A 72,089-nucleotide genomic window follows, 5' to 3' on the forward strand; every position below is an offset into this window, starting at 1 on the left:
TTTTTTAATGAGGAAGATTCTCCTGGGCCAACAGAAATTAGTGGCGTTGCAAGGCTGGGTTCTGTTTTTTTAAGGGAGACAAGTGACGTAGATTTGCCTGTAACTGCCACTCAATCCAGCACAACAGCAGATTTGACAACTGGAACTTTGGCCCACATGGCGGATTATGCCTTACGTATCCTCAAAAGGGACCCACGCATTATTAAAATGATGAGCGATGACGATTACTGGTTGGCCTGCATCCTTAACCCTCGCTATAAAGGCAAATTGCAAAATATTATGCCACATGGGAACCTCGAACAAATATTAGCAACCAAACAAGCAACTCTTGTAGACCGTTTGATTCAGGCATTCCCAGCACACAGCGCCGGTGATGGTTCTCACACGAGCTGCAGGGGGCTACAGGGCAGAGGTGTTAGAGGTGCACAAATCAGAAGTGGCGATGGACAGAGGGGTTTTCTGACCAGGTTGTGGAGTGATTTCGCAATGACCACAGACAGGACAGGTACTGCAGCATCTATTCAAAGTGACAGGAGACGACATTTGTCCAGTATGGTTACTAACTATTTTTCATCCCTTATCGATGTTCTCCCTCAACCGTCATTCCCATTTGATTACTGGGCATCCAAATTAGACACCTGGCCTGAATTGGCAGAATATGCATTGCAGGAGCTTGCTTGCCCAGCAGCTAGTGTGCTATCAGAAAGAGTATTCAGTGCTGCTGGTTCAATATTAACCGAAAAAAGGACTCGTCTGGCTACCCAAAATGTGGATGATCTAACCTTCATTAAAATGAACCACTCCTGGATTTCAAATTATTTTGCCCCACCTTTCCCGGCTGACACCTAGCTTTCCTATAAAAAGGTCTTGCTTGTGGACTGGTCTTACTGAGTGTTCCAATCTCTTAATTTGCAGCAGCTGTTTGTCCAGCATACGACATGTTTACACCTCCCTCAATGGGAAAACTCCCCCCACGGGGCCGTGGTCTCGCCACTTGGCGCAAGCACCCGTTAGAGTGCCGTTTGTCTGAAGAGGTGGGTGTGCCCGCTTTTGGTCGATGGCACTGCCACTGGGTCCCTCATAGTACAATAAAGTGTCTCTGGTGGTGGTGGCGCGCACCCAACGTCAGACACACCGTTGTAACATGAGGGGCCCTGGGACGGTACCGCCGGCCACAAGAGAGTTCACCCCCCCAGCTCAAACTGTGCTCTACCACGTGCAAAATTATCTCTCACAGCTCCACCAATGTTTAGTCTATGCCCTGACATCATTCAATGCCTGGCACTGACAATACAAATTTGTTGACATCTATGATGCTAGTTAAAGTAGTCTGGGTCAGTGTCCTATATTGACACCAGTAAATACTTACTGCCAAATTACTATGTCAGAAACTCAGCAGATGAGCCCACCCCTGTACCTAAGTATGCCACACTTTTGTTTTTTTGTTTTGTTGTTTTGCGAGACATTAACATCTATTTATTTTTTGTGAGTACTAACTGTGTCAAACACTCCTTGCAATCGTCCTCCGCTGACCACACCAATGCTGCCTGTGTACCCCTGCGAGATAACTCTAAGTGCCTTGAGCCTATTTTTATTTATTTTAGGCCTAGTAAGCCTGTCAGCGGTCCCTCCTTGCAATCCTCCTCCACTGACCACAACAATGCTGCCTGTGTACCCCTGCGAGATAACTCTAAGTGCCTTGAGCCTATTTTTATTTATTTTAGGCCTAGTAAGCCTGTCTGCGGTCCCTCCTTGCAATCGTCCTCCGCTGACCACACCAATGCTGCCCGTTTACCCCTGGAACCTATTTAAAAGTTCATAGATCCTATTTATATATTTTATTTAATATTAATAAAGCCATGATGGACTACACTGTACCACGCTACAAGCTAACCAATCGACACTTCGTTTGCGAGAAAAGCCATCCCAACCCTCCACCAGCATGTAAAAGACCGCATTGTCCATGCACTCTGGCAATCTGTGAGTACAAAGGTGCACCTGACAACAGACGCATGGACCTGTAGGCATGGCCACGGAAGTTTACGTGTCCATTACGGCGCAATGGGTTAATGTGGTGGATGCATGGTCCACAGGGGACAGCCTACTAAGTCTGTCTGCAGTCCCTAATTCAAATTGTCCTCCACTGTATAAATCTGAGCTTCAACCTTCTGGCTCTCATTAAGTGCTTTTTAAAAAGAAGTTAGGGCCTACTAACGGTGTCTGCCGCTCCCTGGTGTTGTCCTCCACTGTATAAATCTGAGCTTCAACCTTCTGGCTCTCATTAAGTGCTTTTTTAAAAAAAATTGGTGGTTAGGGCCTACTAACGGTGTCTGCCGCTCCCTGGTGTTGTCCTCCACTGTATAAATCTGAGCTTCAACCTTCTGGCTCTCATTAAGTGCTTTTTTAAAAAAAATTGGTGGTTAGGGCCTACTAACGGTGTCTGCCGCTCCCTGGTGTTGTCCTCCACTGTATAAATCTGAGCTTCAACCTTCTGGCTCTCATTAAGTGCTGTTTTTTAAAAATTTGGTGGTTGGGGCCTACTAACGGTGTCTGCCACTCCCTGGTGTTGTCCTCCACTGTATAAATCTGAGCATCAACCTTCTGGCTCTCATTAAGTGCTTTTTAAAAAAAAATTGGTGGTTAGGGCCTACTAACGGTGTCTGCCGCTCCCTGGTGTTGTCCTCCACTGTATAAATCTGAGCTTCAACCTTCTGGCTCACATTAAGTGCTTTTTAAAAAAAAATTGGTGGTTAGGGCCTACTAACGGTGTCTGCCGCTCCCTGGTGTTGTCCTCCACTGTATAAATCTGAGCTTCAACCTTCTGGCTCTCATTAAGTGCTTTTTAAAAAAAATTTGGTGGTTGGGGCATACTAACGGTGTCTGCCGCTCCCTGGTGTTGTCCTCCACTGTATAAATCTGAGCTTCAACCTTCTGGCTCTCATTAAGTGCTGTTTTTTAAAAATTTGGTGGTTGGGCCTACTAACGGTGTCTGCCGCTCCCTGGTGTTGTCCTCCACTGTATAAATCTGATCTTCAACCTTCTGGCTCTCATTAAGTGCTGTTTTTTAAAAATTTGGTGGTTGGGGCCTACTAACGGTGTGTGCCGCACCTTGTTGTTGTCTTGTGTTATTTTCCTGACCTTTAATCTTCAGGCTTTCGGCCTTCATTTGTAATATTAAACTGCATAGGGCCTACTAGTTGGGTTGGGCCTACTAACGGTGTCTACCGCTCAAAGGTGTTCTCCTCCACTGAACAAAGCAGTGCCGCCTGTTTACTCCTGTTACCAATTTTGAACTTTATTTTGCCCACTTTATTATTTGGGCCTACTAACTGTGTCTGCCTCTCATTACAGATGTCCTCCACTGAACTAAGCAATGCTGCCTGGTTAGTCCTGTTACCAATTTTGAATTGCATTTAGCCCACTTTATTATTTGGCCCTATATCAGTGTTTCCTCCTCATCCTGCCCATTGCCCAGCCGGTGCTACATGAGTCTTGTGGTACTTTGACCCAGACCACTACATTCCCCTGGCACGCTACACAGCCACAATCTGACCCTGCTGAAAGTCAGGTTCCCCTTCCCGCATACTATACCACCTTACTCAGTGACAAAGAGGAAGGTGCAGATGAAAGTGCAGGTTTCTTTAACAGGTAGGGGGCATACTCGTTGGCGACGTCACAGGCACAGGGCCCCTCAGAGTACGCAAAAGTGTCACTGCCGGTGGGAGGCGCCCCCACCGTGCAAACACACAGCTGTACTTTGAGGGGCCCTGTGCCAGTGCCAATGCGAACGAGTGGGCCCCCCCTGCTTGCTCAGGATCACAGCACTTGCAACGTTGAAATACTTACCTCTCCCTGCTCCACCGCCGTGACGTAGTCCACGTTTCCTGGGCCCACTAAAACCTTGAACCAGCCCTACCCCCCACAACTTTTGCCAAATGACCCCCAATTTCCAATGCCCAACTATTATTATAAAGTTAATTAAGATTGACAAGCTTCAGAAACAAGAATGGATGTTTTTGGCATTAAAATGGGCACTGTAGGTGTTTTCCTGGCCTCCACTCACTGCTGACTATGATTCCCCATTGACTTGCATTGGGTTTCATGTTTCGGTCGATCCCCGACTTTTCGCGATAATCGGCCGACTGCATTCGACTCGATCGCAAAACCCGACTCGATCTTAAAAAAATGAAAGTCGCTCAACCCTAGTGGAAACCCCCAATTATAACTGAAACCCTAATCCAAACACACCCCTAACCCTAATCCCAACGGTAACCCTAACCACACCTCTAACCCAGACACACCCCTAACCCTAATCCCAACCCTATTCCCAACCGTAAATGTAATCCAAACCCTAACCCTAACTTTAGCCCCAACCCTAACTGTAGCCTTAACCCTAGCCCCAACCCTAACCCTAGCCCCAACCCTAACCCTAGCCCTAACCCTAGCCCTAACCCTAACCCTAACCCTAACCCTAACCCTAGCCCTAACCCTAACCCTAGCCCTAATGGGAAAATGGAAATAAATACATTTTTTAAATTTTTTAATTTTTCCCTAACTAAGCAGGTGATGAAGGGGGGTTTGATTTACTGTTATAGCGGGTTTTTTAGCGGATTTTTATGATTGGCAGCCGTCACACACTGAAAGAACTAAAAACTAAACTATTTAAACTGAACTAAAACTATTTTATAGAAAAAATAATTATTTTTGCATCGCTTTATTCTGAGGACTATAACTTTTTTATTTTTCGCTGATGATGCTGTATGGCGGCTCGTTTTTTGCGGGACAAGATGACGTTTTCAGCGGTACGATGGTTATTTATATCCATCTTTTTTATCGTGTGTTATTCCACTTTTTGTTTGGCGGTGTGAGAATAAAGCGTTGTTTTTTGCCTCGTTTTTTTTTTACGGTGTTTACTGAAGGGGTTAACTAGTGATATAGTTTTATAGGTGGGGTCGTTGCGGACGCGGCGATTCTAAATATGTGTACTTTTATTGTTTGATTTTTCTTATTTAGATAAGGAAATGTATTTATGGGAATAATATATTTTTTTTTTCTTTATTTAGGATTTTTTTTTCTTTTTTTTTTACACATGTGGACATTTTTTTTTTAACTTTTTTACTTTGTCCCAGGGGGGACATCACAGATCGCTGATCTGACAGTTTACACAGCACACTTTCAGATCGGCGATCTGACTTACAGTGCTGCAGGCTTACCAGCGCCTGCTCTGAGCAGGTACTTGGTAAGCCACCTCCCTCCCTGCAGGACCCGGATGTCGCGGCCATTTTGGATCTGGGCCTGCTGCAGGGAGGAGAGGTAAGAGACCCTCGCAGGAACAGGATCACATCGCGTTGCTCCGGGGGTCTCAGGGAAGCCCGCAGGGAGCCCCTCCCTGCACGATGCTTCCCTGTACCGCCGGCACACCGAGATCATGTTTGATCGCGGTGTGCCAGGGGTTAATGTGCCGGGGGTGGTCCGTGACCACTCCTGGCACATAGTGTCGGATGTCAGCTGTGATAGGCAGCTGACACCCGGCCGCGATCGGCCGCGCTCCCCCCGTGAGCGCGGCCGATCGCGCTGGACGTACTATTCCGTCCTTGGGAATTAGGGCCCACCCCACATGGACGGAATAGTACGTCCAATGGCAGAAAGGGGATAAAATTAATTGTGGTAATGTCTATAACCAAAATGAGAAAAATGTTGTCTCTGTCCAAATATATATGGACCTAACTGTACAACGTCAAGCATTCTACTCACCACATGTGGTTGCTGGATTATCAAGGTACGGAATGTCTCCTTCACTTCAGGCTCATGACTGAGTTGGACAAATATTGGGCCATCTTCAGCATCCATCTGTACTCCATGAGCCCCCATCTCCCATAATCTGACTGCCCAAGCTACCAGGGGTTCATTTGGATTTGAGAAAAATGATCATGAAGGTCATTAAGCTCCTGCTGACTGTAATTCTCTACCACATTCTCATTCTGTTTACCTGCAGCTGTCTCTACAATCTGTCTCCGATATACAGGATGAACTTTCACTGGGTTAAGAGGAGGAGCAATTTCCCTCTTCCCATGGAAATGTTCATCCTCAGACTCGGGATCGGTGATGTTTTCAGAGTCAGTTGAATTCCAAACATCATCATCTCACTGATCCGGGTTCCACTCTATCTCTGCTTTGGCTATGGCCAAAGCTACTCTTTTTATTTACCTTCCCTCGCCTCCTTCTGTACTTATACTCTGCAACACGTATGGCAGCCTTTTCTGCAACATGCTGATATCCATCACATCTGTCCATTAATAACTTATTCTGACATTGCACTATAACTAATGCATTCTGGGCCTCACACAACTATTTTTCCAATTCCTGTACTTTTGTTAACATATACTGTATATTCTTTCATCATGCTGTTTTCTATATGCAGACAGCAACATCCATCTGCACCTAGCAACAGCGCCCAACTCTTTACCTTTCTCCACTTTCACTTTCTGTAATCATGCAGCCACATCAGTAGGTTCAGAATCCTTCAAACGTTTATCCCATGCTTCACCCAAACCACCACTGTGCAACCACTTGGTTGCCAAAATATGATGAGGAGCCTGTTCCCAACCTGGAATCTCAATAGACTTACTCAAGGCCAACTTTTTCTTAGAGAGGCATGTTTTATGCAATATCACACTATCAAGTAGAGTCCTGGTAATATTATTAAAAAAACTTCTGAGCCTTCTGCGTACCCTGCCGACTACGCCAAATTATGTGTTGCCAAGATTTTAACACTGAGGTTCAGATACGGCTTTAAAGAAGGCTACTATTTGCGAAATAATGCAATTTTATTTCAAAGTGCAAAATTAAAGGAATAGCATAATTTCATACACTTTTGTAAATTTTAACATACAAAGATTAAGTACATATAAAGATTAAATACATATAATGATTTAGTACATATAAAATTAATTACATATACTCACATCATCACCAAGGAGCTTTTAAACATCATCTGACTAGAATAACAGAGAACAGAGAACAGAGAACCCCTGGGAAATTCACAACACTGCATGGGCATCCCCACTTATGCAGGTATCACAACACTGTACACATATAAGTACAGGTGACCTACTTTCTGCTTCTGTTTTAGTCATGTTTCTCTGGCCTTATAGTGATTTACACTGTGTAACTCTGGTTTTAGCCTCTTCTAGTGGCCAGCTTTCGGGATAAGATGAATCAGAGATACCAGGCAAACATCAGACAATGAACAATAAACCCCAGAATATAAAAGCTATCAAGGATTAGATACTGTAAATCCACAACAGACAGGTTAATTAACCCCTTAGTAAGAGCCAAATTTTAAAAATCTGAGCAGTGTCACTTTATGTGGTAATAACTCTGGAATGCTGTGACGAATTCCAGTGATTTTGAGATTGTTTATTCGTGACACATTATACTTTATGTTAATAATGAATTTAGGTTGATATGTTTTGTGTTTATTTATAATATAAAAAATATCAGAAATTTGACAAAAAATTTAAAACATTAGCAATTTTCAAACTTTGAATTATTATCCCTTTAATTCAGATAGTCATACCACACAACTCCCGACCCATGACGCCTATGTGGCGTCATGGAATGATCGCGTCCCTGCAGATCGGGTGAAGGGGTTAACTCCTATTTTACCCGATCTGCATGGAGAGGGGGAGTGGTACTTCAGCCCAGGGGGGGTGGCTTCACCCCCCTGTGGCTACCATCGCTCTGATTGGCTGTTGAAAGTGAAACTGCCAATCAGAGCGATTTGTAATATTTCACCTAAAAAACTGGTAAAATATTACAATCCAGCCATGGCCGATGCTGCAATACCATCGGCCATGGCTGGAAAACCTGAAGTGACCCCCCCACCCCACCGATCGCCCCCCCAGTGCTCCGTTATGGGGTCCGGTCCCCTCCGTCCTGTGCTCCGCTCCCCCATCCTCCTGCCCGCTCCCCCCTGCTCCTATGTCACCTCCCGATGCTCCGACGCCCCCCCCGTGCCCCGATCTCCCCCCCCTTATACTTACCGAGGCTCCCGGTGTCGGTCCGTCTCCTCGCTGGGCACCGCCATCTTCCAAAATGGCGGGCGCATGCTCAGTGCGCCCGCCGAATCGGCCGGCCGGCAGATTCATTACAAGTGCATTTTGATCGCTGTGGTAGGTTCTATCACAGCGATCAAAATAAAAAAATAATAAATAAACCCCCCCCCTTTATCACCCCCATAGGTAGGGACAATAATAAAATAAAGAAAATATTTTTTTTTCTTTTTCCACTAGGGTTAGGGTTAGAACTAGGGTTAGAACTAGGGGTAGGGTTAGGGGTAGAGTTAGGGTTACGGGTAGGGTTAGGGTTATGGCATGTGCACACAGAGCGGATCGGCCGCGGATCCGCAGCGGATCGGCCGCGGATCCGCAGCAGATCGGCAGCGGATCCGCAGTGGATCGGCAGCGGATTGGCCGCGGATCCGCAGCGGATTGGCAACGGATTGGCCGCTGATCCGCAGCGGATTGGCAACGGATTGGCCGCGGATCCGCAGCGGATTGGCAACGGATTGGCCGCGGATCCGCAGCGGATTGGCAACGGATTGGCCGCGGATCCGCAGCGGATTGGCAACGGATTGGCCGCGGATCCGCCGCGGATTGGCAGCGGATTGGCCGCTGCGAATTCGAAGCAGTTTTCCATCAGGTTTACAGTACCATGTACACCTAAGGAAAACCAAATCCGCTGTGCCCATGGTGCGGAAAATTCCGTGCAGAAACGCTGCATTGTATTTTCCGCAGCATGTCAATTCTTTGTGCGGATTCCGCAGCGTTTTACACCTGTTCCTCAATAGGAATCCGCAGGTGAAATCCGCACAAAAAAACACTGGAAATCTGCTGTAAATCCGCAGGTAAAACGCAGTGCCTTTTACCTGCAGATTTTTCAAAAATCGTGCGGAAAAATCTCACACGAATCCGCAACGTGGGCACATAGCCTTAGGGTTAGGGTTGGAATTAGAGTTAGGGTTGGAACTAGGGCTAGGGTTTGAAATAGGGTTAAGATTAGGCTTGTGGTTAGGGTTACGGATAGGGTTAGGGGTGTGTTGGGGTTACAGTTGTGGTTAGGGTTGGGATTAGGGTTACGGTTGGGATTAGGGTTAGGATTAGGGTTGGAATTAGGGTTACGGGTGTGTTGCGGTTAGGGTTGTGGTTAGGGGTGTGTTGGGGTTAGGGTTGTGATTAGGGTTATGGCTACAGTTGGGATTAGGATTAGGGGTGTGTTGGGGTTAGTGTTGAAGTTAGAATTGAGGGGTTTCCACTGTTTAGGCACATCAGGGGTCTCCAAACGCAACATGGCGCCACCATTGATTCCAGCCAATCTTGCGTTCAAAAAGTCAAATGGTGCTCCCGCCCTTCCAAGCCCCGACGTGCGCCCAAACAGTGGTTTACCCCCACATTTGGGGTACCAGCGTACTCAGGACAAACTGGGCAACAACTGTTGGGGTCCAATTTCTCCTGTTACCCTTGCAAAAATAAAAAATTACTTGCTAAAACATAATTTTTGAGGAAAGAACAATTATTTTTTATTTTCACGGCTCTGCGTTATAAACTTCTGTGAAGCACTTGGGGGTTGAAAGTGCTCACCACACATCTAGATAAGTTCCTTCGGGGGTCTAGTTTCCAAAATGGGGTCACTTGTGGGGTGTTTCTACTGCTTAGGCACATCAGGGGCTCTGCAAATGCAATGTGACGCCCGCAGACCATTCCATCAAAGTCTGCATTTCAAATGTCACTACTTCCCTTCCGAGCCCTGACGTGTGCCCAAACAGTGGTTTACCCCCACATATGGGGTATCAGCATACTCACAACCAACTGGGCAACAAATATTGGGGTCCAAATTCTCCTGTTACCCTTGTGAAAATAAAAAATTGCTTGCTAAAACATCTTTTTTGAGGAAAGAAAAATGATTTTTTATTTTCACGGCTCTGCGTTGTAAACTTCTGTGAAGCACTTGGGGGTTGAACGTGCTCACCACACATCTAGATAAGTTCCTTGGGGGGTCTAGTTTCCAAAATGGGGTCACTTGTGGGGGGTTTCTACTGTTTAGGCATATCAGGGGCTCTGCAAACGTAACATGATGCCCGCAGACCATTCCATCAAAGTCTGCATTCCAAAACGTCACTACTTCCCTTCCGAGCCCCGGCATGTGCCCAAACAGTGGTTTACCCCCACATATGGGGTATCAGCGTACTCAAGAGAAACTGGACAACAGGTTTTGGGGTCCAATTTCTCCTGTTACTCTTGCAAAAATAAAAAAATTCTGGGCTAAAAAATATTTTTGAGAAAAGAAAAATTATTTTTTATTTTCATGGCTCTGCGTTATAAACTTCTGTGAAGCACTTGGGGGTTCAAAGTGCTCACCACACATCTAGATTAGTTCCTTGGGAGGTCTAGTTTCCAAAATGGGGTCACTTGTGCGGGAGCTCCAATGTTTAGGCACACAGGGGCTCTCCAAACGCGACATGGTGTCCGCTAATGATTGGAGCTAATTTTCCAATCAAAAAGCCAAATGGCGTGCCTTCCCTTCCGAGCCCTGCCGTGCGCCCAAACAGTGGTTTACCCCCACATATGGGGTATCATCGTACTCAGGACAAACTGGACAACAACATTTAGGGTCCAATTTCTCCTATTACCCTTGGGAAAATAAAAAATTCTGGGCTAAATATCATTTTTGAGGAAAGAAAATTATTTTTTTATTTTCACGGCTCTGCGTTATAAACTTCTGTGAAGCACCTGGGGGTTATAAGTGCTCACTATGCATCTAGATACGTTCATTGGGGGGTCTAGTTTCCAAAATGGGGTCACTTGTAGGGGAGCTCCAATGTTTAGGCACACAGGGGCTCTCCAAACGCGACATGGTGTCCGCTAACGATTGGAGCTAATTTTCCATTCAAAAAGTCAAATGGCACGCCTCCCCTTTCCGAGCCTTGCCGTGCACCCAAACAGTGGTTTACCCCCACATATGAGGTATCGGCATACTCAGGAGAAATTGCCCAACAAATTTTAGGATCCATTTTATCCTGTTTCTCATGTGAAAATGAAAGAATTGAGGCTAAAAGAAATTTTGTGTGAAAAAAAAGTACTTTTTCATTTTTGCGGATCAATTTGTGAAGCACCTGGGGGTTTAAAGTGCTCACTATGCCTCTAGATGAGTTCCTTGGGGGGTCTAGTTTCCAAAATGGGGTCACTTGTAGAGGAGCTCCAATGATTAGGCACACAGGGGCTTTCCAAACGCGACATGGTGTCCGCTAACGATGGAGATAATTTTTCATTCAAAAAGTCAAATGGCGCTCCTTCCCTTCCGAGCCTTACCATGTGCCCAAACAGTGGTTTACCCCCACATGTGAGGTATTGGTGTACTCAGGAGAAATTGCCCAACAAAATTTAGGATCCATTTTATCCTGTTGCCCATGTGAAAATGAAAAAATTGAGGCTAAAATAATTTTTTTGTGAAAAAAAAGTACTTTTTCATTTTTACGGATCAATTTGTGAAGCACCTGGGGGTTTAAAGTGCTCACTATGCTTCTAGATAAGTTCCTTGGGAGGTCTAGTTTCCAAAATGGGGTCACTTGTGGGGGAGCTCCAATGTTTAGGCACACGGGGGCTCTCCAAACGCGACATGGTGTCCGCTAAAGATTGGAGCCAATTTTTCATTCAAAAAGTCAAATGGCGCTCCTTCCCTTCCGAGCCCTGCCGTGCGCCCAAACAGTGGTTTACCCCCACATATGAGGTATCAGCGTACTCAGGACAAATTGGACAACAACGTCCGTTGTCCAGTTTCTCCTTTTACCCTTGGGAAAATAAAAAATTGTTGCTAAAAGATCATTTTTGTGACTAAAAAGTTAAATGTTCATTTTTTCCTTCCATGTTGCTTCTGCTGCTGTGAAACACCTGAAGGGTTAATAAACTTCTTGAATGTGGTTTTGAGCACCTTGAGGGGTGCAGTTTTTAGAATGGTGTCACTTTTGGGTATTTTCAGCCATATAGAACCCTCAAACTGACTTCAAATGTGAGGTGGTCCCTAAAAAAAATGGTTTTGTAAATTTTGTTGTAAAAATGAGAAATCACTGGTCAAATTTTAACCCTTATAACTTCCTAGCAAAAAAAAAAATTTGTTTCCAAAATTGTGCTGATGTAAAGTAGACATGTGGGAAATGTTATTTATTAACTATTTTGTGTCACATAACTCTCTGGTTTAACAGAATAAAAATTAAAAATGTGAAAATTGCGAAATTTTCAAAATTTTTGCCAAATTTCCATTTTTTTCACATATAAACTCAGAAATTATCGACCTAAATTTACCACTAACATGAAGCCCAATATGTCACGAAAAAACAATCTCAGAATCGCTAGGATTCGTTGAAGCGTTCCTGAGTTATTACCTCATAAAGGGACACTGGTCAGAATTGCAAAAAACGGCAAGGTCATGAAGGGGTTAATAAATAACATTTCCCTCATGTCTGCCTTACATCAGCACCATTTGTAAAATGTTATCTTATTTTGTTAGCATTTTAGAAGGTTTAAAAATGTAGCAGTAATTTTAAATTTTTTCCTGGAAACTTACAAAATTATATTTTTAGGGACATATCCATGTTTGAAGTGATTTTAGGAGTCCTATATATTGAAAAAAAACAAAAGTGATACAATATTAAAAACAGAACCCCTCAAAATATTATAATTTGCCATCGTGTAGATTTTTAACCCTTCAGATGATTTTCAGGAATTAATACAAAGTTACATGTCAGGAATGAAAAGGTGTATTTTTGCCACCGAAATGTCGCTAACTTTTGAACAGGTCACTGGTACCGGCAGACTCTAAGGCCACTATTTGCTCGTGAGTTGCCATGGCAAACATCAGGACCACAGAATCATGATCTCAGGGTGCTGATGGTGATAAAGAGGGAGAAGTCACACTCTTTTACACATTTATATAGTCACTAGCTGTACTACCCGGCTTCGCCCGGGGTAATAACTGCTGTTAGCAAAATAGAATGTGTTAACAAAAATGTATTCTGCACAAAAAAAACACAAAACAAATAGATAGAAATGTAATTATTAAAAGGCAAAAACTAAGCTAATAGAAGCATTTTACAACATATATTTCAACACCAGAGATATTCCACACAGATTTAACTAAATTGGCCAAGTAATGTGAAGTAATCTACTACTTATTCGAGAGCCTTTTGATAAACGACATTCTTAGTTTTTCCTTCAGGTGCAAAGACAAACAGATTTTTGGCTGTTCCAACTCTTGAACAGGCCACATAAAGTTGACCATGAGAAAAGCATGGAGATTGTAAATCTAAGCTAGCTGAAGAGCCCGGCGTTGCCTGGTAAGTATCTGTGGTTAGTTATAGCACCTCACTTCTCTTATTTTCCCATCACGCCTCTCATTTTCCCCATGGAAGATATAGTACACCGCACACTCTATAAGTATTTTGCAATAGTGAAAATTTATTTTAAAGGAACAACTATGCGATGTGAAAGCGACCAGAAGCAATTATGACGTTTCGGCCCTACCAGGGCCTTAATCATACAATCGCTAAGGGAAAAAGAAACAGAAAAACATACATAAGTATACGGTATACATAATAAACACTCTTCAACATAAACAAAATGAAATCCCATCTGGAAAAAAGGCAAAGAAAAACAAAAAAAGGGGAAAAGGACATAGGATATAGTAACTGTGGGAACATGATATGCACAATATTGGAGACACCGCGTACATCTGTGGAACAGAAGGCATAAGCATTATTGCAATCATAGGAGAAGAGAAGGCTGAGGTAGCCAGGTCACACGACTATATACATATGAGAGACAAGAGGATGTTATTACCTTATTAATGCAGAGGAGAGAGGATAAAGATCCTTGAGGGAAGAGGCATAAACTGCAGAGAAAATAGTTGAGGCATATAAGTAGGAGGAGGTACAAGGAGGACACACTGATCATAGTTGAATGGTGTGTAATCTACCTTAAGTGCCAGATTGCTGAGGGCATGCAAACGCATAGGCTGCCCTACTGTGAGGGTCTGTGGACAAATGAGAGTGAATAGGTAATGGTAAATAAAAAATGAAAAGTAAAAATAGCGCCCATATACGTATATATATATATATATATATATATATATATATATATATAGAAGAGAAGGTGGTGTCCGGGTCTAGGGAGTAAGATTACCTTATGTATAAGGCTGCTAAGCGGCGCTCCCGCGCCCTGCTGACAGTGTGTAGCGTGGCCGGCGGTGTTATGCTTTAAATGCGCGTACCGGAAGTGGGGCTTCCGAAACCGGAAGTGATGTCGGCGGTGTAAAGGAGCTACTGTGCATGCGCGGGCAGCGCTTCTGTGCATATCTGGTTGCTAGGGAACCCAGGCGCTGTACTTGGACAGCGACATAGAGTATATCCGCTGAGAGTGCGGTGGATGTTGCTAGGTGACACAGGCGCTATAGTGTACGGCTCCTGGGACAGGTGAACAATAGAGGAGTCTGCGTACGAGTCTGAAATAACAATTGGAGATAGCAGACGCTATCTAGGCCCTGATAATGTAATAAAAGGACCCTATGTAGTGGCATGTGTGATATAAAAAAAAGGACCACGTTAATGTACCTAAGTATTGAGTCGGTAAAATGGCAACAGGTCGGACTTATAAGGTGCCAAGGGGGAGGGGCCTATATATAAAAAAAGCCAATACAGAAATTAAATAGGCAAAAGCCTGATGATTGATATTTCAGGGGATGATAGTACAGTAAAATTCTATGTCCACAAGACCTCACCAGGGGGATGAGCCTATATGCGAGGGGCCAATATAGGAATTAAATAGGGAAATGCCTGGTAATTAGTATTGCGGAGCAATAGTATAGTATAATTCTATACCTAAAAGAACTCACCAGGGGGTTCAACGAATCTGTAAGGGAAGGGAAAAGAAATTAGTGTTCAAAGAATAATTTAAAGTAGCCAATCAATTTCCCTGTTAAGGCCCCTGGGTGCAAGAGTATCTAGTGTATAGATCCAGTATGTTTCCCGGGCCCTCAGCTGTTTGATATGGTTGCCACCCCGTCTGGGGCGAGGTACCTGTTCTAATACTTGGAATTTTAATTGCGCCACTGAGTGTCTAGCCTTGGAAAAATGGTCAGGAAGGGGAAGCCAGGTTTTGTTACACCTGATTGTAGATTTGTGGCTGGCGATCCTGTCTCGTATATGCTGGGTGGTCTCCCCCACGTATAGTAGGCCGCAAGGGCATTTGATGACGTAAACTACGAAACTTGTGTCACACGTGTAAAATCCACGGATAGGATAAGATTTCCCGGTCCTAGGGTGGGTTACATTGTCAGACTTAATCACGTTTGAGCAGGCGGCACAGCTCAGGCAGGGAAAAGTACCATTACGGCGTGAACATAGAAATTGTTGAGTTGGCACTCGGAGTGTGCTACCTAGGTCCGCCCTGACTACTTGGTCACGGATATTGGGGGGTCTCCTGGTGCTCATGAGTGCCGGTACCCTGAAAGATGCAATCTCGGGGTGGGCTCTTCCAAGAAGAGGCCAGTGCTTCTTGATGACCGAATAAACCTTAGTCATAAAAGGATGGTGCGTGTGCACAAATGGAATCCTCTCTTGGGGTTGGCGCGGTGTAGGGCTTATAGGAGGACCAGAGAACCTATTGAGTTCCTGTGTCAAAAGGGTGGAGGGGTAGTCCCTGTCCCTGAACTTCTGTGCCATGGAGGTTAACCTGATTTTGCGTGTTTCAGGATCAGTGACAATGCGGGAGACCCGTTTAAATTGAGAACGCGGTAGGCTATTTTTGGTGGTGACTGGATGGCAGCTTGAATAGAGTAGTAGGCTGTTGCAATCAGTGGGTTTTGTGTACAAGTCTGTTTTGAGGAATCCATTAGTGTCCTTCAGGACCAGGGTGTCCAAAAAGGCAATTTGTGTCTCATGGGCATGAATGGTAAACTTGAGCTCTGGAAAAATGGAGTTAAGCGTAGAGTAGAATAAATCCAAGGTCCCGGATGTCCCGGTCCAGACCAGGAAGATGTCATCTATGTACCTACAGTAGTTTAGGACATACCTGGAAAAAAGCTCATTGTTGTAAACGTAATGCAGCTCAAAATGATTCATATACGCATTAGCGTAGGCCGGGGCTACGTTTGAGCCCATTGCGGTCCCGCACGCTTGAACGTAATAGGTATCCTCATACAGGAAATAGTTCTCAAAAAGGACTGTTCTTAGGAGGTCAAGACAAAGGGAAATGGCATTCTGAGACATGTCGGTCTGTTCTAGGAGGTCCCTCGTGGCACGCATACCCTTCTCATGTGTTATTGATGTGTAAAGGCTGTTAACGTCCATCGTGACCAATAAACTATGGGACGGTACTTGATGTATTTGTTTCACTTTTTCAAGAAAATGGCTTGTGTCCAGTATATATGACCTGGTGTTTTTGGTCAGAGGGGTTAAGATTTTTTCTAGAAATATGGAGAGTGGTGAAAGGACCGAATCCGTGGAGGCCACGATTGGTCTGCCTGGTGGATTATGGAGGGATTTATGTATTTTGGGAAGAACGTAGAAGACCGGGATAATGGGATGGGGGTTCTGCAGAAAGGTGGCTGTCCTGCCATCTATGGTCTTATTATCAAGGTATATACCAATAAGATCCTTGATTTTGTTGGAAATGGCTGCAGTGGGGTCCCTGGATATGACCCTATAAGTATTTGTGTCAGAGAGTTGTCTATGGATCTCGCCCCGGTATTGTGACCAATCCATAACGACTATCGCTCCCCCTTTGTCCGCGGGTTTAATCACGATGCTGTTATTGGACCGTAATGTGGAGAGTGACTGTTTTTCCTCAAGTGTCAAATTAGTATGAGTTGGAAATAAGCCCAATCTCTGTTGGTGCGATAAAGATTTAATGTCGCGGTCCACGAGAGAGATAAAGGTTTCAATGGCATGAAAGGAATGAGGAGGTGAAAAAGTGCTGACATTGCGGAGACCCAGAGAAGAAATTGATAATTCAGAAATGACATTAGTAGATGTAGAGGATCCCACCACGGGGTCCAATAGGGGCGTGGTGCCAAAATGAGTCTTAAGTCTGATAGTCCTGTAGAATCGATGCAAGTCTTTTTCCAGTTGGAATGGATCCCAGTGGGGTGTTGGACAAAAGAATAGTCCTTTCTGTAGAACCGTCAATTCCGCTGGTAATAGGGAGTAACTGGAAATGTTGACAACCTGATTGGCGGGCTTACCTGACTTCGGGTCACCATCCTTTCGCCGCGATCTTCGGGTCGGTCTGTTGGGTGTCGTCCCCCTCCGCGGCCTGTGGCTAAAAAATGTTGCCTGGTGGAACTGGTGGAGGAATCGCTGCCGGAGCTGAACGACCCTGGTCTTCTGTAGTTGTTGCGTCGCCGCCAATTTGTGGTGTTGTTGTAGTCGCTCCATTTATACACCCTGTCGTTGGAGTAGTCTTCGCTGTCCCTCTGGAACTTAAGTCTTTTTCGTTCCTGTAGATTCTCTTCTATATATATATATATATATATATATATATATATATATATATACGTATATGGGCGCTATTTTTACTTTTCATTTTTTATTTACCATTACCTATTCACTCTCATTTGTCCACAGACCCTCACAGTAGGGCAGCCTATGCGTTTGCATGCCCTCAGCAATCTGGCACTTAAGGTAGATTACACACCATTCAACTATGATCAGTGTGTCCTCCTTGTACCTCCTCCTACTTATATGCCTCAACTATTTTCTCTGCAGTTTATGCCTCTTCCCTCAAGGATCTTTATCCTCTCTCCTCTGCATTAATAAGGTAATAACATCCTCTTGTCTCTCATATGTATATAGTCGTGTGACCTGGCTACCTCAGCCTTCTCTTCTCCTATGATTGCAATAATGCTTATGCCTTCTGTTCCACAGATGTACGCGGTGTCTCCGATATTGTGCATATCATGTTCCCACAGTTACTATATCCTATGTCCTTTTCCCCTTTTTTTGTTTTTCTTTGCCTTTTTTCCAGATGGGATTTCATTTTGTTTATGTTGAAGAGTGTTTATTATGTATACCGTATACTTATGTATGTTTTTCTGTTTCTTTTTCCCTTAGCGATTGTATGATTAAGGCCCTGGTAGGGCCGAAACGTCATAATTGCTTCTGGTCGCTTTCACATCGCATAGTTGTTCCTTTAAAATAAATTTTCACTATTGCAAAATACTTATAGAGTGTGCGGTGTACTATATCTTCCATGTACACGGGGCTCCTCACAGCCCACTACACCTGCACCTCGCTCCCTCATCATCCTGAGTGCGCGCCAATTTTCTTTTCTCATTTTCCCCATCACATCTTTTATTTTCCCCCTCACATCTCTCATTTTCTCCCTCACACCTCTCATTTTCCCCCTCACTCCTCTTATTTTCCCCCTCACTCCTCTCATTCCCCCCTAACACTTGTCATTTCGACCTCACATCTGTCATTTTCCGATCACTCCACTATTTTCCCTCACTCCTCTCATTTTGCACTCACACCTTTTCATTTTCACCTCACACCTCTCATTTTCACCTCAGTATATACATGTTTGTCATCTCCCTTATATATAGTATACACCTGTATGTCATCTCCTGTATATAGTATATACCTGTATGTCATCTCCCCTGTATATAGTATATACCTGCTGTGTGTCATCTCCCCTGTATATAGTATATACCTGTATGTCATATCCTCCTATATATAGTATATACCTGTATGTAATCTCCTCCTGTATATAGTATATACCTGTGTGTCATCTCACCTATATATAGTATATATCTGTGTGTCATCTCCTCCTGTATATAGTATATACCTGTATGTCATCTCCTCCTATACATAGCATATACCTGTATGTCATCTCCTCCTGTATATACTATATACCTGTTATGGATCCCAATGGCTAGGGGATCGCACTGGACAAGCAAAAATAACTAAAATAACGGACGAGCTCTAGGGTGATGGAACCTGGGCTGACCGCTGCCCTACTCCTGACAAACACAACTAGAAATAGCCAGGGAGCGTGCCTACGTTGATTCTAGACGCTTCGCGCCAGCCTAAGAGCTAACTAGCACTGCAGAGAAAATAAAGACCTAACTTGCCTCCAGAGAAATAAACCCCAAAGGTATAGTTGCCCCCCACATGTATTGACGGTGAAAATGAGAGGAAGGCACACACATAGATATGAAAATAGAGTTAGCAAAACGAGGCCCGCTATAACTAGAAAGCAGAAGGATACAAAAGGGGTCTGAGCGGTCAGCAAAAAACCCTAATCAAAAACCATCCTGAGATTACAAGCACCCATGTGCCAACTCATGGCACATGGGGAGCACCTCAGCCCACTAGAGCTTCCAACTAGCATAGAGTAATATTTAGCAAGCTGGACAAAAAAACAAAACAACTGAAAAGCATACAGTGCCTACAAGAAGTATTCAACCTCCTGCAGATTTAGCAGGTTTAATAAGATGCAAATAAGTTAGAGCCTTCAAACTTCAAACAAGAGCAGGATTTATTAACAGATGCATAAATCTTACAAACCAAAACGTTTTGTTGCTCAGTTAAATTTTTATAAATTTTAAACATAAAAGTGTGGGTCAATTATTATTCAACCCCTAGGTTTAATATTTTGTGGAATAACCTTTGTTTGCAATTACAGCTAATAATCGTCTTTTATAAGACCTGATCAGTCCGGCACAGGTCTCTGGAGTTATCTTGGCCCACTCCTCCATGCAGATCTTCTCCAAGTTATCTAGGTTCTTTGGGTGTCTCATGTGGACTTTAATCTTGAGCTCCTTCCACAAGTTTTCAATTGGGTTAAGGTCAGGAGACTGACTAGGCCACTGCAACACCTTGATTTTTTGCCTCTTGAACCAGGCCTTGGTTTTCTTGGCTGTGTGCTTTGGGTCGTTGTCTTGTTGGAAGATGAAATGACGACCCATCTTAAGATCCTTGATGGAGGAGCGGAGGTTCTTGGCCAAAATCTCCAGGCAGGCCGTGCTATCCATCTTCCCATGGATGCGGACCAGATGGCCAGGCCCCTTGGCTGAGAAACAGCCCCACAGCATGATGCTGCCACCACCATGCTTAACTGTAGGGATGGTATTCTTGGGGTCGTATGCAGTGCCATCCAGTCTCCAAACGTCACGTGTGTGGTTGGCACCAAAGATCTCGATCTTGGTCTCATCAGACCAGAGAACCTTGAACCAGTCAGTCTCAGAGTCCTCCAAGTGATCATGAGCAAACTGTAGACGAGCCTTGACATGACGCTTTGAAAGTAAAGGTACCTTACGGGCTCGTCTGGAACGGAGACCATTGCGGTGGAGTACGTTACTTATGGTATTGACTGAAACCAATGTCCCCACTGCCATGAGATCTTCCCGGAGCTCCTTCCTTGTTGTCCTTGGGTTAGCCTTGACTCTTCGGACAAGCCTGGCCTCGGCATGGGAGGAAACTTTCAAAGGCTGTCCAGGCCGTGGAAGGCTAACAGTAGTTCCATAAGCCTTCCACTTCCGGATGATGCTCCCAACAGTGGAGACAGGTAGGCCCAACTCCTTGGAAAGGGTTTTGTACCCCTTGCCAGCCTTGTGACCCTCCACGATCTTGTTTCTGATGGCCTTGGAATGCTCCTTTGTCTTTCCCATGTTGACCATGTATGAGTGCTGTTCACAAGTTTGGGGAGGGTCTTAAATAGTCAGAAAAGGCTGGAAAAAGAGATAATTAATCCAAACATGTGAAGCTCATTGTTCTTTGTGCCTGAACTACTTCTTAATACTTTAGGGGAACCAAACAGAATTCTGGTGGGTTGAGGGGTTGAATAATAAATGACCCTCTGAAAAAACTTTTCCCAATTTAAAAAAAAAAAATAAACAAAGAAACAACATTCTTTTTTGCTGCAGTGCATTTCACACTTCCAGGCTGATCTACAGTCCAAATGTCAGAATGCCAAGTTAATTCCAAATGTGTAAACCTGCTAAATCTGCAGGGGGTTGAATACTACTTGTAGGCACTGTAACTTAGCTTATCCTGAGAGATCTGGAAGCAGGTAGTCAGAACCAAACTGAGAACATCTGAGAACATTGATAGCCGGCAAGGGAAAGAAAGGGAAGCCAGGTTAAATAGGAAACACCCAGCCTCTGATGGACAGGTGGAAACCAGAAACCGCAACCCACCAAAGTCACCCAGTACCAGTTGTAACCACCAGAGGGAGCCCAAAAACAGAATCCACAACAATACCTGTAGGTAATCTGCTCCTGTATATAGTATATACCTGTGTGTCATCTCCTTCTGTATATAGTATATACCTGTATGTCATCTCCTGCTGTATGTAGTATGTACCTGTATGTCATCTCCTCCTCTATATAGTATATATCTGTGTGTCATCTCTCCTGTATATAGTATATATCTGTGTGTCATCTCCTCCTGCATATAGTATATACCTGTGTGTCATCTCCCCTGTAAATAATATATACCTGTGTGTCATCTCCTCCTGTATATAGTATATATCTGTATGTCATCTCCTCCTGTATTAGACCTCGTTCACACGTTATTTGGTCAGTATTTTTACCTCAGTATTTGTAAGCTAAATTGGCAGCCTGATAAATCCCCAGCCAACAGTAAGCCCACCCCCTGGCAGTATATATTAGCTCACACATACACATAATAGACTGGTCATGTGACTGACAGCTGCCGGATTCCTATATGGTACATTTGTTGCTCTTGTAGTTTGTCAGCTTATTAATCAGATTTTTATTTTTGAAGGATAATACCAGACTTGTGTGTGTTTTAGGGCGAGTTTCGTGTGTCAAGTTGTGTGTGTTGAGTTGCGTGTGGCGACATGCATGTAGCGACTTTTGTGAGATGAGTTTTGTGTGGCGACATGCGTGTAGCAAATTTTTGTGTGTCGAGTTGCATGTGACAGGTTAGTGTAGCAAGTTGTGTGCAGCAAGTTTTGCGCATGGCGAGTTTTGCGCATGGCGAGTTTTATGTGTGGTGCCTTTTGAGTATGTGCAAGTTTTGTGTGAGGCAACTTTTGCATGTGTTGCAACTTTTGTGCATGTGGCAATTTTTCCGCGTGTGCAAGTTTTGCGTGTGGCGAGTTTTCCATGAGGTGAGTTTTGCACGTGTGGCGAGTTTTGCATGTGGAGAGTTTTGCGCGTGGCGAGTTTTGAGCGGCGACTTTTGTGTTTCAACTTTTATGTGGCGAGGTTGGTGTATGTGTGGTGAAATGTGCGCTGAGGGTGGTATATGTGTTCGAGCACGTGGTAGTGTGTGGCGCATTTTGTGTGTGTGTTCATATCCCCGTGGTGGTGTGGTGATTATCCCATGTCGGGGCCCCACCTTAGCAACTGTACAGTATATACTCTTTGGCGCCATCACTCTCATTCTGTAAGTCCCCCTTGTTCACATCTGGCTGCTGTTAATTTGCCTCCAACACTTTTCCTTTCATTTTTTCCCCATTATGTAGATAGGGGCAAAATTGTTTGGTGAATTGGAAAGCGCGGGGTTAAAATTTCACCTCACAACATAGCCTATGACGCTCTCGGGGTCCAGACGTGTGACTGTGCATAGAGATGCGAACTCGGCTTCACGAAAATGGCCGCCGCGATAGCCATCTGCGCACGCTCGGATGCCCGCGGCCATTTTCCTGAAGCCGCGGCCAGCAGAGCGCCGCTTCTGCGCACGCGCGGCCAAAGCAAGATGGCCGCGCCCACCGACCACCAATGGAATAACGGACATCGCTGCTATTTTCACACCCCTGTGCAGGATTCGGGACCTTGGACATGCGCACACCACTACGCCACCAACGGAAAACTACGCAAGATCTGGGGGAAGACACCACGCCCATCCGACCTGACCAGCCTGATTGACAGGCGAAAACGACTACTTTGGTAACGTATTTCGGCAGCATAGGTGGGGAATCGGGGTCCACAAAGTACACTAATGTAATGCACAGCTCAGGCCCTATTTAACAGTATTTTTATCTCATACCGAAAAAACGAGGTGACAGGTTCCCTTTAATAAGATGCAAATAAGTTAGAGCCTTCAAACTTCAAACAAGAGCAAGATTTATTAACAGATGCATAAATCTTACAAACCAAAAAGTTTTGTTGCTCAGTTAAATTTTTATAAATTTTAAACATAAAAGTGTGGGTCAATTATTATTCAACCCCTAGGTTTAATATTTTGTGGAATAACCTTTGTTTGCAATTACAGCTAATAATCGTCTTTTATAAGACCTGATCAGGCCGGCACAGGTCTCTGGAGTTATCTTGGCCCACTCCTCCATGCAGATCTTCTCCAAGTTATCTAGGTTCTTTGGGTGCCTCATGTGGACTTTAATCTTGAGCTCCTTCCACAAGTTTTCAATTGGGTTAAGGTCAGGAGACTGACTTGGCCATTGCAACACCTTGATTTTTGCCTCTTGAACCAGGCCTTGGTTTTCTTGGCTGTGTGCTTGGGGTCTTTGTCTTGTTGGAAGATGAAATGACGACCCATCTTAAGATCCTTGACTGAGGAGCGGAGGTTCTTGGCCAAAATCTCCAGGAAGGCCATGCTATCCATCTTCCCATGGATGCGGACCAGATGGCCAGGCCCCTTGGCTGAGAAACAGCCCCACAGCATGATGCTGCCACCACCATGCTTGACTGTAGGGATGGTATTCTTGGGGTCGTATGCAGTGCCATCCAGTCTCCAAACGTCACGTGTGTGGTTGGCACCAAAGATCTCGATCTTGGTCTCATCAGACCAGAAAACCTTGAACCAGTCAGTCTCAGAGTCCTCCAAGTGATCATGAGCAAACTGTAGACGAGCCTTGACATGACGCTTTGAAAGTAAAGGTACCTTATGGGCTCATCTGGAACGGAGACCATTGCGGTGGAGTACGTTACTTATGGTATTGACTGAAACCAATGTCCCCACTGCCATGAGATCTTCCCGGAGCTCCTTCCTTGCTGTCCTTGGGTTAGCCTTGACTCTTCAGACAAGCCTGGCCTCGGCACGGGAGGAAACTTTCAAAGGCTGTCCAGGCCGTGGAAGGCTAACAGTAGTTCCATAAGCCTTCCACTTCCGGATGATGCTCCCAACAGTGGAGACAGGTAGGCCCAACTCCTTGGAAAGGGTTTTGTAACCCTTGCCAGCCTTGTGACCCTCCACGATCTTGTCTCTGATGGCCTTGGAATGCTCCTTTGTCTTTCCCATGTTGACCATGTTTGAGTGCTGTTCACAAGTTTGGGGAGGGTCTTAAATAGTCAGAAAAGGCTGGAAAAAGAGATAATTAATCCAAACATGTGAAGCTCATTGTTCTTTGTGCCTGAACTACTTCTTAATACTTTAGGGGAACCAAACAGAATTCTGGTGGGTTGAGGGGTTGAATAATAAATGACCCTCTGAAAAAACTTTTCCCAATTTAAAAAAAATAAATAAACAAAGAAACAACATTCTTTTTTGCTGCAGTGCATTTCACACTTCCAGGCTGATCTACAGTCCAAATGTCACAATGCCAAGTTAATTCCAAATGTGTAAACCTGCTAAATCTGCAGGGGGTTGAATACAACTTGTAGGCACTGTATATCCATCTAGCGCAGTGTCATATATTTTATTGTAAGGTGTTTAACCTCCCTACACCACCATGGGTGTTTTTGGTCACTTTGCCTATTTCAGTATTAATTTTTAATGTGTTTATCCCTTTTTTCTCATCATTTTGTAAACCGCATGAAAAATCACTAAGAAAACCTTGCTGGTCACTTATTCAGTATTTTGAGAGCTACTCCTCCACTTCAAGTTTCAAAAAACACCTGGTGATAGAAAGGAAAGTACATATCACTTCTTTGAATTGTTTCCTGATGGAAAACACTCTAAGAATATGCAGTGTCCAATCAAATGCTGTAAAAATCAGTTTTAAAAAAACTTGCTTGAAAATGCTTGAAAACCATTGAGCCAATGAAAGCTCCTCCAAAACATTTTCAAAAAAGGAGCATTTCCTAAAGCTGTTTTCATTAGCAAGATTTTATTTTTGACCTCGCAAAATACTCTGCAAGCACATACTTTTTTAAAATCAAGAGCAGTGTGACATGTTAGAATTTAATATTTCTTTTTTTCATTTTTCATTTTTTAAATTATGTTTTACTTTATTTTAATAAAACAGTACACTCATTATATTTTGTAACTATGGAAAAATTGAGAAAACAAGTTAAAAGAGCATTTACGTGACATTGATTTATTAGAGTTATTTTACCATTAGACAATATAGCAATTATGAAAACCAAAATATTTTTGTAGGTTAATTTGAGCCATGCAGTCCAGCTTTTATAAATGGATGAGAATTTATTGAAACTTACTGTACAACAATAGTTTTTTCCAATAAAGATTCGCGCTGGAAAAGACGGCAAATAAGCCAAATAGCTATCCACAAATTTGGAGAAACCAACAGGCACCAATGCAAAAGTACATGAACCTGCGTGGTTCAGATATAGGGCCGAAATAGTCAAATACAGCATTAAAAAGGCAGCTGTAGAAAGGACATAACAAGCTCATCCGCTGTGTAGAATTAGAGCAGGACGCCTGATGGTACTGTCATGCGGTAACGAATATCCGTCCAGGAGAGGCTTTTGTTGAAGTTAGTCCAATAATAAACAGAGCTAGTGGCTGCCCCGGCCGGTAGCAGCCACTGTTCACCCGAAAGCAAGTAGAAGCGGGGTCCAGCTATGCCGACGCCACGTGTGATCTGAGCGGTGCATGCGGCTGAGCTGCAGGACCTGTGTGACGTATCGCTCACGTGACCGCCGTTACAGCTCGGTGATGTGTACGGAGTGCGGTAAGGACCTCTATCCTACGCGTTTCAGAGACACCTGGCTCCTTCTTCAGGGATCCCTGAAGAAGGAGACAGGCGTCTCTGAAACTCGTAGGATAGAGGTCCTTACCGCACTCCGTACACATCACCGAGCTGTAACGGCGGTCACGTGAGCGATACGCCACACAGGTCCTGCAGCTCAGCCGCACGCACCGCTCAGATCACACGCGGCGTCGGCATAGCTGGACCCCGCTTCTACTTGCTTTCGGGTGAACAGTGGCTGCTACCGGCCGGGGCAGCCACTAGCTCTGTTTATTATTGGACTAACTTCAACAAAAGCCTCTCCTGGACGGACATTCGTTACCGCATGACAGTACCATCAGGCGTCCTGCGCTAATTCTACACAGCGGGTAAGCTTGTTATGTCCTTTCTACCGCTGCCTTTATAACGCTGTATTTGACTATTTCGGCCCTATATCTGAACCACGCAGGTTCATGTACTTTTGCATTGGTGCCTGTTGGTTTCTCCAAATTTGTGGATAGCTATTTGGCTTATTTGCCGTCTTTTCCAGCGCGAACCTATATACACGGTCAGGTGTATATATATATACAGGTCCTTCTCAAAAAATTAGCATATAGTGTTAAATTTCATTATTTACCATAATGTAATGATTACAATTAAACTTTCATATACTATAGATTCATTATCCACCAACTGAAATTTGTCAGGTCTTTTATTGTTTTAATACTGATGATTTTGGCCTACAACTCCTGATAACCCAAAAAACCTGTCTCAATAAATTAGCATATCAAGAAAAGGTTCTCTAAATGACCTATTACCCTAATCTTCTGAATCAACTAATTAACTCTAAACACATGCAAAAGATACCTGAGGCTTTTAAAAACTCCCTGCCTGGTTCATTACTCAAAACCCCCATCATGGGTAAGACTAGCGACCTGACAGATGTCAAGAAGGCCATCATTGACACCCTCAAGCAAGAGGGTAAGACCCAGAAAGAAATTTCTCAACAAATAGGCTGTTCCCAGAGTGCTATATCAAGGCACCTCAATGGTAAGTCTGTTGGAAGGAAACAATGTGGCAGAAAACGCTGTACAACGAGAAGAGGTGACCGGACCCTGAGGAAAATTGTGGAGAAGGACCGATTCCAGACCTGAGGAAGCAGTGGACTGAGTCTGGTGTGGAAACATCCAGAGCCACCGTGCACAGGCGTGTGCAGGAAATGGGCTACAGGTGCCACATTCCCCAGGTAAAGCCACTTTTGAAGCACTGGACTGTTGCTAAGTGGTCCCAAGTACTTTTTTCTGATGAAAGCAAATTTTGCATGTCATTCGGAAATCAAGGTGCCAGAGTCTGGAGGAAGACTGGGGAGAAGGAAATGCCAAAATGCCTGAAGTCCAGTGTCAAGTACCCACAGTCAGTGATGGTGTGGGGTGCCATGTCAGCTGCTGGTGTTGGTCCACTGTGTTTCATCAAGGGCAGGGTCAATGCAGCTAGCTATCAGGAGATTTTGGAGCACTTCATGCTTCCATCAGCTGAAATGCTTTATGGAGATGAAGATTTCATTTTTCAGCACGACCTGGCACCTGCTCACAGTGCCAAAACCACTGGTAAATGGTTTACTGACCATGGTATTACTGTGCTCAATTGGCCTGCCAACTCTCCTGACCTGAACCCCATAGAGAATCTGTGGGATATTGTGAAGAGAAAGTTGAGAGACGCAAGACCCAACACTCTGGATGAGCTTAAGGCCGCTATTGAAGCATCCTGGGCCTCCATAACATCTCAGCAGTGTCACAGGCTGATTGCCTCCATGCCACGCCGCATTGAAGCAGTCATTTCTGCCAAAGGATTCCCGACCAAGTATTGAGTGCATAACTGAACATTATTATTTGATGGGTTTTTTGTTTGTTATTAAAAAACACTTTTATTTGATTGGACGGGTGAAATATGCTAATTTATTGAGACAGGTTTTTTGGGTTATCAGGAGTTGTAGGCCAAAATCATCAGTATTAAAACAATAAAAGACCTGACAAATTTCAGTTGGTGGATAATGAATCTATAATATATGAAAGTTTAATTGTAATCATTACATTATGGTAAATAATGAAATTTAACACTATATGCTAATTTTTTGAGAAGGACCTGTATATATACACTCACCGGCCACTTTATTAGGTACACCATGCTAGTAATGGGTTGGACCCCCTTTTGCCTTCAGAACTGCCTCAATTCTTCGTGGCATAGATTCAACAAGGTGCTGGAAGCATTCCTCAGAGATTTTGGTCCATATTGACATGATGGCATCACACAGTTGCCGCATATTTGTCGGCTGCACATCCCAAAGATGCTCCATACAAGGCAGGATGGATCCATGCTTTCATGTTGTTTACGCCAAATTCTGACCCTACCATCCGAATGTCGCAGCAGAAATCGAGACTCATCAGACCAAGCAACGTTTTTCCAATCTTCTACTGTCCAATTTCGATGAGCTTGTACAAATTGTAGCCTCAGTTTCCTGTTCTTAGCTGAAAGGAGTGGTACCCGGTGTGGTCTTCTGCTGCTGTAGCCCATCTGCCTCAAAGTTCGATGCACTGTGCGTTCAGAGATGCTCTTAGGCCTACCTTGGTTGTAACGGGTGGCGATTTGAGTCACTGTTGCCTTTCTATCAGCTCGAACCAGTCTGCCCATTCTCCTCTGACCTCTGGCATCAACAAGGCATTTCCGCCCACAGAACTGCCGCTCACTGGATTTTTTTTCTTTTTCGGACCATTCTCTGTAAACCCTAGAGATGGTTGTGCGTGAAAATCCCAGTAGATCAGCAGTTTCTGAAATACTCAGACCAGCCCTTCTGGCACCAACAACCATGCCACGTTCAAAGGCACTCAAATCACCTTTCTTCCCCATACTGATGCTCGGTTTGAACTGCTGAGATTGTCTTGACCATGTCTACATGCCTAAATGCACTGAGTTGCCGCCATGTGATTGGCTGATTAGAAATTAAGTGTTAACAAGAAGTTGGACAGGTGTACCTAATAAAGTGGCCAGTGAGTGTATATATATAACATTATATTTTATCGCACAATTTTATTTTGTGGGGAATTGTTGGCTTCGCTGCAGGATATCAAATCATTGTGGTACTTGGCGCCACTTTTTATTACTAGATTTTTTCCAATAAAGAGTTTTCATTTGCATTGCTTATTATTTCGGCTAACGTTGAGGAGTTTGCCTCCTTCCATGGTTTTACAAGTTTGATTCTGGTCGCAATAGTTGCATGTGATTTACTTGCTTTGTGAGCATGAGGAAAAATATGTCCATGTTTATTATTAACTAGATGGTGGCCCGATTCTAATGCATCAGGTATTCTAGTATATGCATGTCCACGTAGTATATTGTAGTATGTAGTATGTACACACAGCTACAGCAGGGCTCGGGAGCACCACTCTTCCTGGCTCACTTAAGGCTCAGCTAATGTGACTTATTCTCCATACGAACGCGGTACACCACGTCTCTAGCAAACAGACTGACTTCATTTGTTCCTTCCCTTTGGGTGTGTTCGTTTACCACTCATCACTTTGCCAAAGCGATATATGATTAAGGACCCGGAGGGTCCCAAACGTCATTTGTTCATAATGCTTTGTAAATTTCATTTGTACAGTGATGCTACGTTGTTTATGTACACAATAAATTGTTCACACTTTGCATGATATTCCACTTGTGAGTGCGGTATATTTCTGAGCTACACGTAGTATATTGCACAGCGCACGCAGCATACTGCCCAGTTACGTAGTATATTGCCCAGTTACGTAGTATATTGCCCAGCCACATAGTATATTGCCCAGTTACATAGTATATTGCCCAGTGACGCAGTATATTGCCCAGTTAAGTAGTATATTTCCCAGCCACATAGTATATTCCCCAGCCACATAGTATATTGCCCAGTTACATAGTATATTGCCCAGTGACGTAGTATATTGCCCAGCCACATAGTATATTGCCCAGCCATGTAGTATATTGCCCAGTGACGTAGTATATTGCCCAGTGACGTAGTATATTGCCCAGTGACGTAGTATACAGCACAGAGCCACGTAGTATATTGCACAGTGACGTAGTATATTGCCCAGCCACGTAGTATATTGCCCAGTGATGTAGGATATTGCCCAGCCATGTAGTATATTGCCCAGTTACGTAGTATATTGACCAGTGACGTAGTATACAGCACAGAACCACATAGTATATTGCCCAGTGATGTAAGATATTGCCCAGTTACATAGTATATTGCCCAGTTACGTAGTATACAGCACAGAGCCACATAGTATGTTGCACAGCGACATAGTATACAGCACAGAGCCACGTAGTATATTGCCCAGCCACGTAGTATATTGGCCAGTCACATAGTATATTGCCCAGCTACGTAGTATATTGCCCAGCCACGTATGTCACAGGTTAAAAAATAAAAAATAAACATATACTCACCTTCCGAGGGTACCCTTGTAGTGCTGTCGCCTGTGTGTGGTGCAGGCGGCAGCTTCCGGTCCCAGGGTGTGATGACGTCGCGATCACATGACCGTGACATCATGGCAGGTCCTTGTCGCATACCATCCTTAGCACTGGAAACTGCTGCTTGCATGGACCGGTCACCGGAGCGTCGCGAGGAGCGGGAAAGGAGGCGGAAGGTGAGTATATAATGATTTTTCATTTTTTTTATTTTTTTTTAACATTAGATGTTTTTACTATTGAGGCTGCATAGGCAGCATCAATAGTAAAAACTTGGTCACACAGGGTTAATAGCGGCGGTAACGGAGTGAGTTACCCATGGCATAACGCGGTCCGTTACCATAGGCATTAACCCTGTGTGAGCCGTGACTGCGGGGAGTATGGAGCGGGTGCCGGGCACTGACTGAAGGGGAGTACGGAGGGACTAATCGGACTGTGTCCGTCGCTGATTGGTCACGGCAGCCATGACAGGCAGCTGGTGAGACCAATCAGCGACTTGGATTCCATGACAGACAGAGGCCGCGACCAATGAATATCCGTGACAGACAGAAGGACAGACAGAAGGACAGACAGAAAGACGGAAGTGACCCTTAGACAATTATATAGTACGTAAGCACTGCTTTGAAGTAAGGTTTATCTTAAATCCACAAATTATTGAAAGCATGTCTAAAATAGCCTTCCAAAGAAATGTTATCATTTCACATTCTCACCAAGCATGAAACACATTGGTGTGTTTATTGTTGCGCTTCCAACATTTGGAGGAAGCATTGGGGATCTGTCACTCATTTCTGTATATGATGGAATCTTAAACTGTTATTGACATCAATGACAATTTGTTTACTTAAGGATAATACTTTTATTTGACTTCATGGATTGTTAAGTAATTTAAGTAAGGGGAGGGCTGACTGGAGATTGCGATGTTCAGCTTTTGAGCTTATAATAATAATAATAATAATAGTAATTTTTTATTTATATAGCGCCAACATATTCCGCAGTACTTTACAATTAAGCGGGGACATGTACAGACAATAAATTCAGTGCAAGTTAAGACAATTTAAACAGTGACATTAGGAGTGAGGTCCCTGCTCGCAAGCTTACAATTTACAAGGAAATGGGGGGACACAACAGGTGAAAAGTGCTTATTATTTCAGGTCTGGCAATTATAATAAAGAGGGATTTTCATATAAAGCTGCATGATCCGGTCATCAACCCGTGTGTTTAAGTGGAATAGTCAAGTATCAAGTGCAGTTATCATGTGCATGGAGGGTGTGGAGACAGATGAATAGTAGGGTGCAGATTTAGATGCAGATAATATTTGGAAGGAGGGAACAGGACAAAGTTAGTTTACTGAGTAATTGATGTGATAGGCTTGTTTGAAGAGATGGGTTTTTAAAGCGTGCTTGAATAGGTCGGGGTCTAGGTATCAGTCTGATTGTCTGGGGAAGTGCATTCCAGAGAGCTGGCGCAGCACGAGAGAAGTCTTAGAGACGGAGGTGCGAGGTGCGGATTACGGGGGATGCTAGTCTTAGGTCATTTGTAGAACGGAGGGCACGTGTAGGGTGATAGACAGAAATGAGAGAGGAGATATAAGGTGGTGCAGAACTGTGGAGAGCTTTGTGGGTGAGAGAGATGAGTTTATACTGGACCTTGTAGCAAATGGGTAGCCAGTGTAATGACTGGCACAAGATGGAGGCATCGGTGAAGTGGCTGGACAGAAATATGACCCTGGCTGCCGCATTCAAGATGGATTAGAGAGGAGAAAGTTTGGTAAGAGGGAGACCGATCAGAAGAGAGTTGCAGTAGTCCAGACGAGAATGAATAAGACTGTGACACCATGTTATATACAACCCACTTAACCCATAACGTAACCTGTAATAAAGCTATCTAGCACATGTATGGAATCAAATGTCTGTAAACAAAGATGCCTGTCATGTCAGAACCAATCATCAGATCCATAAAGAATCAACCTGCATTGCTCAACCAATGGTGTAGCCTGTTCCTCACTTCAATAATGCCAGCAAATCACTAGCCTTGTACAAAGGGGCCCAATCACAGAAAGCGACATATACTAATCATGTTCATCAAAACCCAATCCAGGTTTAACACACAATGCTATCTTGAACGCCCATATATCCCCACCTGACCGAAGTCATATGATCCATGGATCCATATGTGTGTTAAACCTGGATTGGGTTTTGATGAACATGATTAGTATATGTCGCTTTCTGTGATTGGGCCCCTTCCATACATGTGCTAGATAGCTTTATTACAGGTTACGTTATGGGTTAAGTGGGTTGTATATAACATGGTGTCACAGTTTTAACCATATTGTTTTTATATGATGTATATTTTGTGTTGTTTTTGTATACCACTGAACTTTTTTATGTAAATTCTGTGGGCGGTCTATGATGAGGTGATTGGTGGGTGATGACCCACTTCCTATTTAAGGCTGCCAGTTTGATTATTATGTATGCTTGATAAAGACCCTTGAGGTTGAAACGTCGCATTTATGGCTTAATAAATAAGAATTTTTTCACCCTGACTGGATGCTGTCCTTCACTTCAACCTATGGTATGTACTCTTCCACTTGGCTCCGGTGGAATTAGAACGTGCATCTGCCTCTATTTTGTTTATTGTCAGAAGTGCTGTCAGCCACTAAACCTTTATATGAGAATGAATAAGAGCGACAGTAAGAATCTTAGCAGTTTCAAAGGTGAGAAAAGGTCGGATTCTGGAGATGTTTTTAAGATGCAGGTGACAAGAGCGAGTGAGTTATCGGATATAGGGAGTAAAGGAAAGTTCGGTGTCGAATATGACCCCAAGACAACGGGCATGCTGCTTGGGAGTTATGGTTGAACCCTCTAGGGTAATTTTGATGTTGGGTAGATTGAGGTTAGTAGAAGGGAGAAACACAAGTAGTTCCGTTTTGGAGAGATTTAGTTTCAGATAGAGGGAGGACATGATGTTAGAGACAGCAGACAGACAGTCCTTGGTATTTTGAATTAGGGTAGGGGTGATGTCAGAGGAAGAAGTGTATAATTGGGTGTCGTCAGCATAGAGATGGTACTGGAACCCAAATCTGCTGATTGTTTGTCCAATGGGGGCAGTGTATAGAGAGAAAAGGAGGGGGCCTAGGACTGAGCCTTGCGGAACCCCAATAGTAAGGGGACGAGGAGAGGAAGAGGAGCTGGCAAAAGATACAGTGAAGGAGTGGTCAGAGAGGTAGGAGGAGAACCAGGAGAGGGCTGTGTCCTTGAGGCCTATGGAGCGGAGCATAGTGAGAAGGAGCTGGTGATCCACAGTGTCAAATGCGGCAGATAGATCCAGGAGAATCAGCAGAGAGCAATGACCTTTGGATTTACATAGTTACATAGTTATTAAGATTGAAGGAAGTCTTTAAGTCCATCTAGTTCAACCCATAGCCTAACCTAACATGCCCTAACATGTTGATCCAGAGGAAGGCAAAAAAAAAACCCATGTGGCAAAGAGTAAGCTCCACATTGGGGAAAAAAATTCCTTCCCGACTCCACATACAGCAATCAGACTAATTCCCTGGATCAACGCCCTATCAAGGAATCTAGTATATATAACCTGTAACATTATACTTTTCCAGAAAGGTATCCAGTCCCCTCTTAAATTTAAGTAACGAATCACTCATTACAACATCATACGGCAGAGAGTTCCATAGTCTCACTGCTCTTACAGTAAAGAATCCACGTCTGTTATTATGCTTAAACCTTCTTTCCTCCAGATGTAGAGGATGCCCCCTTGTCCCTGTCTCAGGACTATGATTAAAAAGCTCATCAAAAAGGTCTTTGTACTGTTCCCTCATATATTTATACATTAAAATAAGATCACCCCTTAGTCTTCGTTTTTCCAAACTAAATAGCCCCAAGTGTAATAATCTATCTTGGTATTGCAGACCCCCCAGTCCTCTAATAACCTTGGTCGCTCTTCTCTGCACCCGCTCTAGTTCAGCTATGACTTTCTTATACACCGGAGACCAGAACTGTGCACAGTATTCTAAGTGTGGTCGAACTAGTGACTTGTATAGAGGTAAAATTATGTTCTCCTCATGAGCATCTATGCCTCTTTTAATGCATCCATTATTTTATTTGCCTTTGTAGCAGCTGCCTGACACTGGCCACTGAATATGAGTTTGTCATCCACCCATACACCCAGGTCTTTTTCATTGACAGTTTTGCCCAGAGTTTTAGAATTAAGCACATAGTTATACATCTTACTACTTCTACCCAAGTGCATGACCTTACATTTATCCCCATTAAAGCTCATTTGCCATTTATCAGCCCAAGCTTTTAGTTTACATAAATCATCCTGTAATATAAAATTGTCCTCCCCTGTATTGATTACACTGCAGAGCTTAGTGTCATCTGCAAATATTGAAATTCTACTCTGAATGCCCCCTACAAGGTCATTAATAAATATGTTAAAAAGAAGAGGGCCCAATACTGACCCCTGTGGTACCCCACTGCTAACCGTGACCCAGTCTTAGTGTGCTCCATTAATAACCACCCTTTGTTTCCTATCCCTGAGCCAGCTCTCAACGCACTTACACATATTTTCCCCTATCCCCATTATTCTCATTTTATGTATCAACCTTTTGTGTGGCACCGTATCAAAAGCTTTTGAAAAGTCCATATACACTACATCTACTGGGTTCCCTTGGTCCTGTCCAGAACTTACCTCTTCATAAAAGCTGATCAAATTAGTCTGACATGAACGGTCCCTTTTAAACCCATGCTGATATTGGGTCATGAGGTTATTCCTCTTCAGATACTCCAGTATAGCATCCCTTAGAATGCCCTCCAGGATTTTACCCACAGTAGAGGTTAAGCTTACTGGCCTATAATTACCGAGTTCAGTTTTTGGCCCCTTTTTCAATATTGGCTCCACATTTGCTATACGCCAGTCCTGTGGTACAGACCCTGTTATTATGGACTAATGGTCTATCAATGACTGTACTTAATTCCTGCAGTACTCGGGGGTGTATCCCATCCGGGCCCGAAGATTTGTCAATTTTAGTGATTTTTAGATGCCGTCGTACTTCCTGCTGGCTTAAGCAGGTGACACTTAATGGGGAATTTTTGTTATCACTAGTGTTGCGCATTCCGATACCGCAAGTATCGGGTATCGGCCGATATTTGCGGTATTGGAATTCCGATACCGAGATCCGATACTTGCCGCATATCGGATACCGGAATCGGAAGTTCTCAATTCAAACAGCACGAATTCAGCCAATGAGGACTGATTACAAGTGTGGGCACATCCTGTTCAGCATGGTGGGCATGAAACTACTGGCAAGGCTGTGATTGGCTGCTGAAATGATGTCATGCTGCAGTTTAAAAGTCGCTGGCGCCATTTTGGGCTCACTCTGCTGTGAATTCAGTTAGGCATAGGACGCTGTGTTCTGACTGAGGGCCAGTTGAGATAGCGATTTTCTTCTTTGTGCTTTTCTTAGGCTAATTTAGCAACTGCTTGGTGTTCACCTTGCTTTTGCCTTGCAGCGCTGTTTTCACAGCGATCTGCAAGGTCTCTGTGTGTGTGTGTGTGAGTGAGTGCAGCCCACTCTGTAGTCTGTGTGCAGCCATAGCTGGTTGTATCCAGCTCAGGGTGGTTCACTGACTCATACAGTTCTATCCATTCCATTGTCCTTTTTTGCAAATAGTGCAGGCTGCTGCACATTTTTTCAAATAATTCCTATTAGTGGCTTTCCACTCGTATCCAGCTAAATTGTGGAAAAACACTACATAGGATAATGTAGAGGAGGTTTTTGGGGCCTTGCAGCACCGTTAACGGCTGTCTGCACGGTCTCCATGTGAGTGCAGCTCGCCCTGTAGTCTGTGTGCAGCCACAGCCGGTTGTATCCAGCTCAGGGTGGTTCACTGACTCATACAGTTCTATCCATTCCATTGTCCTTTTTTGCAAATAGTGCAGCCCGCTGCACATTTTTTCAAATAATTCCTATTAGTGGCTTTCCACCCGTATCCAGCTAAATTGTGGAAAAACACTACATAGGATAACGTAGAGGAGGTTTTTGGGGCCTTGCAGCGCCGTTTACGGCTGTCTGCACGGTCTCCGTGTGAGTGCAGCTCGCCCTGTAGTCTGTGTGCAGCCACAGCCGGTTGTATCCAGCTCAGGGTGGTTCACTGACTCATACAGTTCTATCCATTCCATTGTCCTTTTTTGAAAATAGTGCAGCCCGCTGCACATTTTTTCAAATAATTCCTATTAGTGGCTTTCCACCTGTATCCAGCTAAATTGTGGAAAAACACTACATAGGATAATGTAGAGGAGGTTTTTGGGGCCTTGCAGCGCCGTTTACGGCTGTCTGCATGGTCTCCGTGTGAGTGCAGCTCGCCCTGTAGTCTGTGTGCAGCCACAGCCGGTTGTATCCAGCTCAGGGTGGTTCACTGACTCATACAGTTCTATCCATTCCATTGTCCTTTTTTGCAAATAGTGCAGCCCGCTGCACATTTTTTCAAATAATTCCTATTAGTGGCTTTCCACCCGTATCCAGCTAAATTGTGGAAAAACACTACATAGGATAACGTAGAGAAGGTTTTTGGGGCCTTGCAGCGCCGTTTACGGCTGTCTGCACGGTCTCCGTGTGATTGCAGCTCGCCCTGTTGTCAGTTCAGCCCCCAAAAAATAAATAAATAATAAAGTTCACCAAACACACCACTTTACAGTTGTGTAGGCCACATTAGCTCATATTAAAGTCTAGTCCACACTTTAGAAAATTAGTGTTTCTTATACCTGTTAGGAGCTGTTCAGGAATAAGTACACTAAGCTGTTAGTACTTTTCTGCTTATCTTTATCAGTTAACCAAGATGAAGAAGGCAGGGAGTAAGGCATGTGGGTGTGGGCGCGGAGCAGGGAGAGGACGTGGGGATTCTGTGCCTGCTGCGGGCACCGGTGACTCATCATCACCCAGTTTCAGCAGGGAACAGTCCTTCATGCGCAGCTTTGTCAGAGAGCGCCGTACACCGCTGCTGCGTGAAGACCAAATTGAAGCCGTTGTCGGATGGATGGCAGCTAACGCATCGACTTTAATTAGTGCCACATCCTCTCAGACACAGAGCACTGGAGAGCACCCATCTGTCTCTTCGCCACCTGCCAAATTGCCCAGGCAGACAGAGAGCCCAGGACAGGAGCCATCTCTACTTCTGTTCTCTGAATCTCTTGGCTTGGAAACAGGGGCCCAGCCAAGCAGCATTGGAGAAATGGAAGAAGAGGCAGTGTGCAGTGATGCCCAACAGCTTTTTCTCTCTGAGTCTGAAGAGGTGGGTGGGCCAGTGCCTCCAGTCACCACACCGCAGAACGCATCTGCTGATGACACTCAGGTGCCACTTTCTGGTGCATGCTGTGCTGCTGAGACTACCCAGGAGGAGCAGTTGGTGGCAGAGGGTAGTGTAGATGATGAGGTCCTTGACCCATCATGGCATGAGGGACAGGAAGGGTGTGGGAGCAGCTCTGAGGAAGAGATTCCCCGAACGGGCCAAAGAGGGAGAGGGAGGGGGAAGACTGCGGATCCTGTAGCCTCCACTTTGGCACCCGTTAGGAGCATGTCTCTTCCAAAAGCCAAAAAGGCGCTCCCAAGACTTGCAGTGCCTGGTCCTTTTTTGACACAGTTGCAGATGACATTTGCTATGTCAAATGCAAGGTGTGTCATCATAAAATCGAAAGAGGGAAAAATGTCAGCAACCTCAATACCGCCAACATGTGGAAACATGTGCGGACCAGGCACGCGGCGGAGTTACAAAAACACACTGAAGACCTAGGCCAACCAACAGCGGCAGCTAGCACCTCTTCAGCTCGTGTTGCCTCTTCCTCCAGCTCACACACAGCTGGTTCGGCTTCCTCCCATGGAAGAACCTCTGGCACTGTTGTCCAGAGACCCACTGTAATTCCACCCGCAGCACCATGTTCCCAGTCATCCTCACACTCCCAGCCCAGTCTACAGCCATCGGTTGTACAGGCATGGGAGAAAAGGCGGCCTTTCTCGGCAAACCACCCACGAGCACAGGCTCTGACTGCAGGCATTGCCAAACTTCTGTCACTGGAAATGCTGTCATTCAGGCTGGTGGAGACTGACAGCTTCCGTGACTTGGTGTCATTGGCAGTCCCACAGTACAATGTGTCCAGCCGCTTTTATTTCAGCAGGCAAGCCGTCCCTGCCCTGCACAAGCATGTGGAGGGACACATAAAACACGCGCTACTGAACTCCGTCAGTAGCAAGGTCCACCTCACCACCGATGCGTGGACCAGTCACCATGGACAGGGGCGATACCTTTCCCTCACTGCCCATTGGGTTAATGTTGTTGAGCCAGGTACAGATCGTGCGAGTGGCGCAGGACGTGTCCTGCCCTGTCATGGTTCTCAATGGCAAGAGACCGTAGTAAAGCATACAAAAGGACTAGCTCTTGGAAGATGGGAACTCGAGCTGACTGTGAGCTAAACCTACCGCACAACTAACAGTGGCCGGGTAGCGTGCCTACGTTTTATCCCTAGACGCCCAGCGCCAGCCGGAGGACTGACTGACCCTAGCAGAGGAAAATACAGACCTGGCTTACCTCTAGAGAAATTTTCCCCAAAAGGCAGACAGTAGCCCCCACATATATTGTCGGTGATTTTAGAGGAAAATGACACACGAAGTATGAAGATAGGTTTAGCAAATTGAGGTCCGCTTACTAGATAGTAGGAAGACAGAAAAGGGAACTTCACAGTCAGCTGAAAACCCTTTCAAAACACCATCCCGAAATTACTTTAAAACTCTAATATCAACTCATGACACCAGAGTGGCAATTTCAGCTCACAAGAGCTTCCAGCCTCAGAAATATTCAAAAACAGAGAACTGGAACAAAAATGCAAAACAATCTTAGGACTACAAGTCCAACTTAGCTGATAGTAGTCTAGGAGCAGGAACATGCAACAGAAAGGCTTCTGGTAACATTGTTGGCCGGCATAGAAATGACTGAGGAGCAAGGCTAAATAGAAACTCCCACATCCTGATGGAAACAGGTGAACAGAGGAGATGAAGCACACAAGTTCAGTACCATCAGTAACCACCGGGGGAGCCCAGAAACCAAATTCACAACACTGCCCACTCCAAGGATTGCAGGAATCCAGTCTGTACGCATTGACTCCTCCTCTTACACAAGTTCCTCAGAATCATCGCTGCATGAGCCGTCACAGTCCACCTCCACATGGACCCGTGAACATTTACCTGTTACGACCGACATGAGCACAGCCGTGGCCAAACATCAACAGGCCGTCTTGAAATTAATTTCTTTGGGGAATCGAAGCCACACAGCGCAGGAGCTCTGGAATGCCATCAAGCAGGAGAGCGATGTGTGGTTTGTGGCAGTGAATCTCAAGCCAGGCATGGTAGTGTGTGATAATGGCTGAAATCTGGTGGCAGCTCTGGGCCTCGGCAACCTCACTCACATCCCATGTCTGGTGTTATGGTTTCCAATGGCAAGGAAACATCAGAAGCATAGAATAAACGGACAAGCTCTCGGGTGATGGAAACTAGAGCTGACCGCGATGCTAAACCTACACACCACACTAGAAGTAGCCAGGGGGCATTCCTGCGTTGTCTCTAGATGCCGCGCGCCAGCCGGAGAACTAACTACCCCTGGTAGAAGAAAACACAGTCCTGGCTTGCCTCCAGAGAATGTCCCCACAGGAGATAGCAGCCCCCCACATATAATAATGGTGAGAGCAGATGAAAAGACACACGTAGTATGAAAGCAGATTTAGCACAGAGAGGCCCGCTAACTAAATAGCAGAAAGATACAACAGAGGACTTCGCGGTCAGCTGCAAAACCCTTCAAAACACCATCCTGAAATTACCTTAACTCATGTGACAACTCATGCCACTGGAGTGGTAATTTCAGCCCAACAAGAGCTTCCAGCTGCAGAGATTCACATAAGTGCAAACTGGACAAAACATACAAAAATAGACTTAAGGACTAAAGTGTCCAACTTAGCTGAGCAGAAAACTGGGAGCAGGAACATGCAACAGAATCACTCTGGATACATTGATGGCCAGCATTAGAATGACTGAGGAGCAAGGTTAAATAGGATACTCCCACATCCTGATAGGAACAGGTGAACTGAAAAGGCAAAGCTTGCAGGACACCAGTACCACAAGAGACCACCGGGGGAGCCCACGAACCGAATCACAACAGTACCCCCCCCTTAAGGAGGGGGCACCGAACCCTCACAAGAACCACCAGGGCGATCTGGATGAGCCCTATGAAAGGTACGGACCAAATCAGAAGCATGAACATCAGAAGCTGTAACCCAAGAATTATCCTCTTGACCGTAGCCCTTCCATTTCACCAGATATTGAAGTCTCCGTCTGGAAACACGGGAGTCCAAGATTTTCTCCACCACGTACTCCAATTCACCCTCAACCAGCACAGGAGCAGGAGGCTCAACAGAAGGCACAAGTGGTACCTCATACCTCCGCAATAATGACCGATGGAAGACATTATGGATAGCAAAGGATGCTGGGAGGTCCAAACGAAAAGACACAGGGTTAAGAATTTCCAAAATCTTATAAGGACCGATGAACCGAGGCTTAAACTTAGGAGAAGAGACCCTCATAGGGACAAAACGGGAGGACAACCACACCAAGTCCCCAACACGAAGACGAGGACCAACACGACGATGGCGATTAGCAAAACGTTGAGTCTTCTCCTGGGACCACTCCAAATTGTCCACCACCTGCCCCCAAATACGATGCAACCTATCCACCATGGTATCCACTCCAGGACAATCCGAGGACTCCACCTGACCAGATGAAAAACGAGGATGGAACCCTGAATTGCAAAAGAAAGGGGAGACCAAAGTGGCAGAACTGGCCCGATTATTAAGGGCAAACTCAGCCAACGGCAAAAAGGAGACCCAGTCATCCTGATCAGCAGACACGAAACACCTCAAATAAGTCTCCAAGGTCTGATTAGTACGTTCCGTCTGGCCATTTGTCTGGGGATGAAATGCAGACGAAAAAGACAAATCAATGCCCATCCTGGCACAAAACGCCCGCCAAAATCTGGACACAAACTGGGATCCCCTGTCGGAAACGATATTCTCCGGAATACCATGCAGCCGAACCACATTCTGAAAAAACAGGGGCACCAACTCAGATGAGGAAGGCAGCTTGGGCAAGGGCACCAAATGAACCATCTTAGAAAAGCGGTCACACACCACCCAAATGACGGACATCTTCTGAGAAACAGGGAGATCAGAAATAAAATCCATAGAGATGTGTGTCCAAGGCCTCTTAGGAACAGGCAAGGGCAACAACAACCCACTAGCCCGAGAACAACAAGGCTTGGCCCGAGCACAAACATCGCAAGACTGCACAAAAGTACGCACGTCCCGAGACAGGGAAGGCCACCAGAAGGACCTAGCCACCAAATCTCTGGTACCAAAAATTCCCGGATGACCTGCCAACGCAGAAGAATGAACCTCCGAGATGACTCTATTGGCCACTCATCCGGCACAAACAATCTACCAGGCGGACAACGATCAGGCCGATCCGCCTGAAACTCTTGTAAAGCACGTCGCAGGTCTGGGAAGACAGCAGACAATATCACCCCATCCTTAAGTATACCCGTAGGTTTAGAATCACCAGGGGAATCAGGTTCAAAACTCCTAGAAAGGGCATCCGCCTTCACATTCTTAGTACCTGGCAGATACGAAACCACAAAATTAAACCGGGAGAAAAACAACGACCAGCGCGCCTGTCTAGGATTCAGACGTCTGGCCGACTCAAGATAAATCAAATTTTTGTGATCAGTCAAGACCACCACCTGATGTTTAGCACCCTCAAGCCAATGACGCCACTCCTCGAATGCCCACTTCATCGCCAAAAGCTCCCGATTACCGACGTCATAATTTCGCTCGGCGGGCGAAAATTTTCGAGAAAAGAACGCACAAGGTCTCATCAGTGAACAATCTGAACTTTTCTGCGACAAAACCGCCCCCGCTCCGATCTCGGAAGCATCAACTTCCACCTGAAAAGGAAGAGAAACATCAGGCTGGCACAACACCGGAGCAGAAGAAAAACGGCGCTTAAGCTCCCGAAAGGCCTCCACAGCAGCAGGAGACCAATCTGCAACATCAGCACCCTTTTTAGTCAAATCAGTCAAAGGCCTGACAACGCTAGAAAAACCAGTTATGAATCGACGATAAAAGTTAGCAAAGCCCAAAAATTTCTGAAGGCCCTTAAGAGAAGTCGGTTGCGTCCAGTCACAAATAGCCCGAACCTTCACAGGATCCATCTCAATAGAAGAGGGGGAAAAAATGTACCCCAAAAAAGAAATCTTCTGAACCCCAAAAACACACTTTGAACCTTTAACAAACAGAGAATTGGTCCGCAAAACCTGAAAAACCCTCCTAACTTGTTGAACATGAGATTCCCAGTCATCCGAAAAAATCAAGATATCGTCCAAATACACAATCATAAATTTATCCAGATATTCACGGAAAATATTGTGCATAAAAGACTGAAAGACCGAAGGGGCATTTGACAGACCAAAAGGCATCACCAAATACTCAAAATGGCCCTCGGGCGTATTAAATGCGGTTTTCCACTCATCCCCCTGCTTAATTCGCACCAAATTATACGCACCGCGAAGATCAATCTTAGAGAACCACTTCGCCCCCTCAATGCGAGCAAATAAATCTGTCAGCAATGGCAAAGGATACTGATACTTGACTGTGATCTTATTCAAGAGTCTATAATCAATACAAGGTCTCAAAGAACCATCGCTTTTAGCTACGAAAAAGAACCCCGCTCCAAGAGGAGACGAAGAAGGACGAATATGTCCCTTTTCCAAGGACTCCCTAATATACTCTCGCATGGCAGCATGTTCAGGTACAGACAGATTGAATAGACGACCCTTAGGAAATTTACTGCCAGGGATCAAATCTATGGCGCAATCGCAATCTCTGTGAGGAGGAAGAGAATTAAGAGTAGATTCCTCAAAAACCTCACGATAATCAGACAAAAACTCAGGAATTTCAGAGGGAATGGATGAAGCAATGGAGACCAAAGATGTGTCCCCATGATTTCCCTGACATCCCCAGCTTAGTACAGACATTGTTTTCCAGTCAAGGACTGGGTTATGAGTTTGCAACCATGGCAATCCCAGCACCAACACATCATGTAGATTATACAGTACAAGGAAGCGAATCACCTCTTGATGGTCTGGAGTCATACGCATAGTCACTTGTGTCCAGTATTGTGGTTTATTACTAGCCAATGGTGTAGAATCAATACCCTTTAAAGGTATAGGAACTTCCAGAGGCTCTAGATCAAACCCACAGCGCCTGGCAAAGGACCAATCCATAAGACTCAAAGCGGCGCCAGAATCCACATACGCATCCTCAACAATAGAAGATAACGAACAAATTAGAGTTACGGACAAAATAAACTTGGACTGCAAAGTGCCAATAGCAGAGGATTTATCAACTTTCTTTGTTCGTTTAGAGCATGCTGATATAACATGAGTAGAATTTCCACAATAGAAGCACAAATGATTTTTGCGCCTATAAATCTGTCGTTCGCTTCTGGACAGAAAGCTATCACATTGCATACTCTGTGGTGCCTCTTCAGAAGACACCGCCAACTGGTGCACAGGTTTGCGTTCCCGTAAACGCCGATCAATCTGAATTGCCATTGTCATGGACTCATTCAGACCCGTAGGCGCAGGAAACCCCACCATGACGTCTTTTACAGCATCAGAGAGACCTTCTCTGAAAATTGCCGCCAGAGCGCACTCATTCCACTGAGTAAGCACCGACCATTTTCGAAATTTTTGGCAATATATTTCGGCTTCATCTTGCCCCTGAGAGAGGGCTATTAAGGCTTTCTCAGCCTGAATCTCCAAATTTGGTTCCTCATAAAGCAACCCCAAAGCCAGAAAAAACGCATCCACATTGAGCAACGCAGGATCCCCTGGTGCCAATGAAAATGCCCAATTTTGGGGGTCACCCCGCAGTAAAGAAATAACAATTTTTACTTGCTGGGCAGGATCTCCAGCAGAATGAGATCTCAGCGAAAGAAACAATTTACAATTGTATTTAAAATTTAGAAAACAAGATCGATCTCCAGAAAAAAACTCCGGTATAGGAATTTTAGGTTCAGACCGAGGAGCATGTAACAAAAAATCTTGTATATTCTGAACTTTAGAGGCAAGATTATTCAAATTGGTAGCCAGACTCCGGGGATCCATATTTCAACAGATAAAGTCTGAGCCATTCAGGGGTTAAGAGGAGAGGAAAACAGGAGACTGCAATTAGAGCTGGAGTGCAACTTCAGAGGAAGGAAAAAAAAAAAAAAGTTTCACACAGTTCCTTTTCTCTCCTGCTTCAGCCTATAGATTAAACATTTGGGGCTGGCCATACTGTTATGGTTTCCAATGGCAAGGAAACATCAGAAGCATAGAATAAACGGACAAGCTCTCGGGTGATGGAAACTAGAGCTGACCGCGATGCTAAACCTACACACCACACTAGAAGTAGCCAGGGGGCATTCCTGCATTGTCTCTAGATGCCGCGCGCCAGCCGGAGAACTAACTACCCCTGGTAGAAGAAAACACAGTCCTGGCTTGCCTCCAGAGAATGTCCCCACAGGAGATAGCAGCCCCCCACATATAATAATGGTGAGAGCAGATGAAAAGACACACGTAGTATGAAAGCAGATTTAGCACAGAGAGGCCCGCTAACTAAATAGCAGAAAGATACAACAGAGGACTTCGCGGTCAGCTGCAAAACCCTTCAAAACACCATCCTGAAATTACCTTAACTCATGTGACAACTCATGCCACTGGAGTGGTAATTTCAGCCCAACAAGAGCTTCCAGCTGCAGAGATTCACATAAGTGCAAACTGGACAAAACATACAAAAATAGACTTAAGGACTAAAGTGTCCAACTTAGCTGAGCAGAAAACTGGGAGCAGGAACATGCAACAGAATCACTCTGGATACATTGATGGCCAGCATTAGAATGAGGAGCAAGGTTAAATAGGATACTCCCACATCCTGATAGGAACAGGTGAACTGAAAAGGCAAAGCTTGCAGGACACCAGTACCACAAGAGACCACCGGGGGAGCCCACGAACCGAATCACAACAGTCTGGCACATGTGCTCAACTTGGTCCTGCAGAGTTTTTTGAGGGACTATCCGGATCTTGATGCACTGCTGCACAAGGTCCGCCTAGAGTGTGCTCACTTGCGGCGTTCCAGCACGGCAAAATCGCGCATTGCGGCTCTGCAGCGCCGATTCCGCCTTCCGGAACATCGCATCATATGTGACCTACCTACCAGGTGGAATTCCACGTTACATTTGTTGGAGCGGTTGTGTGAGCAGCAGCAAGCAGTAATGGAGTACCAGCTGCATCAGGCGCAAAGAAGTCGCACTCCGCGCCGTTCAGACTTCACAACCACAGAGTGGGCCACTATGAAGGACGTCTGCCAGGTTTTGCGTCCCTTCGATTATTCCACGCGGATGGCGAGTGCAGATGATGCACTAGTCAGCATGACTGTCCCCCTTATCTGCCTGCTGGAAAAATCACTGCAAGTGCTAAGGGATGATGTTGTGGAAGAGGTGGAGGATGAGGATTCACCATTTCCATCATCTTCTGGACAGTCAGCGCCACGTGGTTCCTCACAAACGCGTAGGCAGGGGACAGTTTGTGAGGAGGATGAGGAGGAGTCAATGGAGGAGGAAGACATCGTTCCAGAGGACGGAGTTACACAATTGTCCAGTAGTCAGTGTGTACAATGAGGGTGGGGTGATGACGAGCGGGCAGAGATCACGCCTCAAGCAGGGGACAGCGTTTCTTGGCCAGTTGGCAGTCTGCAGCACATGGTTGATTACATGTTGCAGTGCCTGAGAAACGACCACCGCATCGCCCACATTCTCAACATGTCTGATTATTGGGTGTTCACCCTCCTCGATCCTTGCTACCGGGACAACGTACAAAGCCTCATCACACCGTTGAACCGGGAGCGTAAAATGCGGGAGGACCAAGACACACTGGTGAATTCCATCATCTTCTCCAGTCCAACTGAGAGAAGTGCTGCTAGTGCTTTACAAAGCAGCTCAGTGCGTCCAGGCAGTGGAGGAGGCTCTGCACAAAGAGGGAGCAGAAGCAGTGCCTCTGCCCAAGGCAAGACCAGTATGGCCCAACTGTGGCACAGTTTTTTGTGCCCGCCACAAATGTCTACACCATCACAGATGGCTCCAGTCAGCAGGAGGCAACGGTTCCGTCAGGTGGTGACAGACTACATGTCTTGCCCTCTTGCTGTACTCCCAGACGGCTCTTCCCCTTTCAAGTTTTGGGTCTCTAAGCTGGATACATGGCCAGAGCTAAGCCAGTATGCATTGGAGGTGCTGGCTTGCCCTGCGGCTAGTGAATTATCGGAACGCGTCTTTAGTGCTGCAGGTGGTGTACTAACAGACCGTCGCATGCGACTATCCTCCGATAGCGTTGACCGGCTTACTTTCCTGAAAATGAACCAGGCCTGGATCTCGCAGGAATTTGCTACTCCTCTTCCTGATTAAATAATTGGGTGACTGTCTACAGTATCCAGGTCTCCTGTTGTGTTCATTTTTCTACCTTTCTACCACCTGAACTGTAATTCCTGGGCTCCAACACCGCCAGTTGAGGCTCAGAAGTGCCGTCTGCACAGTCAAAACATACGACCCAGTGTTATTGGGTGTCAGTAACGTCAGCTGATCCCCAGCTGTGTAGCCGGCAATGTGTCCTGCGACCGCCACGCTGACACAACAACTGAAATGTAAGGGAGCCTGCCCCCCCCAGGCATTTGTTACTGAAATAGCCACCTTGTGCAGCAGTAATGCTGCACAAGGAAAAGGTAGCTATTTTTGTTTAGCTCCTAGCACACGCAGAACTTAACACTTTTAAAGTGTGTCCACTGATACCGTAAAACCATCCCGGAGGTGGGACTTTCCTTTGTAATGTGACGCAGCACACCCGTCATTCCTACCCCCTTAGCGCCGTGCGCCGCCTCCTCCGTGTTGTTTAATTCTGTCCCAGAGCCAGCGCTGTTATGTTATCCCTTGGCCAGGCACACTTTGCGGTGCCCGTCTTCTGACATCATTTGGTGTCAGGCTGGCTGCGCCTGTGCGGCCGCGCTGGCCGAGATCCCGCCTCGCAGTGTCTTCTGATTTAATCACACTGCGGGCCTGGGATCCATGGGCATGCGCAGTGCATATCTTCACCTCAGGCTGTCACTCATCTCCCTCCGCCTTCTTCAGACTGTGCGCCGTCAGCTGATCCCTAATAGCATGCCACGGCCGTGACACCGCACAGTCTGAAGAAGCCGGAGGGAGGGGAGTGAGAGGCGAGGATATGCACTGCGCATGGCCACAGATCCCAGGCCCATGGTGGGATTACATTAGACGACACTGCGAGGCGGGATCTAGGCCAGCGCGGCCGCACAGGCGCAGCCAGCCTGACACCAAATTATGTCAGAAGATGGGCAGCGCTAAGTGTGCCTGGCCAAGGGATAACATAACAGCGCAGGCTCCGGGACAGAATCAAACAACGCTGAGGAGGCGGCGCACAGCGCCAAGGGGGTAGGAATGACGGCTGTGCTGCGTCACATTACAAAGGAAAGTCCCACCTCCGGGACGGTTTAACGGTGTGAGGGGACACATTTCATAAGTGTGTAGTTCAGCATTTGAAAGGAGCATAATTAAAAGAGCCACCTTTTCCTTTTGCATCATTAGTGCTGTACAAGATGGCTCTTTCAGCAACAAACGCCTGGGTTGGGGGTTAAAGGTTCCCTTTCAACTTGCTCCAGTGCAGGCTTCGGCCTACACTCCGCTCCTCCTGCTGACCCCGGGCTCTAACACCGCCAGTTGGCGCCCGGAAGTGCTGGCTGCACAGAGCCAAACACTTCGCCAATGTGTCAGTGGGGTTCAGCAATGCCAGCTGTTCCCCTGCTGTGTAGCCGGCATCGTGTCCTGCAAACGCCACGCAGACACAACAGACCTAAAACTGCCTCCAGTGCAGGCTTTGGCCTACACTCTTCTCCCTCTGCTCCTCCTGCTGACCCTGGGCTCTAACACTGCCAGTTGGCGCCCGGAAGTGCTAGCTGCACAGAGAAAAACACCAGCCAATGTGTCAGTGGGGTTCAGCAACGCCAGATGTTCCCCTGCTGTGTAGCCGGCATCGTGTCCTGCAAACGCCACGCAGACACAACAGACCTAAAACTGCCTCCAGTGCAGGCTTCGGCCTACTCCTGACGAAACTGCGGGGGCAGTGAAACGCGCGTCGAGGTGCGCTACGGGACCACACATCTGGGATTACCTCATGGCTGCAGGTAATTTATGTGCTCCATGTGACGTGGCTGGTATTCTAATTACACTATTACCTTATTGATAGCATTTAGCTCAGTTACTTGGTACCAGTGTGTTGGTGATACTATTAGGACACACCACACGGGGGGCATTAGTATAGCTGTAGGTTACCCAACCAGTATTCTTATTGGGCTAATATTTACTGTCAGTGAGACTGTAAATAGGTATCATTGTGGACATAAATATACCTGGTGCTACTTTTCTGGGATTGACACAGCTTTTTGACATATGTCTAAAGGTGTATGACCTCTTTTAATATCTGATATAAACCTTGTCTCACTGCTACATCCATACACCGGTAGTCTATGGGCACCACAAGCTATGTGAGCTTATATTTATTGCCAACATTATACATATATCCTGAGCCATTATGGTATATGTCCCAGATGTAATGTGGTCCCTGTCGGTTCTTTGCTGATATACAATTTTGCCTTATTCCCCCCCTATTTTTAGGGAATTGTTATGTAATTGTACAGTCATATTTGTCTTTTGCCATTTAGTGCATGTATTTATTGATATAGGTGTATTTAATAAAATTTATATTTTTTACATATTTTGCACCTTCTGTGTTCTCTATCGGATTCATGTTGATAGTAGAAGGGATCACTTAGTGATCATATGTTAGGCTGTTTCACTATAGGTGTTTCGGCCTACACTCTGCTCCCTCTGCTCCTCCTGCTGACCCTGGGCTCTAACACCGCCATTTGGCGCCCGGAAGTGCTAGCTGCACAGAGAAAAACACCAGCCAATGTGTCAGTGGGGTTCAGCAATGCCAGCTGTTCCCCTGCTGTGTAGCCGTCTGTTGTGAACTCTATTTCTGGGCTCCCTCTAGTGGTCACAAGCGGTACTGTGTAGTGTTGTCCTTCTGCAGGTTGGCTTCATCAGCTGGTTCGTTATCCTTGGTTGGTTTTCTATTTAGCCCACCTGGATACTCAGTTCCTTGCCTGCTATCAATGTGTTCAGTGCTCTTCAGATTCCATGTGTCTACCTTGCTCCCAGTCTCTCCAAGACAAGCTAAGTTTTTGTTTGATCATTTTTTGATTATCAGTGTTCATTATGTTTTTAGTCCAGCTCGCTAAAATGTGATTTCTTTGCTTGCTGGTTGCTCTAGGGGACTGAGTTTCTCCCCCCACACCATTAGTTGGTGTGGGGGTTCTTGAAATCTCAGAGTGGATATTTTGTAAGGGTTTTTTACTGACCGCATAGATTCCCTTTTCTATTTTCTGCTATCTAGTATTAGTGGGCCTCATTTGCTGAATCTGCTTTCACCCCTGTGTATGTGCCTTCCTCTTACCTCACCGTTATTATTTGTTTGGGGCTTCTATATCTTTGGGATTATTTCTCTGGAGGCAAGAGAGGTCTTTCTTTCTCTCTAGGGGTAGTTAGTTCCTTAGGCTGGCTCGAGACATCTAGGAATTCAGGCACGTTCACAGGCTACTTCTAGTGTGTTTGGTTAGGTTCAGATTTGCGGTCAGTCCAGCTTGCCACCTCCCTAGAGATTGTCCTATGTTTGTTACTTAGCTGGAGTAATTTGTGATCCTCAACCACTAAGGATCATAACAGTATAGCAGGCCAAAAAGTGTTTAATGCATCGCAGAAGTGGGATAAAAAGAAGACCTGAATACATTTTTTTTTCTCCTCCCGCTTTTCCTTTGCTGCAGTCTGTTTAGCTTCTTTCATCCCCTTGAACTCTGGGTGGTTTTGAGCTCAGCTGCAGACATGGATGTTCAGACTCTGACTTCTAGTGTGGATCATCTTGCTGCACGGGTGCAAAGTATTCAGGATTTTGTTATTCATAGCCCTATGTCAGAACCAAAGATACCCATTCCTGAGTTGTTTTCTGGAGATAGATCTAGGTTTCAGAATTTTAAGAATAATTGTAAGTTATTTCTATCTCTGAGACCTCGTTCCTCTGGTGATTCCGCTCGGCAAGTAAAGATTGTTATCTCCTTGTTACGTGGCGACCCTCAGGATTGGACCTTCTCTCTGGCGCCAGGAGATCCTGAATAGCTTAACGTGGATGCGTTTTTTCTGGCTCTTGGACTGCTTTATGAGGAGCCTAATCTTGAGAATCAGGCAGAAAAAGCGTTGCTGGCCCTTTCTCAAGGGCAGGATGAAGCAGAGGTGTATTGTCAAAAATTTCGGAAATGGTCAGTGCTTACTCAATGGAATGAGTGTGCCCTGGCTGCAAATTTCAGAGAAGGTCTTTCTGAAGCCATTAAGGATGGTATGGTGGGGTTCCCCACCCCTACAAGTCTGAGTGATTCTATGGCTTTAGCCATTCAGGTTGATCGGCGTTTGCGGGAGCGCAGATCTGCTCATCCTTTGGCGGTATTTTCTAAACAGAGACCTGAGTCTATGCAATGTGATCGAACTCTGACCAGAATTGAGCGACAAAGGCATAGACGTCAAAATGGGTTGTGCTTTTACTGTGGTGATTCTGCTCATGTTATCTCAGCATGCTCTAAACGCTTAAAAAAGGTCGCTAAACCTGTCACCATTGGTACTATACAGCCTAAGTTTATTTTGTCTGTTACTTTGATTTGTTCTTTGTCGTCCTACTCGGTTATGGCCTTTGTGGATTCGGGTGCTGCCCTGAATCTGATGGATTTGTCATTTGCCAGTTGCTGTGGTTTTGTCCTGGAGCCTTTGGAATTTCCTATTCCTCTGAGGGGAATTGATGCTACGCCATTGGCTGAGAATAAACCTCAGTATTGGATGTAAATGACCATGTGCATGACTCCCGTTCATCAGGAGGTGATTCGCTTTCTTGTTCTGCATAATTTACATGATGTTGTCGTTTTGGGTCTGCCATGGTTGCAGGCTCATAATCCAGTTTTAGATTGGAAAGCTATGTCTGTGTCTAGTTGGGGTTGTCAGGGAATTCATGGCGATACTCCATTGGTGTCTATTGCTTCTTCCACTCCTTCTGAGGTCCCTGAGTTTTTGTCTGACTACCAGGATGTATTTGATGAGCCCAGGTCTGGTGCCCTGCCCCCTCATAGGGATTGTGACTGTGCTATAAATTTAATTCCTGGTAGTAAATTCCCTAAGGGACGACTTTTTAATTTGTCTATACCAGAGCATGCCGCGATGCGGAGTTATATAAAGGAGTCTTTGGAGAAGGGACATATTTGCCCATCCTCTTCCCCTCTTGGTGCAGGATTCTTTTTTGTGGCCAAGAAGGACGGTTCTTTGAGACCGTGTATAGATTATCGCCTTCTGAATAAAATTACAGTCAAATTTCAGTATCCTTTGCCACTATTATCTGATTTGTTTGCTCGGATTAAGGGTGCCAGTTGGTTCACCAAGATAGATCTCCGTGGTGCGTATAATCTTGTGCGCATTAAGCAGGGAGATGAATGGAAAACAGCATTTAATACGCCTGAAGGCCATTTTGAGTACTTGGTGATGCCTTTTGGACTCTCTAATGCTCCTTCTGTGTTTCAGTCCTTCATGCATGACATTTTCCGTGAATATCTGGATAAATTTATGATTGTTTATCTGGATGACATTTTGGTCTTTTCTGATGATTGGGAGTCCCATGTGAAGCAGGTCAGGATGGTGTTTCAGGTCCTGCGTGCCAATGCTTTATTTGTGAAGGGCTCAAAATGCCTCTTCGGAGTACAGAAGGCCTCCTTTTTGGGTTTTATTTTTTCTCCTTCTGCTGTGGAGATGGACCCAGTCAAGGTCCAGGCTATTCATGACTGGACTCAGCCCATGTCTGTTAAGAGTCTTCAGAAGTTCTTGGGTTTTGCTAATTTTTACCGTCGTTTCATCGCTAATTTTTCTAGCGTGGTTAAACCTTTGACGGATTTGACCAGGAAGGGCTCTGATGTGACTAATTGGTCTCCTGCGGCCGTGGAGGCCTTTCGGGAGCTTAAGCACCGGTTTTCTTCAGCTCCAGTCTTATGTCAGCCAGATGTCTCTCTCCCCTTTCAGGTTGAGGTTGATGCTTCCGAGATTGGAGCAGGGGCTGTTTTGTCACAGAGAAGTTCTGAGGGCTCTGTGATGAAGCCGTGTGCTTTCTTTTCAAGAAAGTTTTCGCCTTCCGAGCGAAATTATGATGTTGGTAATCGGGAGTTGTTGGCTATGAAGTGGGCATTTGAGGAGTGGCGTCATTGGCTCGAGGGAGCTAGACATCGTGTGGTGGTCCTGACTGATCACAAAAATCTGATTTACCTCGAGTCGGCCAAGCGCCTTAATCCTAGACAGGCTCGTTGGTCGTTGTTTTTCTCCCGTTTCAACTTCGTGGTCTCATACCTGCCTGGTTCGAAGAACGTGAAAGCTGATGCACTTTCTAGGAGCTTTGTGCCTGACTCTCCGGGAGTTTCTGAGCCGGCTGGTATTCTTAGAGAGGGAGTGATTTTGTCTGCCATTTCTCCAGATTTGCGACGAGTGCTGCAGAAATTTCAGGCGGATAGACCTGACCGTTGTCCACCAGAGAGACTGTTTGTCCCGGATAGATGGACCAGCAGAGTTATTTCCGAGGTTCATTCTTCGGTGTTGGCGGGTCATCCTGGGATTTTTGGTACCAGAGATTTGGTGGCTAGGTCCTTCTGGTGGCCTTCCTTGTCACGGGATGTGCGTTCCTTTGTGCAGTCTTGTGTGATTTGTGCTCGGGCTAAGCCTTGCTGTTCTCGTGCCAGCGGGTTGCTTTTGCCTTTGCCTGTCCCGAAAAGGCCTTGGACGCACATCTCCATGGATTTTATTTCGGATCTGCCAGTATCTCAGAGAATGTCTGTCATCTGGGTGGTGTGTGATCGTTTTTCCAAGATGGTCCATTTGGTGCCCTTGCCTAAGCTGCCTTCCTCCTCCGATTTGGTTCCTCTATTTTTTCAGAATGTGGTTCGCTTGCACGGCATTCCTGAAAATATTGTGTCTGATAGAGGATCCCAGTTTGTGTCCAGGTTTTGGCGAACTTTTTGTGCTAAGATGGGCATTGATTTGTCTTTTTCGTCGGCCTTCCATCCTCAGACTAATGGCCAAACCGAGCGAACTAATCAGACGTTGGAGACTTATTTGAGATGTTTTGTTTCTGCTGATCAGGATGATTGGGTGACTTTTTTGCCATTGGCCGAGTTTGCCCTTAATAATCGGGCTAGTTCTGCTACCTTGCTTTCGCCTTTTTTCTGCAATTCTGGTTTCCATCCTCGTTTTTCCTCGGGTCAGGTTGAGTCTTCTGACTGTCCTGGGGTGGATTCTGTGGTGGATAGGTTGCAGCAGATTTGGAGCCATGTGGTGGACAATCTGAAATTGTCACAGGAGAGGGCTCAGCGCTTTGCCAACCGCCGCCGCGGTGTGGGTCCCCGACTTCGTGTTGGGGATTTGGTGTGGCTGTCTTCTCGGTATGTTCCTATGAAGGTCTCGTCTCCTAAGTTTAAGCCTCGCTTCATCGGTCCTTATAAGATCTTGGAAATCCTTAACCCGGTGTCTTTTCGTTTGGATCTCCCGCCATCGTTTGCCATCCATAATGTGTTCCATAGGTCTTTGTTGCGGAGGTATGTGGTACCTGTGGTTCCTTCTGTTGAGCCTCCTGCTCCGGTGCTGGTTGAGGGCGAATTGGAGTACGTGGTGGAGAAGATTTTGGATTCTCGTATCTCTAGACGGAGACTTCAGCATCTGGTTAAGTGGAAGGGCTATGGTCAGGAGGATAATTCCTGGGTTGTCGCCTCTGATGTTCATGCGGCCGATTTGGTTCACGCCTTCCACGCAGCTCGTCCTGATCGCCCTGGGGGTCTTGATGAGGGTTCGGTGACCCCTCCTCAAGGGGGGGTACTGTTGTGAACTCTATTTCTGGGCTCCCTATAGTGGTCACAAGCGGTACTGTGTAGTGTTGTCCTTCTGCAGGTTGGCTTCATCAGCTGGTTCGTTATCCTTGGTTGGTTTTCTATTTAGCCCACCTGGATACTCAGTTCCTTGCCTGCTATCAATGTGTTCAGTGCTCTTCAGATTCCGTGTGTCTACCTTGCTCCCAGTCTCTCCAAGACAAGCTAAGTTTTTGTTTGATCATTTTTTGATTATCAGTGTTCATTATGTTTTTAGTCCAGCTCGCTAAAATGTGATTTCTTCGCTTGCTGGTTGCTCTAGGGGACTGAGTTTCTCCCCCCACACCGTTAGTTGGTGTGGGGGTTCTTGAAATCTCAGAGTGGATATTTTGTAAGGGTTTTTTACTGACCGCATAGATTCCCTTTTCTATTTTCTGCTATCTAGTATTAGTGGGCCTCATTTGCTGAATCTGCTTTCACCCCTGTGTATGTGCCTTCCTCTTACCTCACCGTTATTATTTGTTGGGGGCTTCTATATCTTTGGGGATTATTTCTCTGGAGGCAAGAGAGGTCTTTCTTTCTCTCTAGGGGTAGTTAGTTCCTTAGGCTGGCTCGAGACGTCTAGGAATTCAGGCACGTTCACCGGCTACTTCTAGTGTGTTTGGTTAGGTTCAGATTTGCGGTCAGTCCAGCTTGCCACCTCCCTAGAGCTTGTCCTATGTTTGTTACGTAGCTGGAGTAATTTGTGATCCTCAACCACTAAGGATCATAACAGCCAGCATCGTGTCCTGCAAACGCCACGCAGACACAACAGACCTAAAACTGCCTCCAGTGCAGGCTTCGGCCTACACTCTGCTCCCTCTGCTCCTCCTGCTGACCCTAAGCTCTAACACCGCCAGTTGGCGCCCGGAAGTGCTAGCTGCACAGAGAAAAACACCAGCCAATGTGTCAGTGAGGTTCAGCAACGCCAGCTGTTCCCCTGCTGTGTAGCTGGCATCGTGTCCTGCAAACGCCACGCAGACACAACAGACCTAAAACTGCCTCCAGTGCAGGCTTCGGCCTACACTCTGCTCCCTCTGCTCCTCCTGCTGACCCTGGGCTCTAACACCGCCATTTGGCGCCCGGAAGTGCTAGCTGCACAGAGAAAAACACCAGCCAATGTGTCAGTGGGGTTCAGCAATGCCAGCTGTTTCCCTGCTGTGTAGCCGGCATCGTGTCCTGCAAACGCCACGCAGACACAACAGACCTAAAACTGCCTCCAGTGCAGGCTTTGGCCTACACTCTGCTCCCTCTGCTCCTCCTGCTGACCCTGGGCTCTAACACCACCAGTTGGCGCCTGGAAGTGCTAGCTGCACAGAGAAAAACACCAGCCAATGTGTCAGTGGGGTTCAGCAATGCCAGCTGTTCCCCTGCTGTGTAGCCGGCATCGTGTCCTGCAAACGCCACGCAGACACAACAGACCTAAAACTGCCTCCAGTGCAGGCTTCGGCCTACACGCTGCTCCCTCTGCTCCTCCTGCTGACCCTGGGCTCTAACACCGCCAGTTGGCGCCCGGAAGTGCTAGCTGCACAGAGAAAAACACCAGCCAATGTGTCAGTGGGGTTCAGCAATGCCAGCTGTTCCCCTGCTGTGTAGCCGGCATCGTGTCCTGAAAACGCCAAGCAGACACAACAGACCTAAATCTGCATCCAGTGCAGGCTTCGGCCTACACTCTGCTCCCTCTGCTCCTCCTGCTGACCCTGGGCTCTAACACCGCCAGTTGGTGCCCGGAAGTGCTAGCTGCACAGAGAAAAACAGCCAATGTGTCAGTGGGGTTCAGCAACGCCAGCTGCTCCCCTGCTGTGTAGCCGGCAACATGTCCTGCAAACGCCACGCAGACACAAGAACTGAAATTGAAGGGAACCTGTCTCCCCCCATGTGTTTGTATGTATAACAGCCACCTTGTACAGCAGTAATGCTGCATTTGTACAAGGTGGCTCATTCATTTATTGTCCTTGCACACGTCGAACTCAACACGTATAAAATGTGTCCTCTGAGACCATTATCCATCCCTGAGGTGTGACTTTCCTTTGTAATGACACGCTGCAGCCCCCTTGGTAGCGCTTCCCATCTTCTGACATCATTGGTTGGCTGGCTGCGCCTCTGCGGCCTCCCTGCCCGACACAACGCCCCTCGGTGTCTTATTTATTTTGACTGCGAGGGTGTGATTGATGGGCATGAGCAGTGCATATCTTCGCCTGTCACTCATCTCCTTCCGCCTTCTTCAGACTGTGCGGCTTCATGGCCGTGGCATGCGATAAGGGATCAGCTGACGCCGCACAGTCTGAAGCAGGTGTAAGGACCCGAGCGAGAGGCGAACATATGTACTGCGCAAGGCCATGAATCCCAGCTCCACAGTGTGAATTAAGGAAAAGACACTGCGGGGCTGGGATTCATGGGCATTGCGAACCGCACCGGCCGACATGAAATGATGTCAGAAGACGGGCAGCGCTAACAGCGCAGGGCTAAGGGATAACGCAACAGCGCAGACTCCTGTACAGCAAAATGCGACGCTCAGGAGGCCGCGCCAAGCACCAAGGTGGTTTTTTTGACAGCTGTGCTGCGTCTCATTAAGAAGGGAACTCACGCCTCCAAGACAGTTTTGACTGGATAAGGGGCTAAATTTTATATGTGTTTCATTCAGCGTGTGCAAGTTACAAAATTAATAGAGCAACCTTTGACTTGTGCAGCATTACTGCTGCACAAGCTGGCTCTTCTAGTTTGTAACACCTGAGGGGGGGTTAAAGGTTACCTTTAAAATTGGTTCAATTAGGCTTCGGCCTACACTCTGCTCCCTCTCCTCCTGCTGACCCTGGGCTTTAACACCGCTAGTTGATGCCCGGAAGTGCTAGCTGCACAGAGAAAAACACCCGCCAAGGTGTCAGTGGGGTTCAGCAACGCCAGCTGTTCCCCTGCTGTGTAGCCGGCAACGTGTCCTGCAAACGCCACGCAGACACAAAACTGCCGCCAGTGCAGGCTTCGGCCTACACTCTGCTCCCTCTCCTCCTGCTGACCCTGGGCTTTAACACCGCTAGTTGATGCCCGGAAGTGCTAGCTGCACAGAGAAAAACACCCACCAAGGTGTCAGTGGGGTTCAGCAACGCCAGCTGTTCCCCTGCTGTGTAGCTGGCAACGTGTCCTGCAAACACCACGCAGACACAAAGCTGCCGCCAGTGCAGGCTTCAACCTACACTCTGCTCCCTCTCCTCCTGCTGTCCCTGGGCTCTAACACCGCCAGTTGGCGCCCGGAAGTGCTAGCTGCACAGAGAAAAACACCCGCCAATGTGTCAGTGGGGTTCAGCAACACCAGCTGTTCCCCTGCTGTGTAGCCGGCATCGTGTCCTGCAAACACCACGCAGACACAAAGCTGCCGCCAGTGCAGGCTTCGGCCTACACTCTGCTCCCTCTCCTCCTGCTGACCCTGGGCTCTAACACCGCCAGTTAGCACCTGGAAGTGCTAGCTGCACAGAGAAAAACACCCGCAAATGTGTCAGTGGGGTTCAGCAACGCCAGATGTTCCCCTGCTGTGTAGCCGGCATGGTGTCCTGCAAACGCCACGCAGACACAAGAACTGAAATTGAAGGGAACCTGTCCCCCCCAGGCGTTGGCATGTATAACAGCCACCTTGTACTGCAGTAATGCTGCATTTGTACAAGGTGGCTCATTAAGTTACTCTCCTTGCACACGCCGAAGGCAACACGTCTAAACTGTGTCTCCAGAGACCATTAAACCGTCCCTGAGGTGTGACTTTCCTTTGTAATGACACGCTGCAACCCCCTTGGTAGCGCTGCCCATCTTCTGGCATCATTGTTTGGCTGGCTGCGCCTCTGCGGCCGCCCTGCCCGACACAACGCCCCTCGTTGTCTTATTTATTTTGACTGCGAGGGTGTGATTGACGGGCATGAGCAGTGCATATCTTCGCCTGTCACTCATCTCCTTCCGCCTTCTTCAGACTGTATGGCTTCATGGCCGTGGCATGCGATAAGGGATCAGCTGACGCCGCACAGTCTGAAGCAGGTGTAAGGACACGAGTGAGAGGCAAACATATTTACTGCGCAAGGCCATGAATCCCAGCCCCATAGTGTGAATTAAGGAAAAGACACTGCAGGGCTGGGATTCACGGTCAACGCGAACCGCACCGGCCGACATGAAATGATGTCAGAAGACGGGCAGCGCTAACAGTGCATGGCCAAGGGATAACACGACAGCGCACACTCCTGTACAGCTAATAACAACGCTCAGGAGGCTGCGCCCAGCACCAAGGTGGGATTTTTGACAGCTGTGCTGCGTCTCATTAAGAAGGAAAGTCACGCCTCCAAGACAGTTTGACTGTATAAGGGGCTAAATGTTATACGTGTTTCATTCAACGTCTGCAAGATTCAAACCTTAAAGAGCAACCTTTGACTTGTGCAGCATTACAGCTGCACAAGGTGTGGCTCTTCTAGTTTGTAACACCTGAGGGGGGGTTAAAGGTTACCTTTAAAATTGGTTCAATTAGGCTTCGGCCTACACTCTGCTCCCTCTCCTCCTGCTGTCCCTGGTGTTATGAACTGGTGGCCTAGGAGCAGCATGGACGAGCTCTGAAGTAGGTGGCCTCTAAACTGACCGCAGACCCTGAACTTAACACATCAACTAGAAGTAGCCGTGGGATGTTCCTGTCACTCCCTAGACACCTCGTCACGGCCGGAGGACTAATTACACCTAAAGAAAGAAACAGGAATGCTATCTTGCCTCAGAGAAAATTCCCAAAGAAAAGGCAGCCCCCACAAATATTGACTGTGAGAGGAGAGGGAAATTACAAACGCAGACTGAAAACAGAATTTAGCAAAGGAGGCCACGCTACCTAGAAAGAAAAGACAGGAAAGAGTACTGTACGGTCAGTATAAAAAATACTGCAAAATCCACCACAGAGAATACAAAAATCTCCACACCTAACTAAAGGCATGGAGGGTAACTCTGTGACTCCAGAGCTTCCAACTTGGCTGAGTAAATCTTAACACAGACAAAGCTGGACAAGAAAAAACATAGCAATTCACAGAACTATTAAGTCCACCGCATGTGGACTGCAAAAACAGAGCCAGGACTTATCTTTGATGATTTGGACAATCCAGAAGGAGAAACCAAGCAGAGATGTGGATCCCTAGAAAACAATGGACAACTGCCACTCACTAAAGGAAGGAGCCAGACTAAATAGCCCCGTCTAAAGTGGAAGCAGCTGATGACTGTTGTGAAGGACAAACAGCAGCACTACCACTTATAACCACCGGAGGGAGCCTAAGAGCAGGACCCACAACAGAATTCACAATAGTACCCCCCCTTGAGGAGGGGTCACCGAACCCTCACCAGAGCCCCCAGGCCGATCCGGACGAGCCAAATGGAAGGCACGAACCAAATCGTCAGCATGAACATCGGAGGCAACAACCCAAGAATTATCCTCCTGGCCACAACCCTTCCACTTGACAAGATACTGAAGCCTCCGTCTAGAAAAACGAGAATCCAAGATCTTCTCCACAACATACTCCAACTCCCCATCAATCAACACCGGGGCAGGAGGATCAACAGAGGGAACCACGGGCACCACATATTTCCGCAACAAAGATCTATGAAAAACATTATGGATGGAAAAAGAGGCTGGAAGGGCCAAATGAAAAGACACTGGATTGATAATCTCAGAAATCCTATAAGGACCAATAAACCGAGGCTTGAACTTCGGGGAAGAAACCTTCATAGGAACATGACGAGAAGACAACCAGACCAAATCCCCAACCCGAAGCCGGGAACCCACACGCTGACGACGGTTGGCAAAACGCTGAGCCTCCTCCTGAGACAACACCAAATTGTCCACAACATGAGCCCAAATCTGCTGCATCCTGTCAACCACAGAGTCCACCCCAGGACAATCAGAAGACTCAACCTGCCCTGAAGAAAAACGAGGATGAAACCCAGAATTACAAAAGAATGGTGACACCAAGGTAGCAGAACTAGCCCGATTATTAAGGGCAAACTCGGCCAATGGCAAGAAAGCCACCCAATCATCCTGATCGGCAGACACAAAGCATCTCAAATAAGTTTCCAAAGTCTGGTTAGTTTGCTCGGTTTAGCCGTTTGTCTGAGGATGAAATGCGGAAGAAAAAGACAAATCAATGCCCAGCTTAGCACAAACGGACCGCCAAAACCTAGAAACAAACTGGGAACCTCTATCGGACACAATATTCTCCGGAATGCCATGCAAACGAACCACATGCTGAAGAAACAACGGAACCAACTCAGAAGAGGAAGGCAACTTAGGCAAAGGTACCAAATGAACCATCTTAGAAAACCGGTCACAGACCACCCAGATAACAGACATCCTCTGGGAAACAGGAAGATCTGAAATAAAATCCATAGAAATATGCGTCCAAGGCCTCTCAGGGACCGGCAAAGGCAAAAGCAACCCACTGGCGCGGGAGCAGCAAGGTTTGGCCCGCGCACAAGTCCCACAGGACTGCACAAAAGAACGCACATCCCGTGACAAAGAAGGCCACCAAAAGGACCTACTAACCAAATCTCTGGTACCAAAAATCCCAGGATGGCCAGCCAACACAGAACAGTGAACCTCAGAAATCACTTTACTAGTCCATCTGTCAGGAACAAACAGTTTCCCCGCTGGACAGCGATCAGGTTTATCAGCCTGAAACTCCTGAAGAGCCCGTCGCAAATCAGGGGAGATGGCAGAAAGAATCACCCCCTCTTTAAGAATACCAACCGGCTCAAGAATCCCAGGGGAATCAGGCAAGAAACTCCTAGAGAGGGCATCAGCCTTAACATTCTTAGAACCTGGAAGATACGAGACAACAAAATCAAAACGGGAGAAAAACAGGGACCAACAAGCCTGTCTAGGATTCAGCAATTTGGCAGACTCGAGGTAAATCAGATTCTTATGATCGGTCAAGACCACAATACGGTGCTTGGCCCCCTCAAGCCAATGTCGCCACTCCTCAAATGCCCACTTCATAGCCAACAACTCACGATTGCCGACATCATAATTGCGTTCCGCAGGTGAAAACTTTCGAGAAAAGAAGGCACACGGTTTCATCAAGGAACCATCAGAATTCCTCTGAGACAAAACGGCCCCTGCCCCAATCTCAGAAGCGTCAACCTCAACCTGAAAAGGAAGAGAAACATCCGGCTGACGCAACACAGGGGCAGGAGTAAATCGGCGCTTAAGCTCCTGAAAGGCAGAAACGGCCTCAGAGGACCAATTAGCTACATCAGCGACCTTCCTCGTCAAATCGGTCAGGGGTTTAACCACACTGGAGAAGTTGGCGATAAAAATTAGCAAAGCCCAAAAATTTCTGAAGGCTCTTCACAGATGTGGGCTGGATCCAATCATGAATGGCCTGAACCTAAGCCGGATCCATTTCTATAGATGATGGAGAAAAAATGAAGCCCAAAAAAGAAATCTTCTGTACTCCAAAGAGGCACTTAGACCCCTTCACAAACAAGGCATTGTCACGAAGGACCTGTAATACCATCCTAACTTGTTTCACATGAGACTCCAAATCACCTGAAAAAATCTAAATAGCATCCAAATATACAATCATGAATTTATCAAGATAATTCCGAAAAATATCATGCATGAAGAACTGAAACACAGATGGGGCATTAGAGAGTCCGAATGGCATCACAAGATACTCAAAAGGGCCCTCGGGCGTATTAAACGCAGTTTTCCATTCATCACCCTGCTTAATACGAACCAGATTATATGCCCCTCGAAGGTCAATCTTAGTAAACCAACTAGCCCCCTTAATTCTGGCAAACAAATCAGAAAGCAAAGGCAAAGGGTATTGGAATTTGACCGTGATCTTATTCAAGAGGCGATAATCAATACAGGGTCTCAAGGAGCCATCCTTCTTGGCAACAAAAAAAACCCCTGCTCCTAATGGAGAAGAAGATGGCCGAATATGCCCCTTCTCCAAAGACTCCCTTACATAGCTCCGCACGGCGGCATGTTCAGGCACAGACAGGTTGAAAAGTCGGCCCTTAGGAAACTTATAGCCTGGAATCAAATCAATAGCACAATCACAGTCCCTATGCGGTGGAAGGGAACTGGACTTGGGCTCATCGAAAACATCCTGGAAATCTGACAGAAACTCAGGAATTTCAGAAGAGGGGGAGGAGGAAATTGACATCAGAGGAACGTCATCGTGAACCCCCTGACAACCCCAACTAGTCACAGACATAGATTTCCAATCCAATACCGGATTATGTACATGTAACCATGGAAACCCCAGCACAACAGCATCATGCAAATTATGTAACACCAGGAAGCGACAATCTTCCTGATGGGCTGGCGCCATGCACATGGTTAACTGTGTCCAAAACTGAGGTTTATTTTTAGCCAATGGTGTAGCATCAATCCCCCTCAAAGGGATAGGACTCCGCAAAGGCTGTAAGGAAAAACCACAACGTCTGGCAAATTCTAAGTCCATTAAATTTTAGGCGGCGCCTGAATCCACAAATGCCATGACAGAGAATGACGATAATGAGCAGATCAGGGTCACAGATAACAGAAATTTAGGTTGTACAGTACTGATAGTAACGGAATTAGCGATTCTCTTGGCACGCTTAGGGCAATCAGAAATAACATGAGCAGAATCGCCGCAGTAAAAGCACAACCTATTCTGACGTATGAATCCTTGGCGTTCCGCTCTAGACACAATCCTATCACACTGCATAGGCTCAGGACTCCGCTCGGAAGACAACGCCATAGTGTGCACAACTCTGCGCTCACGCAAGCGCCGATCAATTTGAATGGCCAGAGACATAGAATCACTCAGACCTGCAGGCGTGGGGAACCCCACCATAACATCTTTAACAGATTCAGAAAGACCCTTTCTGAAAATTGCGGCCAAAGCATCCTCATTCCACTTAGTAAGCACAGACTATATTCTGAATTTCTGGCAATATGACTCTGCCGCTTCTTGACCCTGACAGGGCCAAAAGTGTTTTCTCAGCATGCTCTACAGAGTTAGGTTCATCATACAATAACCCAAGCGCCTGAAAAAAGGTGTCTACATTAAGCAAGGCCGGATTCCCAGATTCCAGGGAAAATGCCCAATCCTGCGGGTCACCGCGCAACAGAGAAATGACAATTTTTACCTGCTGGATAGGATCACCAGAGGAATGGGGCTTAAGAGTAAAAAACAGTTTACAGTTATTTTTAAAGCTCAAAAATTTGGACCTGTCCCCGAAGAACAGATCGGGGGTAGGAATTCTAGGCTCTAAAACAGGAGTCTGCACGATATAATCAGAAATACCCTGTACTCTAGCAGCAAGTTGATCCACCCGAGAAGCAAGTCCCTGAACATCCATGTCAACGCCTAACTCCTGAGCCACCCAGAAGTGAAGAGGGGAAAAAAAACACAACAGAGTACAGAAAAAAAATGGCTCAGCACTTTCTTTCCCTTCTTTTGAGATGCGGTTAACTCATTGTTGGCCAGTTGTACTGTTATGAACTGGTGGCCTAGGAGCAGCATGGACGAGCTCTGGAGTAGGTGACCTCTAAACTGACCGCAGACCCTGAACTTAACACATCAACTAGAAGTAGCCGTGGGATGTTCCTGTCACTCCCTAGACACCTCGTCACGGCCGGAGGACTAATTACACCTAAAGAAAGAAACAGGAATACTATCTTGCCTCAGAGAAAATTCCCAAAGGAAAGGCAGCCCCCCACAAATATTGACTGTGAGAGGAGAGGGAAATTACAAATGCAGACTGAAAACAGAATTTAGCAAAGGAGGCCACGCTACCTAGAAAGAAAAGACAGGAAAGAGTACTGTGCGGTCAGTATAAAAAATACTACAAAATCCACCACAGAGAATACAAAAATCTCTACACCTAACTAAAGGCATGGAGGGTAACTCTGTGACTCCAGAGCTTCCAACTTGGCTGAGTAAATCTTAACACAGACAAAGCTGGACAAGAAAAAACATAGCAATTCACAGAACTAATAAGTCCACCGCATGTGGACTGCAAAAACAGAGCCAGGACTTATCGTTGATGATTTGGACAATCCAGAAGGAGAAACCAAGCAGAGATGTGGATCCCTAGAAAACAATGGACAACTTGCACTCACTAAAGGAAGGAGCCAGACTAAATAGCCCCGCCCAAAGTGGAAGCAGCTGATGACTGTTGTGAAGGACAAACAGCAGCACTACCACTTATAACCACCGGAGGGAGCCTAAGAGCAGAACCCACAACAGAATTCACAACACCCTGGGCTCTAACACCGCCAGATGGCGCCCGGAAGTGCTAGCTGCACAGAGAAAAACACCCGCCATTGTGTCAGTGGGGTTCAACAACGCCAGCTGTTCCCCTGCTGTGTAGCCGGCAATGTGTCCTGCAAACGCCACGCAGACACAAAGCTGCTGCCAGTGCAGGCTTCGGCCTACACTCTGCTCCCTCTCCTCCTGCTGACCCTGGGCTCTAACACCGCCAGTTGGCGCCCGGAAGTGCTAGCTGCACAGAGAAAAACACCCGCCAATGTGTCAGTGGGGTTCAGCAACGCCAGCTGTTCCCCTGCTGTGTAGCCGGCATCGTGTCCTGCAAATGCCACGCAGACACAACAGACCTCCAAATGCCTCCAGTGCAGGCTTTGGCCTACACTCTGCTCCCCCTGCTGACCCTTTGCTCCAACCCCACTAGTTGGGGCTCTAAGAAGACAAGCTTGAATAGGTCCCCATCCTGGTTCCAGTACCGTAAGCTGGTTCCAGGCAGAGCCTTTGGCTTAGGTGCCTCCCTCTGGGTATCCGATTTCCACCAATGTCAGGTGGTCCTTGGTAGTGCTTTCAGGCATGGGTACCTCCTGCTTAGTAACCGGGTTCCAGTAACGTCAGCTGGTCCTCGGTAGTTCCATTGGCTCTTGGACCTTCGGCTACCCATCCGGGTTCTAGTACCGTCAGCTGGTTCTCGGCAGTGTCTTTTGCTCTTGTACCTTCTGCTCCCCATCCTGGTTCCAGTACCGTCAGCTGGTTCCGGGCAGAGCCTTTGGCTTAGGTGCCTCCATCTGGGTATCCGAGTTCCACCAACGTCAGGTGGTCCTTGGTAGTGCTTTCAGGCACGGGTACCTCCTGCTTAGTAACCGGGTTCCAGTAACGTCAGCTGGTCCTCGGTAGTTCCATTGGCTCTTGGACCTTTGGGTAGCCATCCGAGTACCAGTTCCATCAGCTGTTTCTCGGCATTTTCTCAGCCTTCTTGTACCTTCTGCTACATTTCCAAGTTCAAGACCCTAAAGACGATGACCCGGAAGACCACCCCTAAGATGACGACGACACCAGAGACGACAACCACTGAGATGACGACGACCCTGGAGACGACGACGACATGGGAGACCGAGAAGCAGAAGAACAAGAGGCTGCAGAACAAAGAGCAGAAGAACATTAAGCATAACACTAAATATCAGAGCAAAAGATATTATCTAAATTATAAGCAGAAGAAGACTAAGCAGTGTATGGGGGTGAGTCCGTTCCTCCTCGTGGTGCCCCTGGATAAAGCCTGATGCTGCAGGCCAAACTGAACGCGGACAAATCTAACTCTTTTGTGACAGGCAGAACGGAAGGTGTAATCTTCAAACTTTTATAGATAACAACTACGGGAATGCCTGTCACAAATAAGAATATGATGAACAACTTGAATATGAAGAAGAATAATAGTTAAATAAAAAGAATATGAACAATGTAGCAAAAAAAAATTATAGGTAGAAGATGAAGAAGAAGATGAATAAGGTGAAGAAGAACTTGATGTCAAAGATGCTGATGATGATGAAGAAGAAAGTGTGGGAGAAGTAAAAAAGAGGGTGAAGGGCATGGAAGTAGTGAAACATCAATATCTGACAAAATTTTAAAAATCTTAACATAGTCAATATCTTTGTAACTCCGAACGTTTTAAAAAAAAATTAAAATTCCTGCTATTCTATTTGATTGGGCTAAACCTCTATGCCTTTAATGTCTCCGCCACCTCCCCCAATACAATAAAAAGCATCTTTTAGTGTGTGACAGCTGCCAAACATAAAACCCCGCTATAAATATGTATATCAAACCCCCCTTTATCACCCCCTTTCCCATTAGGGTTAGTGTTGGGGTTAGGGTTAGGTTAGGGGTGTGTTAGGCTTAGGTTTATGGTTAGGGTTATGGTTAGAGTTGGGATTAGGGTTATTTGTGTGTTTGGGTGAGGGTTGGAGTTAAAAGGGGGGGGTTCCACTGTTTAGGCACATCAGGGGGTCTCCAAACGCGACATGGCATTTGATCTCAATTCCAGCCAATTTTGCATTGAAAAGTCAAACGGCGTTCCTTCCATTCCGAGCTCTGCCATGTGCCCAAACAGTGGTTTATCCCCACATATGGTGTATCAGGACAAATTGCACAACAACTTTTGGGGTCCAATTTCTCTTGTTACCCTTGGGAAAACAAAAAATTGTGAAAAAAATATGATTCTTTATTTGTAAGGGTCTACATTATAAAACTTCTGTGAAGCACTTGGGGGATCAAAGTGCTCACCACACATCTAAATAAGTTCCTTAGGGGGTCTACTTTCCAAAAAGGTGTCACTTGTCGGGGATTTCCACTGTTTAGGCTCATCAGGGGCTCTCCAAACGCGACATGGCGCCCGATCTCAATACCAGCCAATTTTGCATTGAAAAGTCAAACGGCACTCCTTCCCTTCCGAGCAGTGGTTTACCTGCATATATGGGATATCAGTGTACTCAGGACAAATTGTACAACAACTTTTAGGGTCCAATTTCTCCTGTTACCCTCAGTAAAATAAAACAAATTGGATCTGAAGTAATTTTTTGTGAAATTACACACAAAGGGGGTCTACTTTCCAAAAAGGTGTCACTTGTTGGGGATTTCCACTGTTTAGGCTCATCAGGGGCTCTCCAAACGCGACATGGCGCCCGATCTCAATACCAGCCAATTTTGCATTGAAAAGTCAAACGGCACTCCTTCCCTTCCGAGCAGTGGTTTACCTGCATATATGGGATATCAGTGTACTCAGGACAAATTGTACAACAACTTTTAGGGTCCAATTTCTCCTGTTACCCTCAGTAAAATAAAACAAATTGGATCTGAAGTAATTTTTTGTGAAAAAAAAGGTAAATGTTCATTTTTTTAAACATTCCAAAAATTCATGTGAAGCACCTAAAGGGTTAATAAACTTCTTGAATGTCCCTTCAAGTGTGAGGTGGTCCCTAAAAAAATGGTTTTGCAAATTTTGTTGTAAAAATGAAAATCGCTGGTCAACTTTTAACCCTTATAACTTCCTAACCAAAAAATTGTTTCCAAAATTGTGCTGATGTAAAGCAGACATGTGGTAAATTATATTTATTAACTATTTTGTGTGATAAGACTCCTTAATTTAAGGGGATAAAAACTAAAAGTTTGAAAATTGCGAAATTTTCAAAATTTTCGCCATATTTCCTTTTTTTTCACAAATAAACGCTAGTTGTACTGAATAAATTTTACCACTATCATAAAGTACAATATGTCACGAGAAAGCAATCTCAGAATCTGCGGGATCCATTGAAGTGTTTCAGAGTTATGACCTCATAAACTGACAGTGGTCAGAATTGTGAAAATTGGCCTAGTCATTAAGGTGAAAACAGGCTTTGTTTCAAAGGGGTTAAGTTGAGGTCTGGGGACTGTGGGGACAATTCCAGCACCTCTATTTCATTGTCATTGAACCATTTCTTAGACAATCCTGACATATATTTTGTGCTGTTGTCCTGTCGAAAAACTATGTCATTCTTTTCATACCCATAGTACTTGAGCAAAAAAGAGGGAAGAAGGAAAACCATGGAAAGTCAGCTCACCAAAATGCCTTGCACCTTGATCCTGAATATCATCCGCACGGAGTCGTCCCAGTCTCATATGTGTTCAATAAAGCAGAAAAGAAAGGAGTAGTCTCCAGCAATGAAGGAATTCAATTTCACCAAAAAAATTAAAAACTTAATTTTTTTGAAATAGAAGCAATGTGTCCAACCCGGGATAGTTAATATTCTGACCTAGATGTCAATTTTTTTACTTTGTTTAATAAAAATGTACAGTTTGTTGACATTTTTGATAAAGGATTTGTCAGGTGTATCCCCAAATAAAGAATTACCATATTTTTCATACTATAAGACGCACTTTTTTCCTCCAAAAATATGGAGGAAAATGGGGGGTGCGTCTTATAGTCCAGATGTACTAACACTGGCTGAGGTGGGAGAGTGGCATCAGCAGAGCAACGGGTCACAGGATGCTAGAGCCCACAGCTGCATCTAACTCCTGTGCCTGCTGCTAAAGAAAAATGAATATTCATTGCATTTCACACCCATGGGCATGGAGGGCAATGAATATTCATTTCTCTTTAGTAGCATCTTGGTATAATTGTCCCTCAGCCCTGGTCCTGGTACGCATAATAATAATAATAATAATAATTTTTATTTATATAGCGCCAACATATTCCGCAGCACTTTACAATTAAGCGGGGACATGTACAGACAAATTCAAAACAAGTTAAGACAATTTAAACAGTGACATTAGAAGTGGGGTCCCTGCTCGCAAGCTTACAATCTACAAGGAGAGGAAGAAATGTTCCTTACATCTGTACCTGAAATATGGTTGTGTTATACTAGGATTTGTGTATAGAAGATATACATGTGAAAAACACAAACAATATATTCTCATGTACCAGGAAGGTGTTATTACACCCCGGCAGGCCTAGAACTTATGCCTAAACATACAATTATCAGCAATTAATATGTTGATAATACGCATGGCCCCATCCTTATGATTGGCCCTGCACCCCCATCCTGGTACGCATGGTCCCATCAGAAAAACATAAAAAAAATTACACTTACCTTCCCTGCGCTCCCTCGAAGCATCTTGTTCCGATGCCAGCAGCTGATTTATGTTCATAAGCAGCACATGGCAGGGACTTAATGCATTGCTTCCAAACTGAAGGGCAGCTGCCAGAATACTCGCTGCTCCCCACGCAGGAACTGTGCGCGCAGAGAGCAATGCATATTCACTGCTCTTTGGTAGTGTGCACAGTCAGCCGCCAGCTTCCTGCTGCTGCTGGCGGTCACATGTGCCGCTACTTAAGAGAGGTGAATATTCATTTCTCTTAAGTAGCGGCACATGTGACCACCGGCAGCTGCAGGAAGGCTCCGGCTGACACTGTGCGGTCTACTGAAGAGCAATGAATACTCACTGCGTGCATAGTCCTGGAATGGGGAGCAGTGAGTATTCTGGCTGCTGTGCTCTGCTTATGAACTGCGCATGACATCCCTGCCATGCACTGCTTACAAGCATAAAGCAGCTGCTGGCACCGGAACAAAATGTTGCGAGGGAGCGCCGGGAAGGTAAGTGTAATTATTTTATGTTTTCTGATGGGGCCATGCATACCAGGATGGGGGTGGGGGACCAATTATAAGGATGGGGCCATGCATACCAGGACTGGGATGGGGGCCAATCATACCAGAATAGGGATGGGGCCATGTATACTAGGAGGAGATGGGGCTCTGCATACAAGGATAAGGCTGGTGCCATGCATACTAGGATGAGATGGGGGTCCTGCATACCAGGAAAAAGGGATGGGACCATGCATACAAGGATGAAATGGGGGCACTGCATACCATGATAGGGATGGGACCAGGCATAATAGGATGAGATGGGGCCCTGCATACAAGGATAGGAATGGGGCCCTGCATACCAGGATAGGGATGGGGCCATGCATACTAGGATAGGGATGAGGGTGTTCATTCCTGCCAGGATAGGGATGAAGGGGACCATTCCTATGAGGATAGGGATGAGGGGCCATGCACACCAGGGAAGAGATGAGGGGGCATGCATACCAGGATAGGGATGAAGGGGTCATGCATATCAGGATAGGGATGAGGGATCCATGCATACCAAGATAAGGATGAGGAGGCCATGCATACCAGGCTAGGGATGAGTGGGTGGCCATGTGTATCAGGATGAGGATGAGGAGACCATATATACCAGGATAGGGAATATTAAGTACAGAATTTACCACATTTTTGGCTTCAATTTTTTTCCTAATTTCCTCCTCTAAAACCTAGGTGCATCTTATGGTCTGGTGCTTCTTATAGTCCGAAAAATACAGTAAATCTTTATTCCATTGAAATGGATATTATTTTTTGGGGTCATCATCATATAAACCTGGCTATATTCCTAAAGTAAGAACTTGACATTTTGTTTTATTTAGTTTATAATAAGAGACTTGTATAAACCAGTATAATATTTTCATAGTTTCCAGTAGAGATTGTTAAGGGTCTTTTAGGAATAAATAATGTTGTTGGCAAATAACCCTGTTTTATTAATTCTATTGTTAATGTTCAGACCTACAATGTGGAGATTTATTTTAATATATTCTGCTAAAATAGAATTGCGAGAGAAAAAATTGACGGAGAAAGGGGAAATCCTTGTCTTGGTCCATTGCTAATTTTGAACACATCGGAAAAAATCTAAATGTGGAAAACGATCATGTCTATGAGTAGCAAAAGTTTGTCAATCCTTAAGATTAGCAGAAAATTTGAGTATAAAATTAGAGTCTGGCATTTTCAGTCAATGGGATGATAATCAGGTGTGAGTGTTCGACTTGTTTTTTTTAAAGCTCAGGGATTTATCAAAGTCTGATTTTCATATTTCTAAAGACCTCAAAAGAAGAGTTGTTGATGCCCATCAGGCTGGAAATTATTATAAAACCTAGCTTTAAAGAGTTTGGACTCCATGAATTCACAGTCATACAAATTGTGTACAAATGGAGGAAATTCAATACCATTGTTACCTTCCCCAGGAGTAGTCAGCCAACAAAGATCACTCCCAGAGCAAGACGTATAATACAACTCCTGGCAAAAATTATGGAATCACCAGCCTTGGAGGATGTTCATTCAGTTGTTTAATTTTGTAGAAAAAAAGCAGATCACAGACATGGCACAAAACTAAAGTCATTTCAAATGGCAGCTTTCTGGCTTTAAGAAACACTAAAAGAAATCAAGAACAACAAATGTGGTAGTCAGGAATGGTTAGTTTTTTAATCAAGCATAGGGAAACAAATATGGAATCACTCCATTCTGAGGACAAAGTTATGGAATTACTCTGTAAATTTTCATACCGAAAAATAACACCTGCATCAAATTCGATCTGCTCGTTAGCCTGCATCTAAAAAGGAGTGATCACACCTTGGAGAGCTGTTGCACCAAGTGGACTGACATGAATCATGGCTTCAACATTAGAGATGTCAAATGAAACAAAGGAGAGGATTATCAAACTCTTAAAAGAGGGTGAATCATCACGCAATGTTGCAAAAGATGTTGGTTGTTCACAGTCAGCTGTGTCTAAAATCTGGACCAAATACAAACAACATGGGAAGGTTGGTAAAGGCAAACTGTTGTGAACTCTGTGGTCAGGCTCCCTCTTGTGGTCACTG

Source organism: Ranitomeya variabilis, chromosome 5 (assembly GCF_051348905.1).
Source record: "Ranitomeya variabilis isolate aRanVar5 chromosome 5, aRanVar5.hap1, whole genome shotgun sequence".
NCBI classification, from domain to species: domain Eukaryota; kingdom Metazoa; phylum Chordata; class Amphibia; order Anura; family Dendrobatidae; genus Ranitomeya; species Ranitomeya variabilis.